This window comes from Uloborus diversus, chromosome 5 (genome assembly GCF_026930045.1).
Source record: "Uloborus diversus isolate 005 chromosome 5, Udiv.v.3.1, whole genome shotgun sequence".
NCBI classification, from domain to species: Eukaryota; Metazoa; Arthropoda; class Arachnida; order Araneae; family Uloboridae; genus Uloborus; species Uloborus diversus.
This window is the reverse complement of record NC_072735.1, coordinates 184,856,663-184,927,943: the sequence shown is the minus strand read 5'-3', so window position 1 is coordinate 184,927,943 and position 71,281 is coordinate 184,856,663. Positions and strand designations below refer to the sequence as shown.

General features: G+C 32.1%; 1 protein-coding gene across 2 annotated transcripts; it reads right to left on the bottom strand.

Moving 5' to 3' along the window:
- Positions 1 to 11,054: 11,054 nt before the first annotated feature.
- On the bottom strand, positions 11,055 to 28,555 carry LOC129222640 (CDGSH iron-sulfur domain-containing protein 1-like). Of its 2 annotated transcripts, none has more exons than XM_054857171.1 (3): positions 28,397 to 28,555; positions 24,738 to 24,943; positions 11,055 to 11,347 (listed from the first exon to the last, which is right to left on the bottom strand). In XM_054857171.1, the coding sequence occupies exons 1-3, from the start codon at positions 28,398 to 28,400 to the stop codon at positions 11,258 to 11,260; spliced, it is 300 nt and encodes a 99-aa protein (XP_054713146.1). In that variant the 5' UTR covers positions 28,401 to 28,555; the 3' UTR covers positions 11,055 to 11,257. The 2 variants fall into 2 exon arrangements, with proteins under 2 accessions (XP_054713146.1, XP_054713145.1); XM_054857170.1 differs by lacking the exon at positions 28,397 to 28,555 and adding an exon at positions 28,226 to 28,358.
- Positions 28,556 to 71,281: the final 42,726 nt, after the last annotated feature.

Sequence of the window (71,281 nt, the reverse complement as noted above, 5' to 3'; positions counted from 1 at the left end):
CAAAAAAAAAACTAATTAAAAAAAAATTTTGTTTATGATGATTTTAAAAATATATTAGAAGGAAATATCCCCATGAATTTCTGAATTTGATCCAGATGTCTCTGCTTTCGAACTTTTCACCTTTCTAGCCCCTCAGAAGAATGTTAAAGTTTAATATCTCTTCCTTCCCCTTCAAATAAAAATAATGGCAATGCTTGTGTCGAAAAAAAAAAAAAAGATATATATATATATATAAAAAGAAGAGAGAGGAAAAAAAAAGAGTATAATTGAAACAAATTTCACTAGGCTTGTTATTGATTACATTAATAAAGAAAGTAAGAAATACCGGAAAATTACCTCATCATATGGTTTCTCATCCAAAATTTTCGTACAAAAATCGACACATTTTTCAAAGTTCTGTCGGCGGTAGTTGGATATAGCAAGGAATAATGGATCCATAATTATTCGTCGGGCTGTTTACCAAGGTCAAAAGAAGATAACCACTTCCATTTCGTACAACAATGTGAGAAGGAAAAAAACCCCAGAAATTTAGGGTATAATTTCACATTTTAGTGATGTTTATAAGCATGGATTTGAGCTTTGTAACCATCATTGTTTACAATATTCACGGTTGTCAAGGAACTCATTGCCAAACTTTTTTCCTTATTTTAAGAATTTATGAAGTGTAATGTTCGCACAGAGCAACCGGTATTACCGACTTGACGACGTCAGTGGTTAGCGCGGAAGAATTTTTTTCAACTTTAAAAATTATCATAAAATTGAACTGTAGAGGTGATTGTTGATTGCCACGCTTTTTATTGTCATGGAAGTTCTCCCTTGTACAAATGAAGTCAGTGCCAAGTGTATGATTACTGCTTGGGCCCGTGCACAGTCAGATCGATAACTATATGCTACTCTGTTTGCTTGAGAAATTAAGATAACTAGAGTCCCTATATGAAAACGTAGTTTTCAGAGTTGCGACAACGCGGTATCATTTTCCTATTGGTCGAAGACCGCCTGAGGCAGTGTTTCTTCTTCTCCCGTAGGATTAACATGGAGCGTATGACAGTGCTGTGGAAAAACCCAGAATCTGGAAAATTAAAGGTGAGTCCAAGATTTTAATGCTCATATTACTGTTCTACAATGTTCAAATTATACGTATGTAGCTTTACTTGAGTGAGTCCATTCCTATTTCTTTACCGAATGCGTAATTATATCAAGAACATGTGTTCCGGTGTGCTAAAATTCCCTTCTGACACTTTATTTGGGTCTTTTATAGTTAGTTTTCCTGTTAAATCGATTATTGCAATCACAACGTTATTAAAAAACAACACTTTAAGACAAGACAAAAGTTTTAATTGTGTAAATTAAATTTTTTTAACGATAGATCTCTGTTTTCGGTTTGGCGCGATCAATTTCGTGCTTGGCGACGAGTGGAAGTAAACAAAACACACACTTGTGATGTACGTGAGGATGTCTTAACATGTGATTTGTATTATAAATGCTGTATGTTGCAGAATTTTTTTTTTTAAATAAATGTGACTTGATATTAAAACACATTTTAACTTATGTTTTAATGTTAGGGCTTTTATTTTTGCCGATCATTGACAAAAATTGACTTATGTGTCGTTTTTAATATTCCTTCAAGCTATAAAACTCCAAATTAAATCTTCTCTTTATGCAACGTAAGTATTTACAGTGTCAAATTTTTGTTTTTTGAAAGGAGATGCAGAGGAAATAAAATGTTTATAAATTATAGAACTTTCAGTGCTTGCTGGCAGTATCTTGTAAAAACATTTAGATTTAAGGAAAAACGATTTGTTATCATTTTCTGCCAAATATTTATTAGTTAAAAATTGTAAAAAAAAAATGTCAATTCAATTATGAAATTAATGTCACCACATGAATTTGCAAAAGCGTTTGAGGAACACTTGCTTGACACACAGCAGTTTTTATCGATTTTTTAGGTTGAGCGAGCCAATTTAAAATGTACTATTTTATTAAAAATTTAATGAATTGTAGGCAGTTTTGGTTATTTTGGTAATTTACTCTTTTTTATTCAACAAGCATGTCACTCTCTGTGTGTTCCATCATAAACAGAAAACTGAGATGTTCTAAGTTCGTTTCAAGTAGTGTGTTGGTACTTTTTATTATGCTCTAATTAAGGTTACTAATTTTTAGGTTGCCTTGTTATTTCCTTTACATGCTACTCTTTCTTTATCACCTGAAGAATAAAGTGCATGCTATCACCCCGCTTCAGGTTAGTAAAAATTTCTATTTTTATTGAGAAGATGATTTTTAAATAATTATGGCCATGATTGATACATAATTAAGTTTTAACAAGGGTTGAATTACCTTTGAGATCAGGACTGTTATCATGGGCTTTTGAGATTGTAAAAGTCCTCCCAGCCACAGCTCTTGTTTGTCAGAAATTAGGTACATTTAAAGTTTTGCATGTTGAAATATCAATACTTTTATGATAAAATGCTGAATCAAAGATTTTTTAAGTGAAACTTTTTATGCAAGGGCTTTGAAGTTATGATCCAATCTTTTTGTGTGACGAAAAGTGGTGGGGATAAGCAATGTCGGTTAGAAGGAAAGCAGTGGCTTGCTTGCCTTCAGGTATGGGAGAAAAGTGAGACATTACACTCTTCTCGCTTCCTTTCTCATTTTGTATGGTTGCATGTACTGCATTCAGGCAGCACGGAGATCAATATGTACATTTGTCGTAAACAGATCATTTCTCTTCTTAAGAAGGAAGAAGATGATCATTATCAGTGGACACATGTATATAATTTTATGTAAAAATATGAATAAGAAACACAATCTGTTCAAAAGTGTTTGATGAATAGTTAAAATGTTTCACGTCTATCGTGTGTCATTATGGCACAACCTGTTTCTTGGAATCAAACTTTAGAAGAATTCTACTCTTCTAGATCAGCAGAAAAATAAAGTACATGAAGCTCTCACCCCACATCAAGTTCGTAAAAATTTCGATATTTGGTGGGAAAATGATTTTTAAATAATCCTATCTCAATTAATGTGGAGTTAAATTTTAATTAGTGTATAATTGCATTTTAAAATAAAGACTCATTGTGGGGTTTTGAGATTATCTGTAAAGATCAGGGTTCGAAAATATCCGATATTTTGATATACAGTCGAGTCCCGACTTACGCGAGGGATCCGTTCCAAGACACCTCGCGTAAGTCGAAATTTCGCGTTGTGGAAAAAGGTATGTGTAAAAACTTTTATAAACATAACCAATCATTTTAGACACGTGTAAACACAACCTTAAACAGTTAAAAACCTTTTCTTAACCATACCTTACTGTTTCTTACATAAAGAACTAAATTTTTATTTGTATTTAAAAAAAAGCCGTTTTATTCAACATGAAATACTGCTATGATGCACAAAAACAATGATCAATGGGAAAGAAAGACATAAAATAAACCAGTACTGTACGTATGGCATGTAGTAAGGAGAACAAATGCCCTATAGTTGTACCGTACAGTTGATTCAGTAATGATATTTGTAACTTAAAAAAAGTGAAAATGATGATTTATGCTGCAATTACTCTAATATATTTTTAAATACAGTTGCTTCATTGGTTCTTTTATAAAGTTTCCATCTATGGCATTACCCCTCTTCCTGGTTTCTTTAATTTACAATAAAAAACAGCTTCCAGTTTCATAATTTTTGCATTTTGCTTGGATACTATTACTCGGTGAACTTTTATGGATTTCCTTTTCTTGACCTTTAATTGTACGTATGGAAGATTTACTCATACCGTCATACCTAATTGTTGTGCTACCCTTCGAAGCATTTTTTGGTTCAGCTTCAGCTTTTCAAGAAGCTTTACCTTTTCTTTAATTGTCAGAAACGTTCTCTTTTCTTTCTATTTTCACCAACTTTAGATAAAGCAGTGCTCCTAGGTGTCATTATATTTCGTTAAATTTCGCATTTAGAATGAAAAAAAAAATAATGGAAAATGAGAAGTAGTTATTTATATAAGCGATAAAAGACTAGTACAGTGTGGGTACTTCTGCTCTCAGTGATTCTAAAGGGATGAAGGTCCGTTCACAAAAAGAACTTACTCACCACGGTTCCTTTCCGAAAATTTTCATGTTGCGGGCGAGGAATTCGCGCTAGCTCAAAAATTCTTTACTGTTGAAAAAATCGCGTTATAGCCATTTCGCGTAAGTCGGATCGCTTTGTAGCGGGAGTCGACTGTATATTGGATATTTTGATATTCATCTGATGTTTTCAACCAATGCAAAGTAAAGTGTTTAGTAACTGCTTCCTTAAATCAGAGTTATTTATTTTCTTATACTATTATTATAATGCATCAACTTTAAAAGTAATTTATCTTTCATTATTTATATTCATTTATTACATGTTCATTATTTTGCCTCACCCACTCAAAAAAAATTCAAAAATTCCAAAAAGTAATTCAATTGCATCCGAGTTCATTTCAACCACTCATAAAAATAAATATATAAATAAATAAATATTCAATTTATCAGAGCTTATCTTAATTTGTTGAAGTCTTTAGAAAATCAATACTTTTGTCAGGAAATAGAACATTGAAATAAAGGGGAATTCAAATGCTCTAAAACAGTGGTGGCTTTTAAAACTGATTCATGTGGCCAGCTGAAATATCAGGTATAGATAAATGAATTTACTAAAAAATGTGGCTTTATTTTAAAGAATTTAAATTCAAGCATCAGTATATTGCATTCTCTATATTTTTACTTCACTTAAATTTATATATTAAAAACAAACAAAAACAGTTTATAATTAATTTCTTTAGTATGCACTCACCTTTTTTCAATCACAATCACAAGTAAGCGCTTTGATGAGGTAGTGGCATTCACGTAAAAGTTTAAGACAGGAGTTCAATTTTTTCCCCCGCAATCTTGACTAAAACCATTAAAAAAATTAATTCATAGTTTTCTGAAAAGTACTCAGGACTGCTAAAATAACACTTTCTGGAATAAAATTTGTTCAATATAACTGTACCATGTGATTTCATTATAGGATTTGTAGGACCATAGGAGCTATTTGTTGATCAAAAAATAAAATAAAAATATTAATATTATTCAAATAATTGGAACCCGTACAACATGTCCCTTTGTCCAACGTGCCCCACCTCCCTCTACAATTTTGTTGTGAATATTCCTAAGTGAGGTGCAGAAAAAATAAGCAAGTTTTCTCACGTTTCCTAAAAAATTTAGAATCACGAACGTTCATTACTTATTTTAGTCATCATAAACTGATTTCTCTTCTTAAAGGCAAAGATGATGCACAGTAACAAATATGTACATAATTTTATATACATAATTAAATGAAAAACAATCTATGCTAGTCAAAAGAGATTGATGAATTATGCAAAATATTCCCCTGTAATATGTGTTTTACTTTTTCAAGTGTTTTTAAAACACACCCTGGTATTTGAAATTAAATTTTACAACACACTTAATGCAAAGTAGTTGAAATACAGCTCTATTTCAATTAAAGTGTGTTTATTTATTTTACAGTTATAATTTTATGAACTAGTTTAAAAAAACATTCCTGCCAATTTGTGTTCAGCCGTACTGATGATTTAGCACATTTGAAGAGTTTTACTTCTGCTTTTAAATTTATTTGCCCTTAATGTTTTTTAAGTTTCTTCCAGATATTCTGCAACTTGAAGAAAGCTCAACTACTAGCTGAACTATAGCCCTGATGCAGATGTTCTAGAAAACTCATGATAGTATTGTACTGTTCCCTTAAAGAATTGTATAATAGAATGATCTCCAATATTTAGTTTACAAGGATGTCCAGAAATCATTTTCCAAGTTTTCTTAGCATGACAGCTTTATCAAAACTAATGAAGTTGTTTAAAAAAAATAATGAACTTCCATACATAATATGCCATTCATGTTTGTTATGCTTCTTATTATGCTGATGACTTCAGGAAATTTGTTGCTAAAATGGTCTTAGGACTTTCAGTAATGACATGCAAACCAACAAACATTCTGTGTTCAAATGCTGAATAGTGTAATTAAATGAAATTTTGATCTTCATACAAACAGTGCTGTATTTCTGATTTGTCACGCCTATTATCATATTTATTATCATTCATTTGTATAATAATATTGAAATGTAAAGAGGTAAAACAAACAATGATTTTGCAACAGAAATTGAGAAATAGCTGGAATTCTGTTTTGAGTCTCTAAATTTAGAGTTTTGAATTTGTTTTGTAAAACAAATGCATTAAGGTTTATGCTTGTTTGTCATGTAAAAATATTGTTTTCAATTTAGATTTTTAATAAATTTTTCGGTATTCAATGCAAGGCTAAAAAATTTAGGTATACATAAAATTATGAAAGATATATTTAGGTTTGTTTATTTCAGCATTAAATGAACAGTTCATTGATGCTTATTCTCTTTGTGTAGTTATCCAGAAATCCCCCCCCCCCTCTCAAGAAGAGATTTTTCTCCCCACTTAAACTACAGGACAGGATTTGAATAACTGCAAATAACTCCAATTTTGGAAAGGATAGGTAGCAACTGTTATCTTAGTCCACTTCCGACTGTCAATGCACCTTCTCTGTTTCTGACTAAATTCTGGAAGCATTTTTCAGCATGTTGGAATGTAGGTCATGTTCATCCATCCATGATACAGGGTAATGAATGGAATTGCAATCTATATGAAAAAATCTGAACAAAAATTCAATTTATTTCAATCAAGGGTTTTTTTTTTTTTCACAAACATTCACTTCACAAATAGTATAAAAGAAAATAAATTACAAGCATCAGTATATTTTGCCCTGTCTAATCGAAACTCCCTAATTGAGTAGATGGGAGTAAAGCCTATAACAAAATTTATTTTCTTTATTTTTCTATGCTTATAAACAACTGAAATTTTTGATTAAACTTGTGTTTTGTCCATAGTTATTAGTTTTAGGAAATGATACTTTGGAGTAAAGAATTTTTAAAAATTTGATAATAATAACCACATTTTGAACATGTAAATATTTTAAAGTTACGTTGCATTTCAGAAAACACAAAGATTAATCTTTGCTTATTTTGTTACTTAAGCAGTTATTGACAATAACAGTTTGCCCCAAAATCTATAAAAACTACAAATTCTGTTTTGGTACCCTGAATTTGATTTTAATTGCCTCATTGAGAAAAATGTCTCTGTTTTCTCTCTCTCTCTCTTTTTTTTTTTTTTTTTGTGTGTGTGTGTGTGTAAAAATGTTAGAAATTCTATATTTGTATTAAAGTTTACAGATGTAACCACATCAAAAAATAAATTGAACATTAGAGACTTTTGTTGTAATCTTTATGTGGTAATGACCTGAACTGTTAGTATGGAATGAATGAGTTTTCTTCATGCTAAGTTGTATTTAAAATCTCTGTCAAAATTAAATGTAAACATTGCTTTTCCACAAACATTGAAAATAAGTACAAGTCCTCTACTGGTGCTGGGAATGATTTTTTTTTTCTTTGTTTCATTTAGAAACTGTCTACTTTCTTTTCTTTATAATATTGTTTTGATTTGAAAATATTGTTCAAAATGTAAGTAATAGATGCATGATGTGATGCAGAGAAATAAATAAATAACGATAGATACATTTGTTTCTTATTCATATGAGTTGAAAATAAGTCATGTTTCAAATTACACCCCCTCAACTCCTCAATATATTTCTGAATATTTCTATCTACATCAAATTAAAGTAATAATTTTCAACTTTATTCAAAATAATATTTTAACCAAGAGTGCCTACTGAACCACTAAAATATTTAGAGGTTCTTGGTATTCTTTCTTTCTTTTTTTTTTGGGGGGGGGGGAGCTGTTACCTCGTTTTGACCATCTACCTATTTCTAGTATTGAGCTTTCAAATTTTCCTTTGCATATTTTTCTTTCAAATTTTTAATTTAATGTTTAACTTAATCACATTTAAATCAGAAAATTGTACAGCGTAAACTTAAACATGCAATTTTAATTAGCATTTTTTTTAATAGCAAACCATTTTAATTCGTGATATTGCATTTTAGATGGTTACAGGAAATATTTTTAGATTTAAAACTCTTTACAACGTTTGCCTTTCCGAAACAAAAACAAGCAATTTCTAATGTGCATTATCTGTCGTTCATTTATTTATTTTCATTTTCTTACCTTTTTTTATCTCTTTATTTATTTTGAATCAATTAAATTCTAACACATGGAGGTGAGAATTCACATGCTGCGAACCAAAAAAAATAAAATAAAATAAATAAATAAAAATTATTACAAAAAAAAAACTGTCGGCAGATTTAAATGGATATATTTTTGCTGAAATTAAAAAATAATAAATTATTCCTTTGTTTTAACTGTAAAAGGCATGTGACAGCAAAGTTGCACTTTTTGAAGATTAGCCCATTAGTGACTGAAGTTTTTAATTAAACTAATGTTTTCTTTTTCGAATGAAAATGCTGAAAATTTTGTGTTTTAAATAAAGTTTATAGATACAATAACACCAAAAATTAAATTGAACCACAGAGATCTATGTTGTTTACAACAACAACAAGATTACAACAATAAGATCATGCTATTGATCTGAAAACTTGCATGAAATAAATGAGTTTTCCTCATGCTAAATTGTTTTCAATTTTTAGTTTTTGCTTTGTCGTAAAATTCAAAATAAGTACAAGTCCTTTTTTGGTGCTCTGAATTGTTTTAATTTTGTTTCATTAAAAAAATGTCTACTATCTAACTACCTTTCATTCTAGTATTGTTTTGGTATAAAAATATTGTTGAAAATTTTAAATAATAGATAGTGTACTTTCAAGAAATAAATATAAAATAATGGAGACATCTGTTTCTTATGCATATAAGAATGTTGAAAAAATATGTCAAAATACACCCCCCCCCCTCCTTAACTTCCCAATTTATTTCTGAATATTTCTATCTGCATCTAGTTTCAAATAAAAATGACCTCTGATTAATATAATTTCAGTTTTCAACTTTATACAAATTAATCTATTAACTAGGTGTGCCCACTAAACCATTAAAATATTCAGAGGTTCTTCATCTCTTTTTTTTTTGGAGTGGGTTGGGGCAAGATAGGATCCCCGCAGTGTGGGGTGCCCCACGTCTTAAGGGGTCCAACGGCCTCTGAAATTAAAGAAAAAAATTGAAAAAACCTAGCACTAAGACTTATTAAACGTTACAAATATACACTGATGGCCCCTGGGGAGGGTCTATACAGATTTTGGTGCAGGGAGGCCTAAAATGTATAGATCCTGGCCTGGGTAGGATACCTTGTTTTAAGCTTCTACATATTTCTTTTATTACTCTTTCAAACTTTCCCTTGCATATACATGGGTGCCACACCCCTAACAGCACCCATCGCCCCCCCCCCCCCCCCGTAGGTGGGCATCCTAGGAATATATTTCCTTTCGGAATTTTTAAGCAAATGCTAAACTTTCTTCCATTTAAATCAGAAAAGTGTATATTTTTCCTTTTATAGAAAAAAAATAAGTAATGCTTTTGATATCAATACAAGAAATATTTCTATGTTCAAAAATCTTTATAAAGCTTAATTTAATGTAGCAAAAACAAGCAATTTTTTATGTTCATTATTTGTTGCTTATTTATTTATTTTAATTTTCTTAATCAGTCTTTATTCTTTCATTCATTTTGAATCAATTATTATAATATAATTTTCGTTGTCTCGGAATCTTTTGATTAATTTAAAATTGATCGTATTAAGAGAATAAGGTTTAAGAAAAAAAATCTGCTCTTAATTTTGCTAACATAGGGCCATTTTGTCTTTTTTTAATGTTTGAATCAAAATCGAGCGTTTCATTTATTGACTGCATGCATTTTCGAATCCGCGTGCTTTTACATCCTTCAGAACCCGTTTCAGCTAGCGTGCCTTAACGAAACTCGAAAGCGAACAAGGAGCCAATCTTGCAGCTCGGCGGCAACCCTATCTTCCCCCTGTAACCGGTTGTGTTTTCCGAGCGTAGCTGTTGTCGCAACTCTGAAAACTACGTTTTCATATAGGGACTCTAAAGATAACCAATACAGAAAATATGTAAACACATATTATGATTCCTTGATCACAGCGAGGTCATGTTCCCCATGCCCCCACTCCCCAAGAGCAAAGGCGCACTCTTTCTAAATATTGCGAAGACTCCCCAAAAAAATGAAAAATACTAATCAAAACAACCCCCCTTAAAATTTCAGTGGCGCAGTCTGCAACATAGGACTCCCCTCCCCCCTCGGATAAGGTTATGACGTCACCGGTATTTTCTGGTGAGCCCTCTTGTTCAGTAGCTGAAGACGCTCCAATCACAGAGTAAAACTTGAAACACGGCGGGATTGCATACTGGCCATTCCCAAGCGGTAATTCTGTAAGAAACATGGCGTGACTTACAGAATTACCGCTTGGAAACGACCAATATGCAGCGAGATTGGGGAAAAAAAAAACCCATGTGATCTCGCTAACCATACGTAGAGAGGGGGGGGGGGGTGCGAGCGATGCAATCCGGACGACCCCGGCGTTTCGGTGCGCCAGTAGATAATGCCACGGTGCGACTGTTCCTACTTTCTGAACGTATAAATAACGATAGTGTTCAATGTCCTTTATTTGCTTTGTCAAAGGCCTTTAATTAAATGCGTAAAAACTCTTTCGGAACATTGGCTTAAGCTACTAACTGAGAGGTGATCAACGAGTCGATAGGAGTGCTGTCACTTTCGGCACGACCGACTAGGGAACCAAACAGGGTGGTCGACAGCTCCCCCCCCCCCCCCTTTAAAAAAAAAAAAAAAAAGCAACCAATGTCGTCCTAGCGGTGAAGCTTCTGATTTGTGGCTGGTTAAATTATTCGATCGCACGCCGAAATTACTTTTCAGGATTTGACCTTTAATTAGCAATTCTAGAGCTTAAATACGCCACCTTGCGGTTGTTGCAACGAAATGTGCGACATTTCTTTCCCTTCTGCAAACCGAGGTTAATGAAAAATTAAAATACTAAAAAACAATGTTCATAAAGTTTAGTATCTTTATTTACAACATCCTTGTCACAAAAAAGCAAAACAAAGAGTAACAAAATATTTTATTAAAAAACATGAAAATATTCCATCAATACATATAGATGTATAATAATTCAATTATGAGTTGCAGAGCATTAGGGGGGAACATGGCCAACACCAAAGGAAGGTCAAACATCTGCAATGCTCTAGATCATTTTACCTATTAAAACTAAAGCAGCCCAAGATCCATTTATATGAATAAGTATTTTTATTGCTCCTTCTGTTTAATAATCAACGGTCCAACGTTGTCTCCAGTATCTTCATTGTGCTTGTTGTGACTTCCATCACAATATGGGAACTAGAAGAAAGAAAAAGTGTGTCATATATATATATATATATATATAATGACAATTTTATCATTTTAAAGTAATAAAAATTATTTGTGACTTACAACAAAATAATACACTATAAACAGTGGCGGCTTGTGCCTTAAAAAAAGTGAGGGTGCCAAATCATGGGTGCACTCGCCTCCTGCCCCCCCCCCCCCCCCCAGTTTTTGAAAAAGAAAAGAATTTTTTAAAATATTTTTTAATATTAAAACTATTTAAACATAATTATTTGTGTTAAATAAATAAAATTTAATTCATTTTAAACACAGGACAAGCTACAAATTACTTAAACTACAAAGTAAATCACCAAAGATATTAATGTCATGTTGATGACTGTTATTGCCGGCAGGGTGATGCACTTTCACTCCTTGACTTTCAAAATAAAATTTAATTAATCAAATAGGAAAAAGCTACAAAATACATCACGAATATTATTAACTAGTGGTACCCGCACGGCTTTGCCCGTAGTAGAAAATTAAAAGGTCATTTGGTTCACCTGCATTATATTTAAAAATAACATATTGTTACGAATTCTGTAAATAGTAATTATTGTAGTAACATAACCTGTAAATAGTTTCCCGTAATGAATATACAACCCCTTAACATATGGCTAAAGTATACAACCCCCTATTCTTTTTTTTTTATTTCATTCACTGATTTTATCAATGAAAGTGTAGTTGTAGAACGTTGTAGCCTTTTCTGGAATATTTGAGAGATTTCTTTCGGTGTATATAAGCCGTTAGCGATGGATAAACAGTTTAGTTTCGATTGAGAATTCGTTAGTGTATTGGCTCTGTTTATAGCGAGGCATTTCGCTGTGTTGTTTTCGTATTTGGAAGTAAATACGTGTGTAAACGTTGAGTTTACGGTGTTGTGTGATAATTGCTTAATTGCTGATGAATAATTTAGCAGTTGTTAACGATTTCTCCTGTACATAGTGTAAATAAAGCTCCTGTGTTTTTATCAAGAACTGTGTCTTCATTTCAAGAAAGTGGAAGTCGCACCGAATCCGTTACAATATGATGAATTTCTCGCCAATTTGCTATGTTCATTTGCTCGCCCATGATCACGTATGGTAGTTTGCTCGTTCACGTTATGGCAATTTGCTAGTCCGCGTTATGATAAGTTGTTCATCCTCGTTATGATAATTTGCTCTGTAAAATGTTTTTAAAATTGGAATAGAAACAGAACAAAATCGAATTTTCCAAAAATCGTAGCCCCATGCTACGAACTAATTTTGTGCCAAATTTCACGAAAATCAGTCGAAAGGTCTAGGCGCTATACGCGTAACAGAGATCCTAAGTCCAGACACACAGACTTACAGCTTTATTATTAGTAAAGATCTCATTACTATGTCCATCATGCTTTCTGGCGCTGCAATGCGCCTCTTACAATGCAACCCCTTACCGGTGCTGCAAGGGAGACACTTTCACCTTCTGGCTTCTCAAAATAAATAAATACATTTTAAAAAACAATATTAATCTAATATTTTCAATAGAAATATTATTTTTAATCTTTTAATAACTAATTATTTTGAATGAGTAAAGTTAATTTTATTTCAAGCAAGGCCAAATTACAAAAGTGCAAAAATATTTTGATCACAAAAATATGTAAAAATTATAAATTAATTAACTATAACAAAGATGAAAATTATATCTCAGTATTTACTTTAAAATAAATAAATTAAAAATAGATAAACTAAATTTAAAAAAAATTAAAAATAAATTAAAAACTAGTAAATAAATTTCTTTACTAATTTACATGCGGGTGTACCCCACAGATGTCAGATGTAAGAACAGTAAGTAGGGGACAGGCTTTTAGGAGTGAGAGGGGGGGGGGGATATTTTTAAGATTGAGTGCAATTGCTGATTATGGTGTATTTTCCATGATTTTATAGCTTCCGGAAGATTCCTCTCAGTATGTTTATGGGTGAGCACAATTTTAGAGGAACTCAATCTAAGAGAGTAAAGCAATGTAAAGTATATAGATCGACATTGATAGGAACAGGTGCTAATTAGTTTCTTACTTGAGTTTGCAATAAGAGAAACGGTGTAATCGAACAATTTTCTTGTTAAATGTGGCTACTTTATCTTAAAAAGGAATGCAAGGAACTGTGGAGCAAAACTTGTTTTTCAATGCCATACCAGCCAATGAGGAAATCTGAATGAGTAAGCCTCATGGCCTACCTCCAAAACAAAAACATCCAAACCAAATCAGAACGATAACAATTTTTGCATTTGCTGCCACATGATTTTCTGTTTGCTCTTTATTTCACATGTTTTGTTATTATTTTCGGTAAAAATAATGCCTTGTTTTGTAAAATACTGTTATTAGTCAGAATACGGGACTTTTAAGCCATCCTGTATCAGGGTTGGCTTTCTACCGGCAGAAACTAGTTTTTGCCGTGCCAGTGGCAGAAACTGGTTATAACCGGTAAAAACCGGCAGAAACTCAAAAATGTCTTTAATAAGTTAAGTAATTAGTAAATGATATTTGTTTTAGTAAACTAAAAAATTAAACATCATTTCATCATTTTATAAAAAAAAATCCCATGCTAGGGCCCTTGATTTAGTTCAGAAAGGGAACTTTCCAATTGCAGAGGCTCGTAGTATTTGGATTAATTTAATAAAGGATAAAAAATCATACAGGGATGCTTAGGAAACAGGAGTGACATACAGAATTAAAGGGGCATAACTGACTAATTTGCTCACTTATAAGCTTCCTCTAAATTGTTTGTGATTGAAATTATCATGTCATGTGCTTCAAGAAGAAAGTGCCAGAATTTTACTTGCCCAAATTTTGTACCTAATGTCACAGCTTTTCAAAACAAATTGGCCCCATTTCTCAAAACTTATTTTTCAAGTCAAATTTTTACCACAACCCCAGTTTAATACACAGTGGACCAGTTATACAATAGATGAAAGTTTCACGAACATTGCTTGCTCCTTGATGCATTGTCTGCTACCTCTTCTGTTTTAAGAATATTCTAAAATTTCTCATTCGTGTGTTGTGAATTGAGAACCTGACTTTTGAAACCACCTTTTCTAAGAGGCCATTGCAGGGTCCAAACAATGTAACATTTGATTTTGAATTGTGATAATTTTGTAATAAAATTACAGTACTTTGGTTAACAATTAATTATTTTTTCCATGCATTTTCAGTTGTATACCAAGAATTAATTTTTTATTTTGTGAGTTTTTGCCAGTTTCAGCCATAAAGTGGCAGAAAGTGGTTTTTGCCATGCCGGTTTTAACCGGTTTCTACCAGTGGTTTTAACCGCCTCGGCAGAAACTTGCCAACCCAGTCCTGTATAGATGTTCCCTGAGACCCGGGACAATTTTTCAAAATACGTCTGTCCCTTGAAATCCGGGACGTCTTGCAACCCTGGTGTACCCTTTTGCATATGAATCTGCCGGTGCCCTTGGGTCAGATTCAGAATTTGTATGCAGACAATTAAAAAATATATCAAACTCTTTTTATTTTCTTCATATTATTGATAACTAGTCACATTTTCTTTAAAACTACATGAGCAGTAATTTAAAACGAGTAATAATTTCTGCATAACAATGGGAAGACATTTTTTGAATTAAAAAAAAATCTTGTAACGATACATGCACACACGTACAAACAACACAACACATAACAGTGGCGCAACATGAAAATAATTTTTAAATGGGAAAGGATGGGGGGGGGGGGGGGTGACCACAATAGCAAAAAAAATCTCATCAATTTGATTGATTTGATTTGCTCATCAAATCTCTGTTTTGAAACTTTTAGTTTTTAAAACGTATTTTTAAACGGTCTTTGGTGATGTTAGGGGGAAAGAACGGTACAGGGGACTCTGTCTCTATTTTTTTGAAATTGCAGTTCCCAAAACGCAATTGTAGACGAACATTGAAGATTTCTACGGGAAGGGTTCTTTAGCTCTCCCCTAGATTTTTTTTTTTTCAAAATTGAAGCCCTAAAATTGGCTTGAAGAAAAAAAAATCTTTGTATAATGTGTGGATAATATGATTAAAAAATGAATTTTGATTTAACATACAACTTTAGCAACTAAATTAAAAACGTGAAGAAGTTTTTACTTTTAAGGTACATTCGAAACTAATATAAAAATATTCTAAAAAATAATGATTTCTTCTCTAAATTGTCATTTTAGTATGCTAATTACTTGAAGATAGAGAGAGAGAGAAAGGAGCAAACGGTCTAATCTTGTGCACATGAAGGCTTCTTCCTTTAATGTATGTTGTTCATTTTACATAGCCTGAATTGTGTAAGAACATTCAAGCTATGTAAAATATACAACATACTGACAGGGTAACGGTCTCTGCGAATCCTGCTGTAAATATTGCAGTTCAATGCGTTGGTGTTGAGGAGGAAAAACGCAGATAATCCGTGACAGCCTATAATCCACACCTCATCAGTTTTACTTTTATAACAGATAATCTGCGGGTGGTACGCGGGAAAATACGGCACAAATCTTTTTTTTAAATAATTTCGAAAGCACTTATGCATGAAAAAAAAAAGAAAAATAAATAAAAAGTATAAATTATTGCCTGAAATAAGTGAGAGGACCCAGGTCCTCTCTGGCCCCTTCCATATCATTTTTAAAAAGTTGCCTGTATCACCAAATGCTTTAATCTACGGCGGTATTTTTTTTCCTGACTGAAATAGACTACATACGAGGCAGTGAGAAGCAAAGGGATATAAGTGGCAAAATTAAAAATTTGGAGATAACCAGTAAAAATGGTAGGTGAACCTCTCCTCTGTCTTGGAGCAAGAGATGGTGCTAGTAGCCCTGTTAGTTTCTGCTATACAGCATGATTTCAAAAAAAATTTCAATCAAAGCCTGCCTAAGATGTTATCTTAATATGCGTTTTACTCAAAACTTCCACTTACATCCCTTTGCTTCTCACTGCCTCATAAGGTACTACATAGTTAAAATAATACCAGATAGGTGGAGCCAAAAACAGAGAAAATATTTCACCTTTTCACTTTGCCCTATGTTCCCCTACTAGCTTTTTACTCGCAGCTTCGCTGGCGTTGATGTAGATTTTGTCGATCGATGCAGGTTAATGGCCAACACAGACAGAGGTCAAATAGTCAAGAAAAAAAACTACGTAATACAAATCAGAAAAATTGTATAGGAGTTAGAGATGAAATGGGCCCGAAGCGGGCTCGGGCTCTAGAACCCAAAATAAGTTTCATGCTCCGGCAGGCTCGAACTCAAGCAAAGGTATTCAATCGTCGACCGCCAAACAAATTCAAAGCAAATAAACACTTTTCTACTGTGAGAAAATGAAAGGAACATTTAAACCAAGTTCAATCAATGTGAAAATTAAACCAAAAAAAAAAAAAAAATTTAATTTGAATTTTGTCATCTTGAATTCAAATTATGTTTTTCGCAATCACGAGTGTGTGTGTATATGTAAGCGTGTGTGTTTGTGTGTGGAGGGTATGTGTGTGTGGGTAGTTGTGTGTATGTGTGTGGGGGGTATGTGTATGTGTGTGTAGGCATATGTGTTTGTGTCTGTGTGCAGGCATGAGTGTGTGGGTAGTTGTGTGTATGTGTTTGTGTGTAGGTGTATGTATGTGTGTAGGTGTATGTCTGTGTGTAGGTGTATATATGTACGTGTGTGTAGGTGCGTGTAAGTGTAGGATATTGACGAAACCTGGTGACGGTTTTCGCTATAGGAGCAGCATCGTGAGGACCCGGTCGACGGTGATGGTTGCCGAGAGTGGGGGTGGGAAAATAAAATCAAAGGACATCAAAACAGTCAAGTGAGAGCAATAAGCAATCGTGATTCCTCAAAAAAAAACCCAGAAAATAAATTAACACTTATTAATAGTTTTTTTTGCGATTACTATTGCAACATGTCATACAGTAATGCATTTGAAGTGGAGCATTTTGAGAAAATTTAGAAACTTCTGTTAATGAAGAACATTTGACATAACATTTTTTATTAACAGAGAAATCATATCAGACTGTAGAAGGCTTAGTTTTTGATACAAGAAAGTTTCCATCGGGGGCTCGGATTTTGGTCCGAGACAATATCACCCGGACTTGAGCAGGTTTGGTTACAAGTTTTCGGGCCCGGGCTTTCAAAAATGAGCCCGAACTCATCTCTAATAGGAGTAAAAAAGAAGTTTGCATGGGCAATTCTTAAAAAAAAAAAAAAATCCATTTGAATAAGGTCAACAGTTTTTTATTGTAGTCAACCTTTCCCTTAAACCCCGATCTTTGTCAGATGGTGCTCACCACTACGCCGGCTATGCAAATTGCTGCATAACTTTTTTGCCCGAGTAAGGAACGGAGATCACGTGCTTCATCTCATCCTGAATAAATAAGGAGGAATACACCTAAAATTGCAAAGGTAGCACTCCCAACATCACATCAGCAGTCACTACAAATCCTAATTTGAATTTAAACCCTAAAATGACCTTTTAGAGTGAGAATATCAAACTTTTAAAATAACCATCAAAAAGAAGTCAACAGTTTCTAAGTCAGTAAATAGCGTCAACGGTCCCGTTCAAAACATATCAGAGTTAAACTCCTGATAAAATCAGAGTAAGCAGAGCAGTTTCTAAAAATTTCCATTTAAATGAAAACAATACAGTACAACCTCGATGTCTCAAATCTCTCGGGACGGGAAAAAATTTCGAGATATCAAGTTATCAAGGTTTTTAAAAAATTACACTAGTAACTCTCACATTTACACACGTACGCTATATGCATTTATATATGTACTATGGGACCACTTTGAATTATGAATGATCAATAAAGTAGTCTTCAATATTTCACTAGATTTGAAATTTTCTAACTTTCGAAAGTGCAAAGGATGAGATTTTGAAATGAACAACAATTTCAACTTGGTTTTTTTCACCTAAAAATTTAAAAATAATTTTATCTTTTCCCAGTAACCTCACATTCAAAAAGTTCACAGCAGTCATTTTGTAGGAGTTAAAAAAGCTGAAATGGAAATGAGGAACGCATTTTCCGCTTTCGCTTGAAAACTGGCGAACGAAAAATCGAACCCCTTTCCTCAAAATGAACAACATGTTCGAGAGAAATGCACAAAGATTCTAAACTCTGGGGAAAACCCAGCACGCCTTTCATACCAACACTCCCCTATTATCTTGCCCCAATCCCTCAATTCACAAAATTTCCAAGGAAAGGGATGAAAAACGTTAAGCAATTCTCCATGGAACTAGGTTTTACTACAAAAATTGCCAAAGCAAAACGACAGTTGAAACTTGCTTCTGTGCAAAAATTTCGACATATCAAGGGTTTCGAAAAATAAATTTCGAGATAACTATGGAAAATACATAGGAGTTTTTATAGAAAATTCTGGGGAAAACTTTTGTTGCGAGACATCAAGGGTTTCGAGATATCAAGGTTTGACTGTACATAAAACTTTTCATTGGAGAAAGAAAACCTTCCTTAATATCCTCATTAAAATAACGACATCAGCCTTTTCAAATAACAATGACCTCTCTCGAAAATATCATCAGGAATAGTTATAAAAATCTTTACCAGAAAAGTTCTAATAGATAAATTAAAAACCCTTCAAAATAAGAACAATGTTCCCCATTGTCACCATTAGACTAAGGACATTAGTCTCACAATATCCTTATTAGCATCATTATTCTATAAAAACACACATAAACACACAAAAAAATAAAATAAAAATAAATGTTTCACAAAAATTTAATTTAATTCAACAATGCCCTAAACAGGTCGCTTGGCGAGACTGGAGACAAAAAACGGACTTAGCGGACTAACGTACATTTTAAATGATTTTTTAAATGTTATTTGAATGTTCTGTTTTATTTATTTGGCAGATTGTTTTAAACTTTAATACAGTATTTCATGTTCTTTCTACAATAATTTATTTTGATTTTTTTTTTTTTTTGCCCTTTTAATGCAACTTTTAAAAATGGCCAGGGTGCCAAAATTTTCAAATTTTTCGTCACGAACTTGTTATCCTAACGCTGCCCTCTAAATAAATAAAAAATGTCATTATATTGTAAATGTCAAACTTTCATTAAAAGCAACTAAGTACTCCGAAACCAGATATCAACACCTCCTACATAGATATATGCTGGTCTTCGCCAAAGGACCACTTTACCGTGCATTCGCCCGAAACTTGCTAAGTTCATGATACAGCGTAAAATATTTGCATATTCAAATTCATAAGGTATACAACTTTTAAAAAGAGCAAATATTCAGCACGTATTTGGGTTCTTGGCAAAAATAAATCTTTTGTTTGATTTTTTGACGGCAACTGAAGAGGGGGGGGGGAGGGGGTATTGGCTTTCTATACTTTGTTACCAGAATATTTTATATTATATCGAAAGTTTCAAGTTTGACCGTTTGGAATCCCTTGAAAGTTTCAAAAAATCTTTAGCATGTTCCAAAGTTTTTCTGGGCATTTAATTCGACAGTTGAGACTTGAGTTGGGAAATTTCGGAAAATGATCGGTTTTTCATACATCAACATAGCAGTATAACATTAGTAGTCTTTGGCGTCAAAACACTTTGCAATAACTGGAAAAATTGCCAAGAGTATTAGCCCCGAAGTTCAGGCTTGGCTGAGTAATACGTAATGTCCAAGAAGTAAAAAAAGGCGTTGATGTTGATATATATGTTTATACTTTTTTAAAAAAAGTTTAATTAAATTGAAGACCTTCCTTTCTTTAAAACGTCGAAACTGCAGGCATGTACTAGTCTATTAGAGAAATTCCAGTCAAATTATTTTTTATCTGGAGCAAGACTAACCTATGTATTTTTTTTTTTTTTTTTGCTATTTTCAGTTTCTAAAATGGCTGTGATTCAATGCAAAATTACATTACATCTAATGCACATACTGTAATGAATTAGAGATAAAAACAGTTTGAACCACTCGTGGATTTAATTCTAAAAACAATTATTCATGCATTTGTTTTAAGCAAAATGTATCATTTTGGCGACAAAATGACTACCTGTCTTGGCGAAAACACAATATAACTCTCCAAAACAAGATAAGTCTTGTTTTATACTCCTAGTATGAAAATATTTCTCATTGTTTTGGTGAAAACACTTGGCAAGAAAATCAAAAAATACAAGATAAGCCTCATTTCAGGTTATGATATCAACTTAAAATGCCGAATTAGGAGGTGTTCGAACAACCCCCCTCGAACTTTGGGTAAAGTTCACTTTGCGCAGCTTTTTAAGAGCTTCAACATGCTGCAAAAATGGTACAAATATGACTCTTTTTCGATGAGGTATTCACAAATTTATGATTTTCTTTAAAATTGGAAGAAAAATCATGGAATACTTTTCTTCTAAATGAAAGGTACCCTATGTTCACCCTGGCACCCATGACAACGTGTATACGAAATTTCAGTATAATTGGTTGGGTAGTTAAGGCATGAAAAGGTAACAAAACAAAGTCATTTTTGTATATATAATATTTGAGGATTAAGATACATTCGTGCCTGTTGATACAGAAGTTGAAGGAACCAGACAAAATTTCTGTTATAGCTGTAATTCTACAAAAAAAAGCTTAATAAAAGTTACAAAACTGTGAAGAAGAATTTAAGCTATTATGTTATACCTTTAATTCTGCTATGTACAACTGTGCTGTAAAGGGGTGCAATTGTAGACATTATTATACTATTACAACTTATATATATATTTAGTCAAAAAGCTGCTTCCATATCTCTCCTGTTTAATATCTCAACCTGTATTTAACAACAACAATTATATTTTCTCATTGCATAGTTGATTTTATACACGCCTATTTATTAATTGCCTCCACAATCAATATCTGTAGGAAAAAATTTTTTAAAGGGTCATTTCACGGTAATTTAGACATTTATGTAGAGTCCGTAACATGAACTTTTTTGGCCATAACTTTTTAATTTACTGTTTGATTAGCATATTATTTTATTTTGAGCTTTTCCTACCAACACACCAACTCAAATTAAAATAATTTAAAAATCAAACAATAAATTTAAAAGTTATGACAAAAAAAGCCCTAAACGAAAAATAAGGATAAATAATGAACAATATTATTACAACAAAAGCTAAAAAGTTACCAGAATATTTTTCTGTATTATTTTTTAAACCTATTATACAATGAAACTTTGGTAACTCGACAAGCGGATAACTCAACTACCCCAGTAACTCCATATTTTTCTTATGGCTCGCCCAGGGGTAATAGTGGATCCAAGTAACATCTCGAGCCATGACAGATTTAACATGTACCACCCACCATTAGCATTCATGGAGGATCGTTTACCAGCAGGCTTTAAACTGAGGTCCCCTTTTTGTTACGAATTCAATGCCTTACTACAGAGGTTCCCAAACTTCAGACCTCCGCGGACCCCCTCCGAAAAAAATTACAAACTTCGCGGACCCCCTCTCCCCCTGCACGCACGCAAAAAAAAAGGGGGGGGGGAATTGACACAGTTAAATATTTCTTTTTTTTCCAAACATATATTTACGCTTTTTTCCCTTTGAATTAATTTTTTTCATTATATATTCTGTTTATTTTTCAGAGCTCTTCATTCTTCCATTATTATTTTGAGCAATGGAAGTAAAATTCTATTTGAAATTCAGTTAAGAATAAAAATGTTTAATTTGAAGCATTTTATAGTTTTCTAACAAGATGAACTTCGTCCTTTTCATGTACACAAAATTAGTTAATGTGTAGTGTGTTTACTTCCGAAAGTTCCGGGGGGGGGGGGGGGGGGTTGCTTTCTGCATGTGCACTTAAGTATTCTTCACAAATGTGCTTTCTTTTTTTAAATTAAAATATCATTACTCATTAATTAATCTGGGCTCCTGGAAGGGGCCCGAGCCCCCTCACTTTTTCAGACAATAATTTATAACTTTTTATTTATTTCTCCCTTTTTTTTTGTGCGCAAGTGCTTGAAATTAATAAAAATGGATTGTACTGTATTTTCTTGTTTATAATACGCGGATTATCGATTAAAAAAATGAAAAACTAATGAGGTGCAGATTATATGCTGCCGCGGATTATCTTTTTTTTTCTCTACACCAATGCATTAAACCTCAATATTTACAGCAGAATTCCCTCGAGACCGTTACCCTGCCTGTATGTTGTTTATTTTTCATAGCTTGAATGTTCTTCTTACTCGATTCAGGTAATGTAAACTAAACAATATACAGTAAAGAAAGAAACCTTCATTTGCACAAGATTGGACCGTTTAATCATTTCTTGACTCTTTGTCTTCTAGTAATTAGTGTACTGTAATGAAAATTCAGAGAAGAAATCATTATTTTGTAGATTATTTTTTGTATTAGTTTTGAATATGCCTTAAAAATTATTACTTTTTACATTTTTTAATTTAGTTGCTAAAATTATATGTTAAATCAAAACTTCATTTTTTTGCATCGTATTATACGCTGTCGCGGATTATATGAAGATTTCTTTTTTTTCGTCAGGTCGACTTTAGGACTTCAATTTTGGAAAAAGAAAAAAAAAATCCAGGGGAGAGCACCAGAACCCCTTCCCGTTAAAACCTTCATAGGTTGTCGATAATTGCGTTTTTGGAACTGCAATTTCGAAACATTGGGGGGGGGGGGGAGAGAGGAATTAATTTCTATTTATTTTTCAAAAAGAGAGAGAGATAAAAAACAAACGGGGAGAGTCCCGGAGCTCCATCTCTTAACCTAAAGTCAATAAATATGGCCTATAATCGCATTTCAGAGCTTCAATTCTACAAATTTCAGCGGAGTCCCCTGTACCATTCTTTCCCCTGACATCACCAAAGACTGTCTAAAATTGCATTTTTAAAGCTACAAGTTTCAAAATTGAGAGATTTGATGAGCAAATCAAATCAATCGAATTGATGAGATTCTTTTTCTTTTCCCTATTGTGCCTCCTCCTTCCCTTAAAAATTATTTTTTAGTTGCGCCACTGTTGTGTGTTGTATGTATGTTTGTGCATATAGTTTCGAGATTTTTTTTTTTAATTTATAAAATATCTTCCCATTGTTACACAGAAATTATTAGTTGTTTCAAATTGCTGCTCATGTAATTTTAAAGAAAATGTGACAATTATCAAAAATTTGAAGAAAATAAAAATAGTTTAAAAATTCTTTGTCAGCATAAAATTTCTGAATCTGGCCCATGGGCAGCGGCAGATATTTTTAGTTTTTTAAAATTTTGTTCATTTATTTTTATTTTATTTATTTTAAAGCGAATACTGTGATGCATTTTCATCTTTATTTAAGTTAATTAACTTATAATTTTTACATATTTCTCTGATCACAATATTTTTGCACTTATATAACTTGACCTTGCTTAAAATAATATTAATTTTACTCATTCAAAATAATAAGTTATTAAAAGATCAAAAATGATATAAATATTAAAAATATTGGATAAAAATTGCTTTCTAAAATTTATTTATTTATTTATTTTGAAAAGCCAGGGGGTGAAAGCAAGGAAGGTGAAAGTGCCCCCCTTATAGCCCTTTACCAGTGCTGCAAGGGAGGCATACTGCAGCTCAGGAAAGTGTACTGGACAAAAACGTGATATTAATAATTTTCGTGATATACTTTTCAGCTTTTCCCTATCTGATTAATTAAAATTTATTTTTGAAAGGCAGGGGGTGAAAGTGTACCACCCTGCTGGCAATCATGGATATAAACATGATATTAATATCTTTCGTGATTTACTTAGTAGTTTAAGTATTATGTAGCTCGTCCTGTGTTTAAAATGAATTTAATTCCATTTATTTAATACAAATAATTATTTCAAGAAAGTTTAAATATTGAAAAATTATGTTTAAAAATTTTAACTTTTTTTTTCAAAAACCAGGGGAGGGGGAATGCGAGTGCACCCATGATCTGGCCCCCTCACTTTTTTAAGGCACAAGCCGCCTGTTAACTCTAAACATATTTAACTTGTTGCAGGTACGGGACATTTGATTCAATGTCCTTGATTCTTACTTCATCATTATTTTGCTGAATTTAAACTAGAGAGACAATGCTAAACTTCAACAAAACTATTTATTAAAAACAAATTAAAAGCATGGTTAGTTTACATACGCGTGAAGAAAATGAAAACCAAGTCCTGACTACCACAACACTGGCAGTTTTATACATTAGGCAACACTGTTGCCACACCAAAAGTAAAGCCATTAGAAAAATCGAACAAGGTTAATTTACATAAACATTAAATAAACAACATTAGTAATTAAACATGAACACAAAACTTTGAGAATATTCTATTATTCAAATTCTCTATTTTCAGTTCCAACACCGCCACCGACTACTAACAATAAATTTTGATTCTTAGTTTTTTTTTAAACGAGTCTTACATCAAGCAAAAAGTTTCATATAATTTTACCTTTTCAGATTTCCAACACCTGCAGAAAACTGCTTTTTTCCCAACATCTTCAATGTCAACAGAATGAACTACTTTGTTGTTATCTTGTTGTATTTTCTTATTTACTCTTGAACCTTTCTTCTTCAGCACAAACAATGCATATAAAGCAGTACCAAGGGCAGCAGTTGTTAGAGCCCAAGGCAAGTACACCTGCACATTTTCATTCACTGGAAAAATACAAAAAATTTAAATAAAGTCTTAGAACAATTTATCTAAACACAGGTGAAAAATATGAAAGATAATACAGCATAACCTTTATTACCAAAGCCCCTAAAACTTGAACGTAGCTATTTTCCAATAATTTGGTAAAGGGGATACTTTTTCCGCATGCTAAAAATAAATTAAGTTGCACTTTTTGCATTGTTTACATTGGAAATATGAAGAAACAGACACAGGGCAAAACCCTCCTGTTTGGCAGCATTTTTTTTCTTTGATTATCACGACCCCAGACAACTCAAAGTTTCCCCCAAAAAGTTATAGATAAAGTGACTAGAAACGTACCAAATACTCAGTTACTACTCGATACTCGGCCAATTTGCTGAGTACCTAGTCGGTACTCAGCAAATACTGAGTAGTTGTTAAAAATTGAATATCGTACAAGGCAGATTTTACAATTAATAAAAAAGTGAAAGCATATAATATACTGCAATCATTTACGATTTAAAGTTTGAGAATAATGAAGTTTGTTATGCTTCATTAGAGTAAATCTTTATTTTAATGTCCCCAAAGTTAATAGAACTTATTTATCAAAAATGGGACAAAAAAGGTAAGTATAGAAAATATGAAATTTTTATATTATTAAATGGATTTTTGCTACAAACAAAAATTATTTATAAGAAATATAAAAATACCTTTGCTTAAAAAATAAAAGCAAATAAAACAAAGTTAAAACCACAAATGTGCACGAACACTGCAGGCACTTGTTTTGGCATTATTTTACAAGGAATGCCTTTTCAATGCACAAAATGTGAGCATAGATTTAAAGACATCCGACAAAAGTCGTTTTTTTTTTTTTTTGTCGCATGTCTTTACATTCATTAGCTCATATTATATGTGCTGAAAAAGACTCCTTGTAATGCAGAAACAAATGTCTACAACATTCCTACACATTTGCTTTTAAAAATTATATGTTTGGCGGACTAGAACTATAATTTGTTTTAATTCCAACTTGATTCTTCATACCTTTTATTTATTTGTTTATTTTTAAGTTTAAAAATAACTTTTTTGTAAAATATTTGGCACAAACAAAATCTTTCAAATAATGCATCATTAAATTTCAGCAGGATTTTTTTTTTTTTTAAACTTTTATATGGAAATGGAGGTCTATCTACTATTTCAATGAGTTCAAAATTCATCATGTTTGTGTCAGTGATTCTTCTTAAAACAGAATTGGTACTCCATACTCGGTCAAATAGTGAAACACCCCCCTGAGCCTTACTATAGCAAATCGAAACCCTGGTTGCTTAAATCACTCGCAATGGCTTACTACAGCCAATAGAATTCTTAGATTATACGTTAGCGCGCTGGAACCACCGGAAAATTCGAAAACTCTTGTTAAACTCATCATTTGTGTGTATGCACTAACATGGTTTGTTGTGAAAGCCCAAAGTCATGCAAAGATGGATATAGTCAGCTTCACCAGATGCTTGTCAGGACTGATACCTTACTCTTCAGGTACCAGCACAATATCTTAGTCTAAAACACAAAAAAAAAAAAAAAAAAAAAAACATTGACCCTGTCATTGATCACAATGCCTTCTTTGCTCATCCAAAAAATATTCTCATAGCGATGATAACGGATCATTGGTCACACGTACGTGAATTGGGCCTGCGACGGGTTATGAAAGCCAAAACTTCATAGCCCAAGCGGACCAATATGTAGTTTTAAAGTTCCTGAAAATTTTAACTTCGATGCTTTCGAATATTTCGACATGATTGATTGGGATGTATGCCATATCTCATCTCCCACAATCAAAGATATAACAGACTCTGAACACGGTTATCACGTCTCAACGGAGGCGACTCCAAACATAATCTTGCCCGAATTTGAGACAAAACGTGAATTTTCGTATTTCACTTTGTGAATATTTGCGATATTTTATTGTTTAGTAATTTGTGATATTTTTTGTTGTGCTTAAAGGGTCATTCCAGTGCCCCGGTTCAATATATCAGTTGGGTGTTAGGCCGGATGGGCGAGGGTTTTCCTTCATTTATGTTATTTTTTTTAATGGCTAATAAATTATTAATCTATTTTGAAGAAGTTTACATATCAACTTAATGCTATCATAAATGACAGCCAAACCTCCGGTACGTTGTATTATTTCTGCTTGTTAAACACGCATTAGAACCGATTCAACTTCCAGGAATCAGTCTTTCTCGCATTTTGATAAGTTAGTTATCATGCTCGAAACTGTGCGCTTTCTTTTTCTTTTTGCTGCCACAAACCTGTCGGTCTTTTTTTTTTTTTGTGCACCCTATGTTTTTCTTGAAACATTCAAGCCTGTGCAGAGCGTATCCTCTTTTTTTCCCCTGCCCTCAAACCTGTGCATCCTGTATCCCCCCCCCCCGAAAACTGTGTCCCTTCGGCTGATTTTTTTTAGAGTCAAGGTTAGCTCACTCTTAGGGGACCCAATCCCCCCCCCCCCCCCCCGTTTCCTGATCATAACACAATACTTCATCAACTAAGCAGCATTGCTCAAGATCAAACAATTCTTTTTTAATTTACAAAATATATTTTCTGGCCCAATGTATACAGAAAATAGCAATTTTATAAAGCTATATATTTGCGGTAGTATTTTGAAATAGTTCAGTCCTAAGTGAATTGATGCAAACTGGATTCGCTTGAGCTACCTTTAAAAAAATTTTTTGAATCACCCTAATTTCTACCTTGCTAACATTGACATCAACGCTAGGCATCCAGTATATAATGCTTAATGTTTGGAGAATGCACTATTAAAGACTCAATTAAATGCTTGCTTTTCTTGCTATTATCAACTATTATAAAAATTACATGAAGCAATGCACCATACTTACTTTATACCGTTGAAATGAATGAATATATTCTGTAAAACAACATATGATCAAAAAATGTAAGTTTTTTAGGCTTTTTAAAATAAACAAGTAAATTTGGGATTGCGATTTTTTTCTGTAAAATAAATTAGATAACTCAAAAATTGCTTTTGTCAATTTTTTAAGTCGATAATTATAAGTCATGCAGCCAACCCTCCATAATCACAAATCATAGCAAATACATAATTTCTTATTATTTGCAACAAGTTGCTTAGTTACTAATTGGAAAACTTATCATACTTTAACATAACACTTATCTTCAAAAGGAAAAGTATTTTAACATACAGACGACTCTCTACTCAAACCAAGGATTTTTGGTGTTTATTTTTTAAGGAAATTAGAAAATAGCAAAAAGGAAAAATATGAATAGAAATTTCTTACAGTAGGATGGGAGAAATAGTTCGGGCATTATGTTAATAACTCTAAAAACACTTGCACTGAAGATATAACTTTTTCCTGGGATACGCTTTAGTAAAAAGTAGAAAATGAAATCGAACCCGACAAAATTTGATTGTTAAAAGAATACAAAGAAAAGAACCTGAATAAACTTACACATGATAACAAGTTGCGTAAGAATCTAGTCCAAACTCGAGTTACTTGATTTCTTATTATTAAAGTCACGTTCACTGATAAATCAGCCAAAATCTTCTGTAGAGGACAAAAACAGAAAGTAAAGCCGAAAAAACAACTTTTACTTTTTTTTCAGAAGTGGAAGTGGCGAAGAAGTTGAGAGGTAAATATGTTCCTTTTGTACAACTGAAATAAAAAGAGTTAAATGGATGCTAATACGATCTTCGGCAGCTAATTATAATGCATTTCATCAGTTTTAAACTCTTCCACTTGTCGTCAATTAGTGAAATACTAATTAAATCTTGATTTAGGTACAGAGTAATGAGCTAAAACGTTAAATGATTTTTGACGATCAAAATTTTCGAAAACTTCCATTGGCATCACCGTTATGGATTTAAGAAAAAAAAAAATGAACGCAATTTAAAAGGCATGAGTAAATATTTTTATATGTAAATATTTGAAAAAATTTTCCTATGTGGTCAACATGGTGTGAAGTGTTTTTAAAGTTATCAAAGGTTCGTTGAAGAAATCAATAATTTCTGTTCCGAAAATTTTGGCCATATGATTTTATCAGAGTGATCGGAAAGTAATGCGGTTTGTTTCAAACAAATAAAATTTACATAATCTTGATTTTTAGTCAGTGTGTAATTATTCTCGTTATCAGCAATCTTTTGTCTTCTAGTATGCAAATTAAATTTACAATTCCAGATCGTTTCAATTCGACTCGTTTTCGAGTCATACATGTGCAAATGGCAATTTCGATATCGGTCAAAATTTCAATACCTTTTTGGTATCTCATTGCAATCGAAATGAAGAGAGATCAGGATCAGATAGTGCAGTGTCATCATATTTCAGAACTTTTCTTCTTGCCATTGCACTACTACCCGATACCTCCTTTCTCTAAATCCTCCAGAAATATCTTGAAAGACATACACTTTTTTTAATTGACTTTTTTATTCTTGAAAGTAAAGCATCATTCTATCATTTTTCACACCAACAATTTTTTCTTGAAATTTTATAATGATTACTTTCACACATCGTATGAAAATCAAATGTTTTTCAATCATGTTAATTGATCGGCAAAAACATAAACAGAGGTGCATCAAACTAAAATTTTTGGGAGGAGGAAAATTTTACCGAATGGTAAAACACGAGCTTACACGCATATCATACATACGTACATAACATTAAATGGGAAGGAACGTTAGGCATCATTAAAATTTTGTAAAAAAATTTGAGAAAAGGATATGTTGCAATATCTCCAAATTTTCCGAATCGTCTGCAAATTTTGCGGAGTAAGGAATTTTTCGGAAGCTTGCAATGAGTTCCCATCGGTACGCCATCGAATGTGAAACGTCATAATTCCTTAATAAACTTGACAGTTTAAATTTCGGGAGCACTTTTTGCATGTTTTTGCTTCTCTTATGGGGGAGGGGACGGCAGATTTCAAATCTGCCTAGGGGTGGCATGGAGCTAAATTCGGCCCTATCGGTGTGGGTTTCTACCGTACTCGAAGCTTTACCCCACCTACCCTATATCACTCAAAATAGAAAAACAAACTTATGCCTCTAAAATAAATAATAATAGTAATCTCGATTTACAAATTTCGGATCCCGCTAGATTTTCAAATTCTGAATTTTATGTCCAACACAGGCGGGCCTATTTTAAGAAATCCCTACATGAAATTACCTTTTGTACTTAATTTTTGTCCTTAATTTTGTTCTTGCACAATCTCCCAAATTTTACACATAAGTCCCTCTAATTTTCATCTTTGGATGTTGGCAGCTATGTTTATGTTCAAATTTAGATGTAGTTGATAAAAATATTATATAGTTTTCAAGGAACTACAAAGTTTTATCCTCAAACTAAGTTTTTAAAACTAAAAAAAAATTTTTTTTTTGTGTTTCAGGCTGTTGCCATTGCTTTACTCATACAGTAAACTCCTGATTATCCGCGGATTAGGGTGGCACGGTAACCGCAGATAATCTGAATTACATGTAAAAAAATACTGGTGTATACAATAGCTAAAAAATAGGAATAAAACTCATACATTTAGAAAAGTTATAGCTAAAATCCATAACATAGATTGTAAAAAATATTTGAAAAAGCTAAAAATAAACAATTACATTATCATAAGTCACCACCGTTGAAGAAAAAAATAGTTAAAACACCCGCGGATAATCCGAGACGTGGATAATCTGATCGCTGATAATCGGGAGTTTACTGTATATTTAGAATCTATACAGTAGAGCCTCCATGATCCAAAACTCTTGTAACTGATAACAGTTTTTGATTGAATTCTTTAAAAAATCTATTTTTTTAGATCTATGATTTAATTATTGGATTATTATATCTTTTTTTTTCCCCCTTTAGACATAATTTGACATTATGGATGTACCAGAGAACAAGGTTTTTCTCCAGAGATGTAAAATATACATTGAACACATTCTGGGTCCTAAGACTAGTAAGTCTTCTTTTATATTTTTAGTTCTCTGGATTTTAAACTAGTTGTTAAGGTTTTGGTGTACAGGGAAAGTAAATTATCAATATAAAAAAAAGTTAAAGCAGTGGAATGTAAGTACAGTCGAACTTAGTTAATTCAAAATGTGAGGAGCCACTGCAAAACTTCGAATCACCTAAAAATAATAATAATAATTTTTTTGCCTTAAAATAATCGGTCATAACCAGGGTTGGCTTTCTGCTGGCAGAAACTAGTTTTTGCCGTGCCAGTGGCAGAAACTGGTTATAACCGGTAAAAACCGGCAGAAACTGGCAAAAACTTAAGTGTCTTTAATAACTTTAACTTAACTTTTAAAGTAATTACTAAATGATATTCGTTTAAATAAACTGAAACATCAAACTTCATTTCATCATTTAAAACAATAAAATCCTACGCTAATGCCCTTGATTTAGTTTGGAAAGGAAACTTTTCAATTGTAGATGCTCGTAATATTTGCATTAATCTAACAAAGGACAAAAATCAGATGGGTTCTTAAGCAAGAGGAGTGACATACAGAACTAAAAACAGGAAATTACTGATTGTAATTTGCTCGCTTTTTATGCTTCATCTGGATTGCTTGTGATTAAAATTATCACGTGCTTCAAGAAGAAAGTGTCAGAATTTTACTTGCCAATATTAACCTAGATTTTGTATGTACCTAATGTCACAGCTTTGCAAAACAAATTGGCCGCATTTCTCGAAACTTATTTTTCCAGTTAAATTTTTACCACTTTCCCAGTTACTAGATGGTGGACTAGTTTGAAAAAATATACAACTGATGAAAGTTTCACGAATATTGCTTGTTCTTTGATGCCTTGCCTGCTAGCTCTTCTGTTGCGAGAATAGTCCTAAGTTCCTCATTTGTGAACATTTAATTGAGAAAACTGTTTGGATTTTTGAAACCACCTTTTCTAAGAGGCAACTGCAGGGTTCAAACAATGTAACATTTGTTGCAATGTAACAATTGATTGTGCTTTAGTTAACAAATTAATTTTTTTTTTTTTTGCATTTTCTACTGTGTGTCAATAATTAATTTTTTGCCATTTTATGAGTTTTTGCCAGTTTCTGCCGCAAATGTGGCAGAAACTGGTTTTTGCCATGCCGGTTTTAACCGGTTTCTACCAGTGGTTTTAACCGTCTTGGCAGAAACTTGCCAACCCTGGTCATAATAGAAATTGGAGAAAAAAAATGTTGGAGTGTTAAGCACTATTTTATTCTCTTTTGCGATGATGTATTTCTTTTTTACATACTTTTCTACCTCATGACTCACAGCATTTTTTTCATCGAAAGGTTTTATGCTGGACACGGGGCTTACTTTCATTGAACTGGCACCACAAAAACTGAAAGCACAAAGAAGAAAACTCAAGTGATATCGGCTGTTTAGTCCTGTTTCCATCAGTCCCCTTCTCTGCCTAACATAATTTTCCACATTAGCTAAAAATAACTTGGCCACTTTTCAAATAACTGCATTGAGACTAGAATTCAGCATTTTTGAAAGGATAAAAAAACTTCAAATTAAAGAAGTTGGACTTCGAAATAACAAAGATTTTGTAACAATAACTGAATACAAGTTTTAAGGGACCGACATAAAAAAACTTTGAACTATCCACGAATTTGAATTAAAGTCGTTCAAATTGTCTAAGTTCGACTGTATAATAAATTTCTAAATAGATGATTCTGTGCCAGAAATTTTGAACAATTTTTTCCGAGTAGAAATCAACTCTTTTGGAAAACGGCAGTTTTTTTTTTTTTTCACGACCGTTCTAATCTCTAATCCATTTCAAATTGAGTATGAGAATGTGTTTAGCTTGATCAAGTATTACTTATTAATTAACCATTTATTTTCCTTTAGCTGCTGAAGTCAAGAAGCGTTGCATTGATAAAATGGCACATTCTTTAGAGGTATATATTTATTTATTTTATTCATATTATTTTCTGCATCAAAAATGTGCAACAATGGATTGTAAACTGGACCTCCCAATGTAAATAAATAATCAGCCCAAAAGTGCTGAACTTAAGATTTTTGATAGCTATTTCTGAAATTATATTTAAGTTAATAATATTTTTTCTGTATGCCATTGTTCTTGTTATATTTTTAGAATGTTGATTCTATAGCTTGATGGTACTGCTTCTCTAGAAGTTATCTTTTTCTTCTGAGTTCTTTTTTCTTTCGTAACCGAAGTCTTTAACTGTAATTTGGTGATTTCCAGCCTGTGAGACTTGCCTCCCGAAGAAGATATAGAACCATCATAAAAAACACTCGGCTGTTAACAGACCTAGATAACATTTAAAACTATCTACATACCTGAGTAATTTCTTTGAAATTTTCAGCAAAAAAAAACTCTGTACCTTTGTGAAACTCTCAAGCCTTTTATTGACACCAACCACAAAAATGAGAAGTTGAAGACCAATAAGACTACTGAGCGACCAGTAGTTTTTTAATGACATTTACTAATTTTCCAGTATTTTCATTTGGGGACACCTCAAAATTGATAACTGTCTTTTATCGCTTGCCAAAAAAAAAAATAAAAAATAAGTGCAAAAATTTAAAAATATCATTGTAACTTTGAAAATTTTCTGCAGAAGGTGTTCGCATGTTTTCTGAGAAAAAAATTGTTTCCATGAAAATTTTAAACTGGAAATTTTTTGTATGTATTATTGTATACCGAAAAAAAACAAAAAAAAGTCAAATTTTTAAGATTTATAAATATTGGTCCTTGAAAGCAAATATTAATAAAATCTAACTATTTGTTTCATGGGTAGTATAACTAGTCATTGCTGCATTAATTGTTTTTTGAGTATAATAGTAGCTGAGCTAGTTACATTTTGCTTCAATTTGAATTTTTAGAAACATGTGCAAAGCGTAGCTCAGATAGTTGCACTTTTAAATTTTCCCATAAACATTTATTCAGTCAATTCTGCTGAAAAATGTATATTTCCCCTTCTTACGCTTTTATGGGTCAGTCCCGATTTTCAGACATTTGGAAATCCTTTTATAACCACTTCGATAATGCTTGATCATTTTTCTTTATTATGTGATTTGTACCGTTTGGACATTTATGATTATGTGTTTAGCACAGGGTTGGCAAGTTTTTGCCGGGGGCGGAAAAAACCACGGTTTTTACCGCCCGGCAAAAATAGGTTTTTGCCAAAGTGGCAAAAATAGATTTTGTGTTAACAAGTTACGAACAGTTTTTTTCCTTTTATATAAAAGTAAAAGCATGAAAAGATTTTGATAAAATTTTAATTTAATTATTTTTATAGTTTAAAAAAAAATTAAGGTTTAACTTACTTTTAAAGTTATGGAGCATTTTTACTTCTAAATTTTTAAACATTAACATAAAATTTCAGTTTGTAACATCTAAGACAAATAATTAACTTACAATGAAAATGTAATTAGCTTGTTTATTCAGGGTGGCGACAGATCAGGGAAATCAGGGAGATCAGGGAAAAGTCAGGGAACTTTATTAATCAGGGAAAAGTCAGGGAAATATCAGGGAATTTTGAAAAAATCAGGGAAAATTGATTTTATGAAGAAAAAAAATTTTTTTTTTGCTTTACAAAATTAAGTTCTCTAATTCCCTACGCATTTTCCGCTAATTATCTGTTCAAAAAGAAAGTAAAATTAAAGAGGTGCGATTATACCCTGCCGTATATTTATGCATCTTTTTTCCTCAACGTCAACCACAGGATGAACTTTCTAAGATTGCTGTCTGTTAGGTTGTTTATTTTACCTAGCTTGAAATTTCCTTTTACGCTTTCAATGCTATGTAAAATAAACAACCATACAGGCAAAGAGGAAGCCTTCATTAATGCCTTAGCTCCTTTGCCTTTATTTCATTGTCTCGAAGTAATTAGCGTATCGCAATCACGATTTCAAGAAGAAATCTTCGATTTTTGAATTAATACTATAAAAGCATAAAAGTTATTACTTCTTCGCGTTTTTAATTAAATTGCTAAAATTGAACTTTCAGTTAAAAAAACCTTGTTTTTTGCCGTTATACTATTTGTTATCACCGCAGATTATAAAGGTTTTCTTTTCTTCAGACTTAAGTGATTCTTTAATTTTATAACCAAGTTGTATTCTTCTTTTATGTATTTTGAAATTAACTAATTGCTTTTTTTTTCTTCTTGCAGTTCAAAGTTGTTTGTTACAAAAACAATCTAAGATTTTTTTTCGTTACATACTGAAATCATTTGAAATAGAGTTAACTTGTGTACTTAAGTAAATATATTTATTTTTTAATTCTTAAAATGCTGTATTCATTCATTAAAACCTATGTTTTTGATTAGGGAAAAGCTCACTATGAATGGATGTCAAATGGTTTCATCTGTTTTGCATAAATATGTCAATTAGTTATACAAGAATAACTACATTACTTCTATTCTTTCACTATTACTTGTTATTCTTGCAACATTTATTATACTGTTTGAAAACTTAGTTCAAAATAGTTTCAATTACTTTTTAGTAATATCATAAATACACATATGTTTTTAAGAGAATTTTAATAGTTTCTTAAAATTCTTATGCTAAGTGGTTTCTGGAAGCAAAGTATTTTCTTTTTTTAAATTTTCTATAATCTTTCCATTGGAGAAAAATTTAATATACTGTCTTGTAGGTTTTTTCTCGCAAAAAAAATTGACTTGATACGGTTTTTTTTTTTTGACCATTTTATTAAAAAGTAGCATCTTTTTAAAATATATCTTTAGTTCAACAACTTTACACAACTTAAAACTTTTAAAATAGTGCATTTTATACAAACATACAATGGATTTCAAGCAGAGCAAAGAAAGAAAACCATTATCATTGGTAACGTAAATCAGGGAAATTTGGTGAACTTAATCAGGGAAAAGTCAGGGAACTTTTTTTCATAGTTCCTGTCGCCACCCTGTTATTATAGCATTTTTTACAGAATACTAAATATCTATATGAAGTATACTTAATCAAGATTCAACTATAAAATAAAAGAAATAAAAGTAATTAAAAAGCAAAATACACATTTCTTTAGATTGAAATATCACTTAACTCATCATAATCTATACCATCTTCATTAAAACCTATTTGTTGTTTAAGCATGGCATAGCAATAAACTAGTTTCGTGAGAGAAGCAACTGACAAATGGTTTCATATTTTTGATTGTATAAAAGAAAAATTTGAGAAATATCTCTCTATTGCAGCAGAACTTGCAGGACACATTTAAAGAGTTGCGACTAGTGTGCAGAAATCTTTAGGTACTGTACTACATGTAAATGCATTATTTCTTTAGTGAGACAAAGTTAATATTTTTCTATATTCAAGTAAATATTCTGTTATTAATTAAATAGCTTAAAAATCTTAGTGGGATAAAAAAAAGTGATTAATAAAATATGTGTATATATGTAAGAACCACCGCTCAGTTCTTATTACGAATCTTGGTTTTCGCAAGTTGCAGTGTTGTGCCGTGATAATCCACCACGTAGGAAGAGGACAAAGCTACATTCACAAATCACATCTTTATTTTTACATGGAATATAACAGCAGGAACTTCTCTTAACTAACCAACTTGTTTAGTGGTGCCACGATTTTTATATAGGGAATATCATTAAAAGATTACAGATAATTATCCCTCGATCATGTGATCTCACGTGATTTATATAGGAGGAGCAGATTGCAATAACGAAATATTATTGGGCTTTGCACCGCAGACAGAGGCTGGCTTAAGTCTGGAGGGAAAAAAAGTGTCTGGTAGGTACTTTAAGGGGAATCTCATCTGAGCCTAGAACATAGCCATATATGGTATGAGAAGCATTTAAGTGTGTAATAAATAATGTCAGTGACTCCTTACGCGCTGACATATAAGTGAACAGAACTTAATATGGAAAAGGCCTAGCAAAGGATTTTTCATATTACATATATATATATATATATATATATATATATATATAATTAGAATTCAATCTTTTTACTAATTTACTAAGCTTAAGTAAACATTATTTGTTTTAGCATTGAAGGAATTAGCTCATTCTGAAAAAATTGTTTTAGCAAACATTTAAAATCTTAAGTTTTGCAATTTCAACATTTTTTTAAAATTTATTTTTCACTTTATAAATTAGAAGTAACATGGAGAGACATAACTAAAATATTAAAGTGCATTATTTATATTATATTGTCTCTATTTCTTGATTAACAATATAATGCTACTTTATTTGCAATTAGGTTTTTGCAGTTTTTTCCATTTTTTCTGTTTTTTCCATTTTTGCCATGGTTTATTCCACTGTCCCGGCAAAAATACCTTTTTGCTGGCAAAAAACCCAACCCTGTAGCATTATTTTTAACCCTTCTTATATGTTTAATTGAAATTTAAAGCCTGCTGCTTGGCTAGAAGCTTTGAAGGAAAAGAAGTTTCTTCTCATCTTTGATGTGCATTTTTCTTGAGTTAAAAAACTACTGTGATTTTTGTGCAATGCCAGGTCTAGGAGGAGAGAAAGGCCAGTGCTAATGCCCTTTGCTGCAATTTTTTAAGAGTGGCAATTTTACTCTATTTCTGTGTTTTTTCTGTAGATATACTTGTTATAAAAATTTGGAGGAAAGTCGGTGAAGGCGAAAGTTTTCCCCGGGTTGGAAAAATCGTAGATTCTGTATTTTTTTTATAAACGTATTTTTTTTTTTTTTTGAGTTCTTTATGCATATTGTCTTTTTTTATATAAAGTTTTAAACCTACTTTCTTTTTTTAGGAAATAACAGATTATCCCGAGTATCGTGAAGTCTTAAAGCTAATAATAAGAAGATTACTAAAAATTATAATATCTGATGAACCTCATTTTATAACAAATCATCCCATAAATGTAAGTATTAATGAATGAGTTTTAAATCATGTTTTTTTTGAAACTTTGTTGCTTTTAAGAATATTTCAATTTTTTTGATATTTTTTTAATTGCATAAATAAATAAAAGTTGATCCACTAAGTTTATTTCAAAATTTGTTTTAATTATTCAGGAATAATAGTTTGTTAAATATAATTTTTGTGCAGATATCTCAAACAGACTTTAATTGTCACATCTGTATCTATAAGGCATTTCATATAATCAGTAAAACACATTTTAACTATGAGTCATTCCATTTTAAGTGATCCAAAGTTTTTTCCTCATAACAACATCCAAATAGCATGGGGGAAAGACTTCTATTTTGCTATGTGATCTTGAGGAAAACTTTCTTTCCTCCTTCCAAAATTGAAAGTTGGTGCTGATATAGGGGTTGAAATGAATCATAACTTTCCTTATCAGATATTGAATCAATCAATCTTTGTGAAGGTAGGATCAAAAAAGAAAAAAAAAACCATATGGGGTAAAAATAATCCTCATTTCAATCCCTAAGTGAAGCGCGATACTAGTATAGTGTTAATCGTATGTTTGGTTGGGTGGGAAGAGGGGGGAGGGAGGATACTTTGTCTTGTTTTAAAGAAAAACATTTACCAACTTTTAATAAGTTTACCATTCATTTTGTTTTATTTTATTTATATATTTTTTACATTTTTGAAAACAGTTTTGAAAAAAAATAAATAAATAAATAAATAAAAGGTGGTGATATTGCCATATTTGAATTCTGCTACTAGTAGCAAATTAATACTCATTTTTTGAAAAAAATAATGTTATATGGCTACAGCACAGAAACTTAATGATATTTATTCAAAATAAAAGCAACAAGTAACAAAAACCGAAACAGCGAAATCGAACCATTTACAAAAATCGTGATCGCAGAAGTGAACCCTTTTAGTGCAAAAAAATAATAATTGGAGGTTTTTTAACGTAAAAATGTTATTACATTTCATTTTCCTCTATTTTAGAAGGTTTATATTCGTTTGGTTTAAAACATTCCCGATTTTTTCAGAGAGTAGGAGCTTGACTTATACGCGGGTTTTTTATTCTTTTTCCCTATTTTCCTCTTAAAAGTAGGAGGACCGGCTTATACGCAAGTATGGGTACTTATGATTAATTTTTACTCAGGTAAGGATGTTAAAACAAATCCTAATTCAGAAAACAGGACCTTGATTTAAAAAAACAGGGGTCGATCCAGCGCGAAATTGGGGCCGCTTTGCGGCCCCTTCACAAAATTCTGCATGGCAAAAGCGGCCCCTTTCACAAAATTCCCCATCGCAAAAGCGGCCCCATTCACAAAATTCCGCGTCGTAAAAGCAGCCCCTTCACAAAAATTTATAAAAAGGCAGCCTTTTCACAATATTTTTTAACCGCAAATGTGTACGCATCTACGCGAAAGCCTACCCCTCTTCCACCTTCCCCCATCTTATCTTTTTGCCTGCTGCGTGAGGTGTTTTTGCTTGAGAGCGTCAGAGGGGGGGGGGGGGGGCGCGAGAGAGGGACGCTTATGATTGGTGGCTAGGGAAAATCCAAGAAAAATAATGAGCACGTGATAAAGAATTGATTCGATGATTTTCTGCCGTTCCACAAGTGCGAATTGAAGACTGACTCATTTCACGCCACGGCAAATTAATCGCCTATATTCTGTTGGTTTGATTTGCTTCAATGACCAAATACTTCTGAATTAAATATTCCTTTGAATCATTGTAACTTTCAATTGTGTCTTAGTTGCACGCATCCTTCCTTTATCCATATTATTTTGCCAAATTATGCACTTTTAATTCTCAAAAGTAGTTGCAAATTGAAACCTTGCCAGTTGCAGATCTTCTAGTTTTTTTCCTCTTTCTTTCTTTTTTTTTTTAATTTTTTTAAAAATATTCTCCTGTTTTTTCAATTTCTTCCTATTTCCTTCAGTTTATTTTGAAAAAGTTTAAGGTTCATAGTTGGGGGGTTATCTTACGGAACGGACGAGCAAAATTTCTAAAAATTATTCCCGAACGAAGGTTAAAAAGAACACTCGAAAGAAAATCACATATTTTCCTTTTTTAATCAATTGCATAGAAATTCGCATTGAATACTGGCGCATGCTGATGCAAATCGTATTGTATGGCAATTAATTAAATCCTGTTAGAATATGAGTGACTACGCGGGAAACGCCGAACAACCGATTGGCGAAATTCCCTGTAGTTTGTAGTTGATACTGTCCGTTCTCGAAAGCTCACTTGACACGATTGCATTTAATGAAAAAAAAAAGGTGTGATTAGGCCAGGGGAACCCACTTTTTCTCATATTCTTTAGTTTAAAGCAGCGTTTCTTGATCTTTTTTTGAATCTCGGACCGGTAGAACTTCGTCAAAAAATTTCACGGACCGGTAAATTTTTATTTTATTTTTTTCACTAAAATAAACTAATCTGTTTTATCCTTTTTTTTTTAAACAAATGCCAGAAAGAAAACCCTTCTACTTAAAATAAACTTACAAAAGTTAATTGTAAGATTTTTTTTAATAACTTACACACTTTGAATGTAAAAATAAGCGCAGCTAATTTGTGTAAATTTTCATTAGCGAATAAATCTTATAGAGAAACCGCAAAACGTATGCAAAGTAATGGATATATTAATGCATAAAATATCGTATAAAATTAGGAATAAAATTAAAATAAGGAAATTTTATTTTATTGGAAACGGGTATAATTCTTCGAAGACCGGTCAAATTTTCTCGCGGACCGGTGCCTGCGGAGAATTGCTGGTTTAAAATGCATTATTCATTTTTTCTTTCCTGCTATTTTTCTTGTAGACTGTACGCGTAAGAGCAAAAGATAACTTCCAAAGTCACGCTAGTTTGAGCGTACAGCATACAGTAAACCAAAAGAATAACGGCTTTTTTTTTTTGTAGTTGAATTCCTAGATTCCTTCTTTTATTGATAAAATACAATGCCAGCTGAAAAATATCGTCGGTCATTCTATTCAATCTTGCTGTCTTCTTAAAATAAATATGAAACTTCCAGATGAGCAATTTCGGAATTTTTTAACGCATGTCCGCTAATGGTGAGCAACGGGAACAGCGCGCAAAGGAAGTTTTATTGAGTGGGATTTTATTAAAAAGTGGCGGGAATCGCGTAATCTGCAGATGATAAATTAAAAAAATGTGGTAATTGTATATTATTCCAGTTCGTTTTCTTTCTCAGTATTAATTTTTCTTTTGTAACAGATCGTCTGCGATCCAGGAGCGCAGACGATATTTTTCGTAGTTAGCTTGTTCCCGCCTTCGCGTGTTTAAGGTGACATTTTTTAGGCGCATCAAAGAATAAATTGATATTCTATTCGATTATAATTTGTGTGGGAGCGGATAATGGATAATTTTAGCGGATAATGGAGCGCTGGAGATAGCAGCCGCAATAATCTCAGTTTGGAGAGATTGCTTGTTCGTTGAAAATTGTTCTTCAAGAAATTAAAATATGAAACGAGGACGTCCTGCAACGGGAGGTACCTCCCGAAATTGTGCGTATTATGTTAAAAAAATTCGCTCTTTGAACGTTCGGTCCCAAAATATTGTGAATTTCTTCAAGTCAGCAATTAACAACCCCGATAAAATCGCTACCGCCACTTCATCATACAGTAACGCAAATGTTCCCGTTTTGGAGGGCTCGGGAAATGCGGTAAAAGATAGTACATCAAATGACAATGAGGCAGTTCGCGAAAGTATAACGATTTTTGAGCAGAAAATACTGGAAGTGAATCTGGAGCAACTTCAACTGATGATGATATTGAGATTGAGCCATCAAATAATGATTCAAGCATTGTATTTGAGAGTACAAATAGAAATAAGAAGCATGCAATAAATAAAAACTACATTGCAAATTATGAAAAGGTGTATAGCTGGCTTTACTATAGTTATTCAACTAAGGGTTTTTTGTGCAAAATATGTTCATCTTTCATGAATGTTAGTGATTTGAACAAACCTTGAGTAAATATTGGAGTTGATATCAAGAAAAGCTGTCACCCTATAGAGTTTTAAAAAAACATGAGTGCAGCAAAAATCACAGAGAGGCTGTCAATATACAAAAATCTAGTGCAAAAGAAGGAATTCTCAAAAAAATCTGAAAGTGAAGAGACTGGATATGAAGCAAAAAAAAAAAAAAAAACAGAAAATTGATTGGTAAGTTTATTCAAATTTTGTACTTATAATCATGAAGCAATGGGCCATTTTTGAGAATTTTGAATCTCTAGTTAGATTTTTGGGGGTAAATTTAGATGACAATGAAATGAAAAAACATTTGCTAACTTGTGGTAAGAATGCCACGTATTTATCCCTCATTTCAGTTCAAAACATTTATCTTTGAAAATACCAAAATTCCGTTGTTTTCAGGAAAATCCTAAATTTTACTTTGATTACGCAATATATATTTAGTATTAATTTGTGTTGAGTTTCGAAATCCAATTCTAAAATAACTTTACTAAAAATAAAATTCTTTTATATGCTGTTTTTATATTTTTATTTCTTTCGAAGATCTTGATTTCCTTACATCAAGGGCGGATACAAGGGAGGGGCGATGGGGGCGATCGCCCCCTCCTTGAGCCGAGAAACTAGTACTTTCTTCAAGTATATTTTCAATATTAAAGTTCCAAAAACGCAATTTTACATAATCTTCGATGGTGATAGAAGAAAGGGAGCTATTCTTTGGAATTTTTCCAGAATCGAAGTTTTGAAAACGCAATCGTAGCCCATCTCTTATTACTCTGGGGATAGGGACTTGAACTTTCAATAGGATTTTTTTTTGAAATTGAAGTTTTAAAATCCCATTTTTAGACGATCTTAGATGACAACTAGATATAGGTTCAAAGGCTCACCCTGAATATTTTTAAAAGAAACACAACTATAGGACACCTTTTTTTACATAAGGGTAAGCGATGAGGTTCAGTACACTCCTTTGAAAGTTTTAAGAGATTGAAGTTCCAAAGAGTGAACAGTAAAAAACAATCGCCCCCTCCTTGAACATTTTCTGGATCCGCCCTTGCCTTACATGCGCCATGGTAAATGAATTTTTCGCATTTTTGATGTTGACTGTACCTTGTTAAGTGGCAAACAAATAGATTTCTTTATATATTTATTAACATCATTAAATTGCAAAGTTTTAAACGAAATACCTACTCTGTAAGAACGTCAAATGTCAAAAAATTAAACGCTGAATGCTGGTATTATTTTGCAGTAACTGAATGCAGTATTATTTTGGGTTTTAATTACTTTTAAGTTTTTCAAACACATACATTCTTCTGTGTTAAGAAATATGTGATATCTTTGAGTCTGTTCATATTGTATTTATTGGGAGTTATCATTACGTTCAGCAGCATATGTGCAATTTTCATTGATCTAAAAGTATTTCAGAGGGGCAAACAGTAAATCTGTTGTGAGACTTTCACCTTAAGAAAGTGTGCCTTGCATATGTATATTTGTAAAAAACAATAAATGTAATGTGTGTCAAATTACGAATAAAATGTTAAGGGTCTTACTTCCCCCCTCCTCCAGCGCATTTTCTCTAGGCAGCTTTCAGGTATTCTTCAAGAACTTGCAATCACCCCTGAAACCTGTCTAGGGCTTTTCTATAACGATACGACAGCTAAAAATGCTTTTATATAATCTTTTCCAAGAAAAAAATCACAAGAAGTTCTTTTTTACAAAAATAAAGAAAATTCACAAAAATATTTTGCTTTTTCACAAAATGGGGACCCAAAAAATAAAACCTGGATCGACCCCTGAAAAAGTTTGCGAACCACTGTTCTAGCTCATGTAATCAAATGCTACTAATAGTAAAAAAAAAAAAAGAAAAAAACCACATTGTAAATATGGCTGTTTGTAAAATGTCTTTATGTATTGCAGCTACTAAGGAAATCCATTTTCGAGTTTTTCATTTTAATGCCAAGGAACGAACTGAGGGAAGAACATATTGCACCTATGCTTTATGTACTGTATAAAGAATTTAGTGTAAGTATTTTAAATTCTTTTACAAATATAAAAAAAAATAATGCATATTGACTGCTATGACTTTAAATCTAATAAGTGTTCATAATTGCTTGTATGTGTTTGCTGATCATGACCAATGCATTAAATTTGTACTTTCTGTGAGAGATGATGATTATGTCATTATTTTTATTATTATTTGTTCCGTTTCATAGTGAAAATTTCAAATTACCATCTGAAACTCTAAAGTGCATATAATTCTCTCTGGTAAAATTGCTGGAGATGTTATTTATTATCTAAAAGCAGACCTAGAACAACATCATCAAATACTTTTTAACTGGCAGTGGGCCCTGGTGGCAGTAGAATTAAAACTGGAAGTAACAAAAAAAAAAAAGAAAAATCATACGCTTATTTCATGCTGCAGGTGTTGTCCTGATTACTGAATATGCCAAATAGGCAGTAGCTTAGGGCCTCTACTTCTTAGGGGCCCTAAAATGGGGCTAATTTTTTTTAACAAATAACTAAAGCCGTTTTCGCCAATGGCTAAAATTGTGAGGGTTGACTACACATGAGCCCCAAAAAAGCATATGGCCTAGGGGCCCCTGATATCTTAATTGGGCCCTGTGCAGGTTATACAGTAAAACCTGTAAAATTGACCATTCTTGTAAGTTGACCGCTGTTTTCAGGCACATAATTAGATCTACATCCTATAATTCAACCTCTATAAGTTGACCACCTGTTTAAGTTTACCACTAAAGTAGGGCACCGCAAGTGGTCAACTTACCATGTTTCACTGTATTAGCATTTAACCCATATGTGGTTGTGCATTGAAACTTTCTTTTCTTTTTTTTGAAATTGTTCACTGTGAATGTGCTACATATACATTAGTGTTTGTAGTACATTCTCTGCTGTGATCTCATTTTTCACAAAATGCAAACATTCTACCTCGATGGCGAAAAAGGAGCAAGGCATTTTTGCTTTTGTTGAAATAATGGTGTGTTTTCTTGTGGGGGGGGGGGGAGGGGGGGACCTTGAACAATTCAAGAGAGGAAGCAAACATGGCGACTTCAACTTATTTTTACCATGAATCTTTCCTAAGATGCTCAAATTACTATTGAGTTTAACATTACTTAGTCTTGATTATGTTCCCCCAATAAATACATTATTAGGAGAAAGGGAATTTGTAGTTTAATTGTTCAAACTTGTGTTTTTGTCAATGATAGGCACAATTTTAAATTTTTACATCAAATCGTAAAGAGAAAGTCGGGGAAATGGGATGGGCTTTCGTTTCTTATCCTTCACTCCTTTGATGTTTCCGGAATGTATATCACTGTAGTATTTTTTCAAATAAAAATGCATTTGTAAATGGTGTTTAATTATTTGCTTAATAATTCAGAAGTGTTGCGTGTGTGTGGGGGGGGGGGGACTCAATCATTTGTATTTTTTCATCATAAAACAAGCTGCACTATTCTCATAGGTTAGTGGTAGTGTGTAAGAACTGTGTGTGTGTGTAGTTTAATGCTCAATGATATATTTATAGCGGGTAAGAGTAATGATAGCTAAAACGTGTTACTTCATGACTAGAGAATTTTAATTATGTTTAAAAAACATTTTAAATGTCGAAAATGGTGGTCCATGGCGGTAAAAACGAATGTTGCAAGTTGCATCGGAGTGAAAATTATAGTGTTACATTTTTTGAAAAGCATTTATTCTTTGTTTTTAAATGTATTTTTTAAATTTTTGAATGATTGAAATTTTTATTTTTTTAGAGAGAAAATGAAGAAAATAGCTGTAAAATATTAAAGCTAATCAGAAGATATCATATTTTTTGTCGAGACTCAAGTGTAAGTCTGCATAATAATTACTTTTATTAAATGTAAAGTTTAGTGTTCGTCAATACTTAGAGCTCTATATTTTAAGCATGCTTTTAAATGTAATCTGTAAAGAGAGAGATAGTCAAGAAGAATGGAACAGAACTTTATTTATGCTAAAATAAAATTATTTCTAGCTTGTCCAGTAGATGTAGCAGACTTAATTATAGTCTGCTACACCCATTGGGCAAGCTAGAAATAATTTTTCGTATTTTTAGCCTAAATGCCACACTGTCCCATTCCCCCACCATCCCATTTCTCTTAATTCTCCCCTAACTTAAATAGTTTGTTTATTTCCTGTCATTAAATATTCTAAAGCTCTTTTTTTTTTTTTTGAGCAATCACGATTGCTTATTGCTTTCATTTGACTGTTTTTGACGTTCCTTTGATTTTTCCCACCGCCACCCTCTGCAGCATCACCGTCAACCGGCCCCTCACGATGCTGCACCTCTAGCGAAAGCCATCTCCAGGTTACATCCATGTCCTACACACACGCGCATACATACATAACTACACACAGACACATACACACAGACACATACACACAGACACATACACCTATACACACATACACCTATACACACATACACCTATACACACATACACCTATACACACATACACCTACACACACAAACACATACACACACAAACACACACGCATACATACACACACATACACACGCATACATACACACACATACACACAACTACCCACACATTCATGCCTGCACACAGACACAAACACATATGCCGACATACACACACATACACACAACTACCCACACATTCCTACCTGCACACAAGCACAAACACATATGCCGCAGGGTTCGTACGCCCTTGAAAAGTGCTTGAAAAAAAAAGTTCATTTTCAAGTGCTTGAAAACCTTGAAAAAGTTTCTTAGTGCTTAAATTCTCTCAAAAATCAACGAATTGTGCTTAGAAGTTTTAAAAAAGTATTTCACCAATGCAATTTTCTGAACATGTGTTCAGTATGCAACATCGCGAAAAATTGCTTCCGTGTTTAGGATTTCAATCCTTTTGCATCTTGTAAACATTTTGATGTTTTTTACAACCGAAAGATATTTTGACATATGGTACCTTAGATTAGTTTATTTTTGTTTGATTTCATTAATCAACAAAGAAATTAATTTGGAAACCATGACAACATTGAACTTACTCGGGTTTCGCGGAAAATTGCTCTTGTGTTTGAAATTTCAATCTTTTTGCATCCTGCAAATATTTAAATATTTTGGCTAATCAAATGTTAGTTTCGCATATGCTACCTTAGATTAGTAAATTTTTTGTTTAATTTTAATGAAAAACAAATAAATTTATTTCATGGGAAACATGCCACGTCGAACGAACTTAGACTTTGCAAAAAATTGCTTCTCGTGTTTGAAATTTCAATCTTTTTGCATCTTGCAAATATTTAAATATATTCACTAATCGGATGTTATTTTCATATTTGCTACCATAGATTAGCATATTTTATGTTTAATTTCAGTAAAATATAAGTTTATTTTATGGGAAACATGACAACATTAAACTTAATTCGCGAAAATTTGCTTCCCTTGTTTGAGATTTCAATCCTTTTGCATTTTGTAAATATTTTTATATTTTTGGCAATTAGTAGTTATTTTGACACTGCTACATCAGATTAGCTTGTTTTATTTTTTATTTTAATAACTAAAGAGTTAAAGAATTTATTACCTTGGTCTTGTTTAATTATTTGCTTATTTATTTTTGCAATTTTGAATCATTATCTTTACCTAAATTTTGGTCATAACAGATTTTTTTAAAAAAAATTTAAATTTCAGCAGTTGAGCACCTAACAAATTAACTTAAAGTTTGTATTTTAAATATAAAGTTGATTTATATAATTTTATTTATAAGTACATCATTTTTTTATGTCTGCTAAAATAAATAAGGTGTATAACAGGGGTGGTTGTGTTATGATTATTCACTTGAAATCCAGTAGTGTTCGTTTTTATGCTTTTACCTCCCTATATCTCCAATTTTCCCCCTTTTCCTCAAATGTTCAAAATTACTACTTTATTAAGATTGTGGGTACTTGGAGCTTACTGAAAGAGGCTTTAATCAGCAAAGGGGTAGATAGCTTAAGGAGGGTCATTCATCTTCATTTGGATCTAATAAATTGACCAGTACCAGCCTAGCTAGGCCCAGTGCCTGTTGCTGGTTATCAACAGGCACTGGGCATGGTATTTCTATGCAGAATATTTTGACTTAATAAACTATTTTATGAATTGTATGCATAGCAAAAGTTATTGTTGTACATATGTATATTCAAGTAATAGGGGTCTTAGTTTTAAAAAATCCCCCCCCCCCCCCCTCGCCCCATTTTGCTCTTTGAAACTTTCAGGTAATGAACCTGAATGTTATTTCCTTTCTAAATTTAAATTCTAATTTCAACAATAACCCATTTTTTCCCAAAATAAAGCTACTTTTGTCATAATATATGTCAACTTCTTGTGAATCTTTTCAATTTCGAAATATGGCTCTATAAATCTGAACTTGCACATTTATTGTCTATTGCAAGTTAATCAATGAAAGCTGAATAGGCTCAAGTTTGCATTCAAAGTATTTATCACTGCTTAAGCTGCTTTTGTATATTTTGAGGTGTAGAGACTGGACTGTGAACTTCATAAACTTTTCTTACTTCCTAATTTTTAAATTTACTCGAGGACAGTTGAAATGCCTTATTGGCTGAACAGCTAATAAATACATACGAATAATTGATTTGCATACTTATAAATGATTTGCAAACCTAATATTTTTAGAACTTAATAGTGCAAACTGAAATAACTTTCTGGGTAGTGTTTTTGTCCTAAACGCCCTTATATTGTAATAAACCACTGTATAGATATTGGAAATAAATGTTGAAACCGGGGGGGGGGGGGGGGGGAGTGACTTCAAAAACTCCTCTCTGGCAATGCCATTGAACTTGGGTATTTTAGTTTCTTCCCATAAAAGTTAAAAGCAGTTATGAAAGGTTTTTTCAATTTGCTGATTCTAGAAAATATACAACTCTGACTGCTGCAGCCTTTGAAAAACCTCAAAATTGAACCTTTTGGTATCTGCTTCTCTTTATGTTCGAACTTTTCAAACATTTTCAGAAAAACTTTCAACGCAGTAGATCTTTCATCAAAGCGTCTCTCGTTGTAGAAAAAGCAATTTTGTTTTCCTATACTTTTTTGTATTATTGCCTTATTTCCATGTGTTTGTAGTAAATGAAATCTGCATACAATATTTTTAGTACAAATTTATAATATTGCCTTGAAAACAAAATTTTTTACCTTGAAAAGACTTGAAAAGTGCTTGAATTTTTTTCTGCCGAAAGGGTATGAACCCTGATGCCTACACACATATACACATACCCCCCCACACACCCACACATACCCCCCCCCACACTTATGGCAGCACACAGACATAAACACACATACCCCGTACACACAAACACCCCCCCCCCCCACACACAAACACACACGCCTACATACACACCCTCGTGATTGCGAAAAACATAATTTGAATTCAAGATGTCAAAATTCAAATTAATTTTTCTTTTTTTTTTGAGTATTTTAACTGGAATTTCTAATGTGTCTGTTCTCCACTATCTATATTTTTAATACCATTGTAAATTATGTGTTCTTTGCTTTCTCCCATGATCTTCAAAATACTAAGTAATAATCAGACTTGAATCTGCGTACCCGCAGACCCCGCTGTGCTGGGGGCCCAAATCCTTAAAGGGCCCAAAAGAACTAGCTCTAAGACTTATTAACGTAGCAAATGTATACTGCTGACCTCTGGGAAGGGGCCATATGGATTCCTTGTAAGCAGGGTTGGCAAAAACCCGGGTTTTTTTAAAAAAGCCCATGGACCCAGGGTTTTTTGGGTTTTTTTAAATAAAACCCAAAAAAACCCAACTAAAGTTGGGTTTTTTAAAAGAAATGTGGGTTTTTTTGTCTTTTTTTAGGGAAAATGTGGGGTACTTATAGAATATTGTAGCGTAAGTATATGGACAATGTGCAAAAATTGTCTTCGGGTAAAAAAAGCTGGAAAACTAGTTAAAATTCAGCATTTTCTGGAGAAAAATATAAAAGACGAAAAAACCCAAGAATGGTGAAGTTTCAGATTTTTTAATTTTCATTATTACCAACAGTTAAGGTAAAGTTACTTCTCGAGTGATAAAATCTATTGTACGTTTTTAATTACTACATTTTTTTTTTGCATTTTACTTAATTGTATTTTATTTTGTTATGTAAAACTACTGTAGAACCTCAAGTAGTTTAAATCCCTTTTTACTGAATTCCAGCTTAATCAAGATATTTCTTTGAACTGTATGTTGCATGTTTTTCTATTTCTGTGTACAGAGTAAGAAATATTAAACCTTTTCGTAAGATAATGAAAATACTGCACCTGTTCTGTTTTCTGTCGACCGTTTGAAAAATCTGTTTATTTCTAAAAAATATACCTTGTGTTTATTCGAGATTTGTAATGTGTTGGTTAGCAGAAAATAATTCACATGAAAGCCTTTTAACTAAATTAGTTTCCTCTGTACAATCTACAAATATTGAGAAAATCAGACTGACAGGACTTGGTCAATATAATTTGAGTTATTTATTGACCAGTTAAAGAAAAAAGTTAAATACATTTATTTAAAATCTGAAATATTTTTTTAATGCCGTTAAGAGTTAAGAAATACTATTCAAGTTCTAAATTCATTTTTTTTTCTTTGTCTGTGGTGAAGAACAAATAAAAATGAAGTTTAAATTGTAAAAGTATTTAAATTAATTATTTTTTTTAAAAACTTCTCAGAAAATTTTAAAAAACCCAAAAGTGGGTTAAATAATGGGTTTTTTTAAATGGGTTTTTTCAAAAAAACCCATTGGGTCCAATTCGGCCAACCCTGCTTGTAAGGAGGCCCAAAATTTTTAGATCCGGGCCTGGTAATATTTTTTTTAAATTCTCAATTTAAATAAATTTTAGTGTTTCATTTTAATACGCTGAAAATCACAGCTCTGTTTTGTATTACTGTGCATTGAATAAGTCATATGTTTCATTGCTGTGGAGATCATTGGGCCATTTCACAGAAAACTGTCATTTTGTCTCGCATGTCACACTTCATATATTTCATTAAACATAGTAACATGAAAAGGGTATTCATCTAAATTTTGTTGCTTAAGAAATCACACACATATGTGGGATTTATTAAATAAAAAAATTGTCATTCCCTTTTAAAATTATTAGTTTTTAATAAAGCATATGAACCGTCAGAAACGGGACAAAATGGCTACTTTTTCGCTTCATGGTGCCATTTAGTTTTCTTTGGAGGTTACACAGTAGAGTAAGAAATCTGGTATTTGTTTTGGTAATATATCAATGAAGTATCATTATATATACCATTTTTAGAATGTAATAATAATAATTTTTAGTTATTAGACTATTTCTCCTTTTAGATAAAGCAATTCAAACATTTTCAGATTTTCTTTTCATGCTCACTAAAAATTTATGCTGTCATCAATTTTATAAATGCTTTGCAGAATTAATTTATATATCATTGTTTCACTGTGCTTATTGCATTTGCTTGTAAACATTTTCAAGTGTTACATAGTTTACTAATTTGTTTTTAATTCTTTTCTTAGTTTTATTTAGTATTAATTACAGTGAAGCACAGTTTTATAATTTTTTGAAGGGACTGTATGAAAAAAGCTTATAAATGGAAAAACGTGTAATAGGTATACGTTAATGTGTATTAGACTCTGCAGGGGCGAATTTGGAAAAAGTATAATCAATAAAAATGTATAAAAGAGAAACGTAAAAATGGTGTTTCACTGTATGTACTGAAAAAATGTATTTTTTTTAGCTTTGTCATGCTCTTAAGAATCAAATTTATAAAAGTAAATTTGTTATTTCTTTTCAAAGTACAATTTAAAACATTTTTGTGTTCCAATATGATGACAAACTTTAGTGACTTGCTCCTTTTTCATAAAGTTGAGCTTGCATGATATTTTAAAGCTGATAAGATCTGATTGGAATTTATGTTTATTTGTTTTTCATTTATGTTTTATAGTTTCCTTTGAATTCCCCCCCCCCTTTTTTGTTGTATTTTCCTACACTAGAACTCATTGACTTGATATCATGTCAAATTACAGTAGAACCTCTCAATAAGGGACACTAATGGGACTTGACATATTGTCACTTAAATAAAGGTGTCCCTTATTCGGAGGTGGATAAATAGATGCATGCCGTGTACTAAGTAGTATAATATCACAAATAACATTAACTATTAACACTTATGATTAAATACTGAAAATGTTTCATATATGCTAAATAAAATTCACAATTATTAAAATTTTTAAGTTTATATTGTTGAATTAAGTAAAATGTAATCAAATTTTGTAATGACAAAGTTTTGTAGCATACAGAAATAATTTTAAAGTAATGCATTACAAATATGTGCTTTATGTTATGTAATTTACAATGTAATGCTATGTGAATTACAATTAATGTTCAAACTTTTTAAGTTTTATATTCAGATCTAATTAGTTGCTGTGCACTCTCTGTCGGCCCTGAACCTACTTGACTAAGTTGTTGAGAGGGTAAATCATGCATGTTAATTTCAGCAAGTTTTCTTTACAATACATTACTTGTTTCCGTCACATATGTTTATGTCAAACTTTAATTTTTAGAGGAAAAGTGAAACTTGAATTCAAGTAAATTCACTATTTCTTATGCCCTTATACATTATTTTTTTGCATTTTTTTTAGCTTTGTGACTGTCCCTTAAACAGAGTGTCCCTTAATTAGAGGTAAATACATGGAAGTCCCTATTCAAAGGGACTGGGGTCAGAAAAAATGTCCCTTAATTAGAGGTGTCCCTTAATGGAGGTTCTACTGTATATTTAATGTCAATATAGTATGTGATAAACAACATTTAAAAATGCTCGATATTTAAATTCTGTATCAAATAGACAATATTTGAAACATTTGAATATTCTCTGGAATGGAAAATTACTTTATATTATAAAAAATCTCTGTTGTACAAAAAAGAAAGAAAACAACTTTTTAATAAATACATGACAAATCTGTTGAATTTTGATTGAAACAACACATACCTTTGGGTTATTTTGTTGTGGTGATGTGGTTTCATTATTAATCGTAACAAATCAGCTATTTTTTGTATTTTTTGACAAAAGTTTCTGTCTGTTTGTAAGTGTACAGAGAAACTGACACTCTGTACATTCCTTGTAATAATATCTCAAGTGGAATTTGTTAAACTTTTTTTGAGAATTAAGGTGAAAAGCGGGAAAAGATAGAATCAGTCAACAATTTCTTATTTTTCACCATCTACAAAACACAGGCTTTTCCCCACCATCAAGCATAGTGTTTCCATCTCTGAACTACCCAGAATTCTCTTGCTGATTTTATCTCCAATAAAAAGATACCAAATTAAATAAATGTTAGTAACTGTTTTGAATTAAGAGTCCCTTCAATCAAATAGGAAAACAAACCAAAAAATATAGGATATACTGAAAAGTACTATATAATTAAAGTTATATCATTTGAGCCATGGTAAAAAAATAAATAATCAAAGCAAAGTATAAATGAGTGATGAAAGCGTATTGTCTTACAATATAAAAATCTAAATTAAAAGAAGAAAAGAGTTATCAATCTTGTGCAGTTATAACCATAATTAAATATCAAAATTTTTGCAGAAAGAACATAGTGATACATCTTATTTTTAAAATTGTGTAGAAATAATGTTCATACTCATAGGTTGATCTAGACTTAAATTGGGTCGGTTTTGTGGCCCCTTCACAAAATTCTAGATATTAAAACTGGCCTCTTCACAAAATTTCTCTCCTTACAATCAGTCCTTGCACAAAATTTCATTTGCAAAAGTAGCTCTTTCAAACTTGTAAGCATAATTAACTCGCCTAAAAACAGGACGTTAGTATTTAAGAAAAAGGAATAAATAAATAAAAATCCAACTTCTTACTTAAGCTCCCTGTGAAATAGTTAGGCCCAAAAAAATTTCATATTTGAACTTTGATTGCTAGAAATTCTCTTTGTGATATGACAAGATTTTTTTCCCCCGCAAAGTAATATTAAAAAAAAAGCAAAATTTTTATTTATTAGCATTTTTTTAGATGGGATGCTCCAAATACCTGATGGAAATATGGTTTTGAATTATGCAACAAAAGTAATGGGTTTCCAATAAGTACTTAAACACAAAATAATACTGGATAGATATTAAAAGTCTTGATCCCGAACAAGAGATCTGCAATATCTGGATGTTATAGTTGGGCTGTTGGTATTTGGTCATTGTTCTGTCTTTGCCTTGGCTTAGAGCTGTAATTTACAGCTTACTACCCTAGCTTTGCCTTCATTTGAAGATATGAGCATCACCATGCTTGTGAACTCTGCTAGTGCTCTAAATTAATTTTAGCTGCCAGTGTGAATGTGTCCTCAGCTTCAATCAGATGACTTATGTCTCCAGCCAGGCCATGGCTTTTCCAGACTGATGATCCCCACTAAGAGTGAATTTGCTGTCTATGGATGTCGTAATTTTGCTGTCAGTACTTGCAGTTCTCTGGCTTGGCGTGCTGACACAAAGCTTTTACCTTCATCCTACCTTCTGAGCCGCACCATTTGTGTGGACTTCGGCTAATGTGCTGAATTAATTTTGGCTGTCTGTGTGAAAGAAATCTCAGCTTTATGCAAATGTGACGATCGGCAACAGGCTCTGGGCCCAACTAGGCAGGTGCTACTCAGTTTATTTGTCCCCAATTAAGATCAGTGACCCTCTTACCCCCTTACTCATTACCACTTCTTCCGGTAAGCTTTCAAGTTCTCATGACCCTACTAAAGAAGTAATTTTTCCTCATTTACAGGTTAGCCTGAGATTTGAATAGCTCAAAACAATGACCCCTCGTCCTGCTTTCTGTGGACAAATGTAACCCATTAATATCTTTCATTTTGATACATTTAAACAACTGAATCATGTCCCCTCTGACTCTCTTGTGCTCCAGGCTATACATATTAAGCCTATTAAGTCTGGTATCATAGTCTAGGTCTGTAAATCCCCTTACAAGTCTAGTAATCCCTCTTTGAACCCTTTTCCAATACAGAAACATCTTTCTTCAGATAAGGAGACAAAAACTGAACAGCATACTCCAAATGAGGTCTTACTAAACTCCTATATAATGGCAGGAGAACCTTCTTAGATTTGTTTTTGAAATAGATCTATTGATAAACCCAGATGAGGGACACCCCTTTAATGAGAGGATACCTGCCTCCAGCTCAGTTATGGCTATTCCAGACTGATAATCCCCAATAAGGGTGAAACTGCAGTCGCTTGTCGTTGTGATCAGGCTGCCAATATTTGCTTGTAAGTAAAATCTATTGGGTATGCTGCTTCTGTTTTTTTTCTTGGTTATTTATTGCATGTATATATCTATTTTTTCTAGGTACGTCTCTTTATCAGTAGCTTAAAAAGCTTTTATGAAAGAGTTTCGAAGAACGACTGTGACACTTTCAATGATTTCGATGCAGTGCAACTGGAAACACTGTCAGTTATGGAATGTGAAAAATACAGTGGAAAAATTAATGTAGCCATTCCTATTGGAAAAGAATCCAGTGACTTTGAAAAAATGACAATGGTAAATATTCTCCCGAGTTACTTAGGAGCATTGATTAAAATTTCTAGCCTTAATTCTACATGATTACAATCATTATTCAATATTGCATGTATAGAGGTATCTTTCCCATTACATGGTTTATTTGTACTGTGTAGTATTGAACCCATATTACATGAGACTTTTTTATAAATATTTTTCAAACTTATTTTTTAAACTAATTAATCATGTACATAATATCAATAAGGTCAATACTGCCATGCTAAGCACAAATGAATCGATTATTGCAGAAAGGGCATAAGTCGCATTTTTTTAAAAATCAAGTTAGCTGTTGTTTTCCTATATTTGTGTGCAGAGACATCAACTAGTGTAGCAGGGAAGTCAATCCTTGTACAACAAAGCACTTTATTTAGGGGTCACGTTTTTCGTTTACTGCAGAAAGGGCATAAGTCCCCGACTTATGCCCTTTCTGCACTAAACGCGAAGGAAGAAATAGTAAGACGCAATGGTAAGATTAGAACTAGATTTTTTGGCATAATGAAGTAAAAATAAATAACTCTTTTGATCTAACACAATTTAGGTAATTTAGTTTGGGGGGTTAGCGGGCGGAATTCAAAATCACGGAATCGGAATGAAGTTCGCTAATTTCTCAGGGGTTTTATTAACATCACTCTAGGAACTGCAAAAAAACTGTATGCTTTCAGTGTGATATACGCTGGTCAAAATAAGAACGACACTGCAGGAGACTTTTTCTAGAAATAACACTGAAGAAATTTAACAAGATTGCTGATGACTTTCCTTTGAGAGGACATTTGTTTATCCTTTGCGACCAGGATTTTAGGACAGTAAAGCAAATGTTGAACATATATGACATATTATAACCATGTAAAATTCAATCTCTTAAAAGTGAAATCCTGAAATTACATCAAGATTCACATTAAAATCTGTTTTAAACAATGAAATCTATAACTGCTTAAACAGGTGCCCTTCATTTTTTTAAGAGGACTTATCTCCCAAATTGAGATTTTGGAAAAAGATTCTACAGGGCTACAAATGTTTTCAATTATCAACATTCAGGATGCTTAAATATTCGACAGAACATCAAAGGAACAGTTTCAGACTAGCTATTTTACAGACGGTTTTCAAGAGAATATTACAAAGTAACGCATGTCAGCTGAACTACCTTTGTCAATATTGAGTATAAGGGGAAATTTTTCATTTTTTTGAATGAAATAACAAATATCAAGGTGATTATTCAGTGCAATTTTGAACATAGTCATTCTAATATTTGCATCAAACTTGGTACACAAAACAAGAGAAGGATTGGAAAAAAAAAAAAAAAAATCCATGGAGGATGTATTTGATGAATATGAATCTAGTTTTATACACATGTAAAACTTTTGCTTTAATCTAAGTTTGTTAGTTTTTGTATTTATTTAATTTTTTTACTCCAGACTTTATTATTTCACTAAAACAAGATGAGAGAAAGAGGAAAATACAAGATGTATTTTTCTTAAGATAATGAATTTATGAATACAGACTTCACACATTATTTTTGTCACTTTGTAATATTATTTTTTATTATCATAAATCAGTTTGAAACAAATCTATTTCACTTGATTTACATTTTCATCACTGTAAACTAGTCTTTCACGATATTTATTGCAGAAAGGGCATAAGTCCAAATTTAAAAAAAAAAAGAAATTAATTTCAGTGATGAAATGAAACGTAATTTAAGGTGAGGTAATGATCCTACTTGTGGCTAGATTAGTCATAAAATTTTTTGCGGAATTTAGTTTTTTCTGAATGAAATAATCATTTTTTATTGATTCCTGAAAAGTTGCATTAGTTGGACTTATGCCCTTTCTACAATAATCAATTCAAATGTGGTATCTACAGTAGAGCTCAAAATGAAAAAATTGATGATTGAAGTTTTACAAATGTCTTTGATTGTGACTTAATTAAATGTTCAATTCGCCGTAGTCATTTCGTAAATAACTTATCTAATCTACGTAAGAACATATTTTTGTAAAAGTCTTTATTTGAAATTAATGAATGTAGTTACGTCAAATTTTCTGTTCAAAAACGTTTTCATATACCAGGTCAATTTCACTGTAAGTGACTATTACTTGTCATGTTTAGGGGTATGTGCACAGATAGAACAAAAATAACTTAGTAAAATGGGCTTTTAATGTATCATTAAATAATACTGAAACGCTTTATTTGGACTTTGCTGTTGCTTTATTTTGTAATACAAATCAAGGCAATGTGTACCGTGCTTTATCGAAACCAAGTCTTGAAATGCAAATTTTATAATGGCTGAAATTTCAGTTCAATAAAACCTACAAACAAAAATTGGTAACCAAAGCATGCAACGACCCACTGCACCAAAAATCGGATTTGCTATCAAAAATAAAATTTGATTCTTTTACATACCTCAAATTAAAACTATTTTGCACAACAAGAATAAAACTTTTCCAACTTTTTGTATTAAGAATAAAATGCATACTATCAGAAAGAAAAATTTGATCTTTTTTGTTGTCAATAAAGTTTGTCTGATCAACAACAGCTTGGTTTTATACAAGAAATCCAAACTATCATACCGGAGACAAATTTTTCGTATCAGTTTCATTAAAACAAAGTAAAAATTTTTTAAGATTTAATATCGTTAATTTTTTTAAACAGTGTATTGAACAAAAATGAAATTTCGAAATGAGAACTAAAGTAATAAGGAATAATAATACATTTTCCCAGTGGCCTACGCAAAAGAGGGGTCCAGGGGGTCTGAACCCCTCCTATGGGTCTTGCTTTTTCTCTCGATTGATCATTATTCTATATATCTCGTACATAGAATACTTTCAAACAAAGGTAACAGTAATTTCAGTTCTAGTAAGCGAAAACATAAAATCCTCATGTTAAAAGATTTTTTAAAAATATTGTGCACTTTTCCTATAACGAATTGCCCATAAGAAGCAGAATGGTGATTATTAATGAAAACATTGTTAGAACCATGTTTTTAGTCTTGTAATTACAGTCGAGCCTCCATATATCGAACTTCCACATATCGAAATTTTCTATATATCGAAATCCCAGCAAATTTCAATGTTCATTACATAGAAAAATTGTTTCTATATATCGAAAAAATCTCTATATATCGAAAAAAATTTCGAGACATTCGTAGATTTTTTTTTTCCACTTTAAACTGTTAGTCTCATGAAAAATGAAGGTTAGGGGAGAAAATTATGTTCACTAAAGGTTGCTAATAAACTCATAAGAAATCTGGGTTTGAGGGGTATGTAGATAGGTCGTTGTTCCGTTCTGGAGTTCTTAAATTCCCTCAAGTTTATTTCAAATCTTAGTTGTAACCACTAACATTATGAAATCAGTTTCAAGTTATCCTTTTTGTCTGTTGATTATCATTCCTAGTCTTTTTAGTTTCAGTAAAAATCATTCAAGTTAAGTAGAGTGATTTTTTTACTTTTCTCTCGATTACATTGTCAAAACGAAAATCCCCCTAATGTTGCGAATCAAGTTGAACTGTCGAAGAATGAAGATGTATGAAGGCACAAAAATGTAATTTCTGTTAATTTTTCAATTATTAACTTTCGTTTAATCCCATGCTCGTATCAATTAGAAATTGGGTTTCATGCACGAAAATTAGCTTCAATTTTAATGTTTTAGGAGAATTTTAGGACAAAAAGAGATCGTTTCTATATATCGAAATTTCTATATATCGAATTTTTTTCCGGCAATTTGCTACTTCGATATATGGAGGTCCGACTGTACATATTAAAATGAGATTTTATAAAATTGAATCCAATTTTTAATTATGAGAAAAGTAAAAGCATAACTTATTTTGCTTTTTGGTTATTAACTTAAGTTTATTTCATCAAATAATACTAATTTTTATTTTTCACTGTTCCTCGTTCTTGGGAATCATTAAAATCAAGTCAATATGTTTGATTAGTTTGAGTATTGGGGTATCATAGGATTTCGACTTTGGACCTTCCCCTTGCGAAATCCCTGTGTGCGCCTCTGCATTTGCCAATACAACAGTAATCCTAGATGACGAATCTTAGTAGCTATAATAATATGTAAGTACCAGGCGTTCACAGGAACGATACAAAAAAAGGCTTTACGTTGGGCGCAACATACTGCTTTTTAAAAGCAGTTTTGAGTGTAATAGTGCATTGAAGCTGAAATGAATAAATTGTTTGTAAAATGAATGAAATGACTGAAAAAAAAAAAAATTAGCAGAAATTTTTTTTACCTAGAGAAATTGTTTAAATTATTGGAATTAAAAGTGCTTTTAATCAAATTAAATATTATTACATTAAATTTTTGCTTTCTCCCCTTCATTTTTTATATCTGTAATTTATGTGAATCCTTAACTGTTTATTCTAATTTATCAGTTTTTTCCAAGATGTATTGGATTTTTGCTTGCATGATTTATAACTCATAGTTTGAGACTCATTTTGATTTATGTATTTTTTTAGTTATTACTTCCAGCAAGCAGTAACTCTTTTAAAGTATTAGCTCAAATACCAGGTCTTCTTAAAAGTTATCTTGAAAAGGATATAATTGATAAAATTGAAAAGGATATAATAAGAGAATTCATAGACGTTCTGATTAAAACTATTTTGATGAGGCCAGAAAAAGATATCAGGTAAGTGTGTAAAAGACATTTTAATTACTCCTTGTGCACAGTTGTTCCATAATACATTGTCTAATAAATGAGTTTTACATCTCCCTAATGTTATTACTTGTGCAAAAATTACTAATACCAACAAATACTGTCTAACAACAGATTGTATGGAATTAGCAAATGTCCAGTTAAGACGAATCTATTTGAATGAGGGGGAAGAGTAAAAAATTTGATACACATGTTCCGCTCATTTGAATGAGACTCTGCTTAGTTTAGAGGCTTATATAGATCTGCAAAAGCTGACATCCCTAAAAGCTAATGGATGCGTCCATTTCCGCCTGTAAACTGGATATTTGCCTTTCCATACAATACTGATCAGACAGTACTTGATCTTTTGATAATTAACCATAAATAGGTCTTACAGTGCTCCTATATTTCTATATTTTCCTATAAAAATATGAGAGAAATCCTCTTTTTCTTAAATTTTTTAGACCCTGCTTCCTTGAACTACCTATTTCCCCACCCTCGATTTTCAGGCACAAAAAGTTCCACTAAAAAGTACATTTTTGAAACATGCTAAACATGTGCTTTGCCGAAAAATGCAATCCTTCTTTGAAGATATAATCCTTTAGCACCCTGTAAAAAAGGTTTCAATTATTTTGAAAGTTGGTAGGAGTTCCAACTACTGTCTAATCTGCTTATTTTCTTCTTTACCTTAGAAATATATTTATTATTTTAGTAGTTGAGCTCATAGTAGTTGACATAGTTTCGAATTTTGATGAAACTTGGTTCCTTTTATGTATTTAAGAAAACAAACAAAGGATGTTGATGAATCTTGAATTTTTTCTATTCACAACTTGCTTTTTGTTATTTTGTTTTTGGTATTTTAAGATCTTTCATACTCAAATGAGGAAACTGCCATTTAATTAATTGGAAATTCTTTGCATTTACAAACCAGTATGGATAAAATTTTTATGAGTATAATTTAATATGCTAGGATTGAGTACTTGTTTTTAGTTAAAAAAATGTTCCGAAATAATCCTGAAGTTACAAAAATATTTTGAAACCAAATTTAGAGCTTCACAACAAGTGGAATATTATTGAGAATTAAAATGAAATAGAGAAAACAGATGGGAAAGATGAGATGTGGGCTTGTTTGATTTCTCTTAGAACATTTGAGGCAGTGAGAAGCAAAGAGATGGAAGTGGACCTTTTCAAGTTTCGAGTACAACAACTATGAAGATAATGTCCTAGGTAGGCTTTTATTGACTGAAAGAAGTTAAATACTGAATTCTGTAGCTCTTCGATCAATTAAAATAAAGAATATAATTTACATATTATTGACATTATTTGATGTTATGGGATTTGTCCTTTCCAAAGTTTATTTGCTTTACATTTTGTCCATTCTGAGTAACTACTCTCTATCAGATTTTCTGATTATTGAAATTTTTTAAAAATTTAACTGTGATTCCAAAATGAAAAATGGCAATGTGATTTTTTTTTTTCATCAGCATCATATGAGGCAGTGAGAAACAAAGGGGTGTAAATGGACATTTTCAAGTTTTGAGTAAAACGCATTTAAAGATAACATCCTAGATAGGTTTTCATTGAAATTGTTTTCTAAATCATGCTGTATAGCAGCAACTACCAGGGCTACTAGTTCCATCTCTTGCCCCAAGACAGAGGAGAGGTTCACCTATCATGTGTACTGATTATCTACAAATTTTTAATGTAGCCACTTACATCCCTTTTACTTCTCACTGTCTCATTTGATATTTTGAATTTAAAAAAAATATGTTCAAATGTAGTATTTTAAAATATGTATTAAAGCAACATATATAAAAATAACTACAGGGTTCGTACGGGTCATGGAAATCCTGGAAAGTCATAGAAAAAAAATAAGCAAATTTCAGACCTGGAAAAGTCATGGAAAATTTAAATTTTCATTCAAAGTCATGGAAATTTATTTAAAGTCATGGAAAAAAGTCCTGCGCAAATAAAAAGTAACTGTATCTAAAAGAGCATTAAAAATCTTGAGTGATTTAACAGTATTGCACATAAAAGCTATTAAAACTGGAAAATTGAACGATCCCAAAAACAAATCTGAAATCTCATTGCATCACTTTTGTTGCAGCCACTCGTCTTTCTTTGCAATGTAATTTTATTTCTTTCACATCACTCATTTTGAATTTACCATTATTTTCAACACTTCTTACATTTTTTATTCTGTAGTAGCAATTTTGCACATTTTTGATTTTGCCACGCCCACTCAAAAATGCAATTCGATTGCACCGAGTTCGTTTCCATCACTCGTAAAAACTTTATTATTAAATTTATCAGAGTTTATCTTAACTTGTTGAAGGTTTTAGAAAATAAAGATCTTTAGTCAGGCGATAGCATACAGAAATAGGGGAATTCTAATGCTCTAAAACAGTAGTGCCCAACATACCGCACACAAAACTCAATGTTAGGAATCAAACACTATGTTCTAGAATTTTTAAACCTATTAATTAGTATGCATTTGAATATGTGCAAATAAAAGTATATTTAAATCAGAAGATTTATTCACTACTGAATGTTTTTTAAAAATAAATATCTGGCTTAGAAACATTAATTTACTACAGAATGTGGCCTTACTTTAAAAAAAACCAAAATACTGTTAAGTTATGTGGATGATTCAATGCATTGTTGATACTAAAAAGAAACTTTTGAAGCAAATTTATTGAAACTTATAAATGAGTCATTCAACCTTTGTCCCATTCATTACCATTCTGCCTGTTTACAAAAAAAAAAAAAAAAAAAAAAAGTTAGACATTAAACATCATTATATTCCATTCACTGTATTTGTACTTAAATTTATGTGATGAAGACAAATAAGAATAGCTTAGTTTTTTTTAGTGAACACTGATATTTTTTCAATCACAAGTATGAGCTTCAATGATGTAGTGGCATTCACCTAAAAGTTTTGCTGATGCTCATTTCCAAAAAAATTGGCAGGCTTGGTATTAAATTCTACTATTCTTTTCATGTAACAAGGTCATGAAAATTTTGATGAAGTCATGAAAATGTCTTGGAAAAGTTATGAAATTTTTTCATCCAAATAGAGTATGAACCCTGTAACTATGAATTTCAATTGCCCTCCCTTCTCCTATTTTCCAAGATGCTACATTTTTAATTAAAATACAAAGCATGAGCGTAGATTTGGTTTAGCACATGAACGTAAGTTAAATTTTCAGTGTGTGATATATGCTTGTAGGGTGTCAAAAAGTCTCAGAAAGTCACCATTATTATAGATTTAATTTAATGTATCATGTATTGTATAATTATTGGTGTAGTTCTTTTAAGTCATTTGTGGAAAATTGGTTGTAAATAGAAAAAGTTGCTCATGAAAGTTTCACTGGGTTTGATTAGCTTAACTGGACTAAAAATACTTATTGATATAGAGTTACAATAGTCTATTATGATAATACATATATTACATATATTTGGAAATTGATCTAGTGCACATTGCAAACTTTTTGTTTGTTTTATATTAGGAAGTATTCTCCAGCAATGTTGTTCATGGCGAGTCAAGTAAAGACACTCATTTTTTTGTATAACCTACTGCATAGAGTAAGCATTTCATTTGGTTTGATTTTAGAAGCAGATCATGATTGAATAATGTAGCTCAGAAACTCAAACACCATCTTTAATGGTTTATTTATTTATTTTTTTGGTGTAAAAATTACGTTTAATATTTAATATAATTTTGTTTGTTTTTTTAAACTGGTTTTTGTATAATGAGGTAACATTTTCTTGTATTTGGTGTGTCTCTGTAGTAAATAACTATTATTATCATACTTAAAATACACCGCCAGCTCAGTTATTCCATCCGTGAGTGCTGAAAAGCACGAAACTGCAGTCTTCAGATGAAATAACTGAGCTGGCGGTGTATTTTAAGTATTTCTGCCTTAGCCCTGGCTTAGGGTGGTAACTTACTACAAAATATTATTATCATATTTCATCCAGTATAATGTTCTTAAATCAATTTGGTTAGTACTTAAAAAATCTATACATTAAAAATACATAACAAAACATGTATAAGTATTCATTGGGGACAAGATCATGGCTAGTTTGATTTTTAGTTATCTGAACTCGTATATCATTGCCTCAGAACAACAATAGGATATTTTAGTGTTTGTGAATTAGATGTCTTACGGTTGCTCTGAGGTGACGATATGCATCTCTTTATTGATTTCAAGGCTGTTTTTGTTAGTGTAAAGGGAAACTTCCTCTCAGAAAAAATGAGCAATGTTGGAATACCTTCAAAACTAATTAACAAGACTTACACTGAAGGATGCAAAGAGTAAGATAAAATTTCTGGGACCTTTGTGTGAGACAGGATGGTTCTCTCTCTTGTTTACTATTTGACGTCACCCTAGAGAGAGTTATTCGAGATTCAAACATCAACAGCAGGTGTCATGTTCTTTCTTGAACAATACAACTACATGCATCGGCTGATGACATTGAAGTTATTTGCTCGATGTCTTCCTGCCCTGAAAGAGACTTCTCTTGCTCCTTGACAAGGCAGCTGAATGGATGGGCTTAGTTATAAACGAAGCTATAACAAAATACATGTTCAGGGGCCAATCCAGGATTTTTTTCTCACTACCTATGTTTGTGAAAGCATTGCATCATTCTATTTTTGTGAAAGTTTTTTTTATCAGCATTGTTTTTGTGAAATTTTAGACGCATCCTAATTTTTGTAAAAGAAGTAGTGGAACAAGTGAAATTTTAGTTCGAAAAGTGTAAATGTCATCTAGTATTATTTTTAACAGGTTTCGTTTTTTTTTTGGGGGGGGGGGGGGTGAGCTGAAAACCTAAGAAGTACAAAAAATACCTTTGTAATTTCAGCTTAATGGTCTATGTACTGTGTACAATATAGCAAATTATGAGAAAAACGGTTTCTCAAAACAGATGTTTAAAGATTGCGATAATATTGCATAAATACACTTTGGTGTGAAACAGCTAAAAATTAGTTAAAATACTACAAAGATGTTTCTATTTAAGCGATTGTTCATGTAAACCTGCTTATAATTTTATTTTATGAGTATATTTTGTTTTAAACAGAGAAATAAATTTTATATTTTAAAATGCGAATTATTGTGAAATTTTCAATGTTTTTGTGAAGCTACTGATTTTGTAACTTGATTTTTGTGAAAGTACCGATTTCAAAATAAGATTTTTGTGAAGGTACCGAAAAACGGTAGCAAAATCAGCCTGTATTGGGCCCTGATGTTATATTGGAGTAACAGAATTCCAGACTCTTATCTTGAAATAGGCTGTTATAAATTTGAAACAGTAAAGAGTTTTACTTATTGGAGTTCAATTATTTCTAATGACAACTGAATTTCGCTTGAGTTAAAAAACTGGCTTTTTCTAGCTATAGAGCGGTATATGGGTCAGGGCCGTATGCAAGGGGGAGGTTTATAGGGTTCAAACCCCCTCCAAAATTTTTCATTCAAAGAAATGCTTTCCGTTATTTATTTATTTTATTTATTTACTTATTTTTTTGTGACAAAAATAATATTGTTGTTATTATTATTTCAATTTTAATTGTGAAATGAAATTAGTATGACTGAAAAATTGTACAAACTCATTGTGTGTTTATGGTAGTTATTGAGAAATTCATTTATTATGTAACAATATGATGTTTTGTAAGAACATCCCCACCTTCCATTTAGATAATCTATTGTAACAATAATCAATAGAATTACGCATGAAACCAAATTTGATAGACCATATAAATGTTTCAAAGAAGCTGTTTGGTAAAACCCCCTCTGAAACAAAACTCTGGTTACGGCCCTGATATGGGTTAAGAAGATTTTTTTAATCCAGGTTCAACAAAGTTTCTAATTCCCAAGACCCCAGTCAGACCTGTCTTAATTCATGCATCCAAAACTCAGACTTTAACAAAGTAGGAGGAAAGCAAACTTGCAATTTTTTAAAGGAATATTCAGCAATGTATACCTATGTTGTATAAATAAAAATGGTTATTGGGGAAGAAGATTCAGTTTTGAATTTTATACGGGGTGTCCCAAAACGACCGTATAAATGCACAGCTAGGTTCCTCGTTGGAAGTAGATAAAAACTGCCCAAAAGAAGCGTTCCTGTACATGGACGCCCATATGCAAAATTATAAAGGGGGGGGGGGGGGCTCAGATATTTTAACCATGGTTTAGCTTGATATTTTCCCCATGAAAACCAATTTCAAGACAGATTAGAGTCATTAAAATTGGACATTTTTAATTACTTATTCATTAATGGTTGGAAAAGAAATATTTTTACATTTTTGCAAAGAAAAAAATATTAAAAACAAGGAAGTCCTAATTTCTAGGGGGGAGGGGGCTCGAGCCCCCTTTGCCCTCCTATATGGGCGCCCTTGTTCCTGTATGATCCATAGTTTACCAGAAAAATACAAAAACCAAAGCATGACATCACTGCTGGTGCAAGGGAAAAACACTTAAACATTTCAACAACAGTATTTGCATATATTTCCAGACTTTTACAAGTTAATCATAAAAAATAATCAAATTGTATTGAAACACCCTCAAGATAAGAGATCATAGGGTTTACAGTCTGATCACCGATTAGATGGAGAGGCAAACATTCGGTTAACAGCCGGAAATGGACACGTCTATTGATTCTCGGAGATATCAGCTTTTGCGGATGTATGTTTGCCTCTAAATGAAACAGAGTCACATTCAAATGAGTGAAATTTGCACACACACCTGCCAACTCTACTGGTTATTCCGGGAGATTCCTCGATTTTGATCATTTCTCTTGATTGTGTATATGATGTAAGGAACATTTTGTTGTACTAAGAAGGGTAATAAAAAATCCTGATTCTTTCCTAAGTATAAAAGAAAAACCCGTCGTAATCATCTACTGGATTTTTTCCCAGAAGATGTTGGCAGGTATGCACACATCAAATTTACTTTACCCCCTCATTCAGATAGACTCGTCTTAACTGGATGTTTGACAATTCGATACAATCCGAGGGTAGACTGTAGCTCATTTTAAAAATTATTTCTGTACTACTATGCACCTTTTTATGAATCTATTTAGGAGAAATAGATCAAATAACTGGATTCAAATATACAAGGATAATATAAACATAAGTAAAAAAAAGTTTCATATAATTGGAACAACGGCAACCCGTTCCAACTTGTGCCTGAAAGTATGAACCAGCTCTGTGTACTAGACCGAATCAAAGAAATTTTTTTTGGAAGTTTCAAAATTTCGTGTTGATGAAACGTTGCCCCAATAGCCTCACATGTACCACAAAAATATTTAACCAGATTAAACAATAGCTTTAGCCCTGGCTAATGGGCGGTAATTTACTGAATATACCTTGCCTCGCGTTCAATCTTCGAGTTGAACCGAACCATTGCTTCGGTCACTCGTCTGGTCTGCTAATTCTATATTAGCTACCAGTTTGTTTGGCACTCTTGGCTTCCTTAAGAGGTTTTCCATCTCCAGCTCAGTCACTTTCCTATGCCGGGCTGATGAGTGCTAATAAGCACGAAACTGCAGTCCTCGGCTGGAAACGACTGAGCTGGCGGTGTATTCCAAATATTTAGGTGTCCAGCTAGAGGCCTAAAATTTATAATTTTCTTCAAAAAATAGATTTTTTCTATTTATCTTTTAAAAAATTACATATACATTTAAATAAAATATCAAGTGCAGAAATTAGTAACAAGCACATTTTTAAATTGATATTTGCAAACGAAAAGTAAAAAAATAATGTATTTAAATGAAAAATTTAACTTAAACTCAAAAAAATCTGTATTTAACTTCTATGTGGAGACTTAAATATTGCAAGAGAGCAAAAATTTCTATTTAACCCTAATTACCAACTTTGCTGTTTGTATTTTTCAGCTGGATAACTTAAAATTTACCTTACATTTAAAAATATATCGCCGCCTTGGAGCGACAGTAAAATATCTAATCCCAAAAATAACACTGAGATGTCCTACTGTTGCTCTGAGACGACAATACCGATCAATTTTTTGAAGATAATTACAAATTTTATGCATCCTGCTGGACACCAAAATATTTTTTAATTTGAATAAATATTTTTGTGGTATATTTGAGGCTATAGTAGCAATGTTTTATCAACATGAAATTTCGAACTTCCGAAAAAAAAAGTTTTTTGATTTGGGCTAGAACTTAGGGTTGGTTCCTACTTTCAGGCCCAAGTTAGCATGGATTGCCATTCAAATTATATGAAACTTTTTTTACAATTGTTTTGACCAAAAACGAAAAATATAAGAGGGCATGCAACTTGAAAAAACGACTTTTGTATTTCTTGGGACATCCTAATAGGTATGCATTGGAAGTCCGTTGCAATGAATACCAATACAACTGTCCTAATTTAATTTCCATTACAGCTTTCAAAATTTTCGGTCCCCGGAAGTTCGTTGTAACAGGATTTTGCTGTATCAAGGACTCCCAACTGGTCCCTTTTCCCCTAAAAATCCCTTTTTTAGTTTGAAGTCCCTAATGTCCTGTTTTTTTTTTTTTTTTTTTTTTTTTTCCAAATTTGGTCTATTTTTAGCCTTTTTTCCTTAATATATGAATGGGTTGTTCACACTCCTACCATGATCATTTGTAAATTTTGAACCAAATTCAGGCACAGCAGCTAGAGTTTGAAATTTGGTTACGTGTAATAAATTCATTCACCACAGTTTCTTGTTCTAAGCAAAAGTATTTTCAAAAAAATAAAAGGCAGCTGCTTAATCAGCTAAAATTGACCAATTACAAATGATTGGCTGAGTGATTGATTACAGATTACTTCCGATTAATCGGTGCATCTCTAATTTTAACTTTTAAAACTGAAGATTGTGATCTCTTTTTGGTTTATTTTTTTGTAGAATTTAGTTTCCCTTTTCCCCTAAGGACAAATTTAAAATTTGTTCTGAGCCCTGATATATGTTAATGTTTATCATCAAATAAATTGGAGTGTATTTTGTTGACTTATTTCCTGTGGCACTCTCCTTTAATTAAAATAATTAATATTGTTAAGTCCAGCCATTTCAAGTCCACTGTGACATCATTAAAGAAATTCTTTAATGATGACACAGTTCTTTAGAAAACACAGGAGATTTATTTACAACTATGTACAAGAAATATCCTTAGCAACTGCTAAATCAACCATAGCAATTAGGCAAATATCAATTAACACCGTTAACCCAACGGTCCCACACGTATTCACATCGAAATACGTAAAAACACAGCGCAAAGGCTAATGCACACTTCCAGCGGAATGCTGAAAACGACACTCCACAGTTAGAAAACAAACAAACTTACTCCCCCATTCACAAGATGCCTGGGCGGAGCGAAGAAATATCTATAAAATCCTATAATGTTCTACAAATTTCTCATATTTTCTTTTTATTCCATTCACAAATCTTGTCGTTCAGAAATGGGGGGACCATATAATTCATTCAAATGTAAGGGGGTTGTATATTCATTACAAGAAACTATTTTCAGGTTAAGTTACTACAATAATTTTAGATGAAAGATAATGGAATAAACGCCAAATATAGCCGGATTACAACAAATTAATCATAAAAATAATTACTATTTACAGAATTTGTAACAATATTATCCAGAATTATTTAACTTCTTTCAAAAATTCATTTATGTTCTTGAAAGAATTGTAACGCCTTGTACTGAAATGCAATTAGTTTTATAAATCCATCGGGACTTAGAAATGGGAAGTGAATTTTTATTTATGTTTCAATGATGTTCTCTCTCCGCAGGAGAAGTTTCTAGTGATGATGCTCCCAGACATACCAAAGTTGGTAGACACTTTTATGTACCTGTTTCAGAATCTCCCTCATGATGCTATACTTTTACGCAAAGAGCTGTTGCGTGCCATTGAAGGTCTCCTCATTTTAAAACCTGTTGCCAGAGGTATTTTTTCGATTTCTTTAATTAAAGTGAATCATAAATGCACTCAAACTTGCTAATACTGAGTGTAATGGAACTGTGATATTTGCTCGTTACAAAAAATGAGTTCGTGAAAACATTCGCCAACACTTGCTTTTTTGTATGTTTTTTTTTTTAATATAAATAGTATCAAATAAGCTGAGTAATGTGTTTGAATTGTCTTATTGTCTTTCTCTTCTGTTATTTATTTTTCAAAAGACATCCATGGTACAAAAACATTGTCATTTGCACTTGTAAAAAAGCTTGAAGTTTTTCTGCTTGTCAAAAGCCACCTAGTACGTTGGAGGTGGTTATACTCGAACTTGGGCGCCCATATGCAAAATTTTAAGGGGGGGGGGCTCGGATATTTTCTCCATGGTTTAGCAGGATATTTTCCCCATGGAAAACGATTTCAGTGCAGATTAGAGTTATTAAAATTTGACATTTTCAAAAACTTATTCGTTAATGGCTAGAAAAGAAATGTTTTTACATTTTTGCGAAGAAATGTGTACTAAAAGCAAGGAAATTCTAATTTCTAAGGGGGAACTTGATCCCCACTTGCCCTCCTCCCTATATGGGCAACTTTGTACTTGAAGCTCTTCATAAGTGTCATTTAGGAGTGGATAAAGACGCTATTTTAGGGGGGGGCATGCTGAAGAATGATCCCCCCCCCCAAGCATACATACACCTATAAACAAACCTACGGTTTTGGGTGTGATATTTTTTTGAAACTGTTTGTTTGAGTTTCAATGAAGAGCACCAAATTAGCTAGATGTAATGCACCTAATAGGGCATAAACGTTATTGATGAATTTTTTTAGAGCAATGTGAAGAAGTAGTATTTCAAATATTTACTTTGTAAAATATTAAATGAATTGAAAAGATTACTGAAATAGTTTGCATTTTATTCATAAAGGGTTTAGACATAATTTGGGATGGATAATATTGTTGATGGTTTTGGGGGGGAGGGGGGGTCCTAACCCTCATGATCCTCCTCTTGTATCAGTCCTTAAGTTTACATATTGTTATAGTAATATAAGAAAATAAAGAGTGTTTTAAAGATACATTTAGTATTTAGAAGATTTTAGTAGTTTGTGCTAATTGAAAATATCGGATATATATCAAAATATCCGATATATATATCAAAATAGCATGGTATTTTCAAACCCTGGTTTCTATACTGCACAAATTTAAAATGTAAAATCACTCATTCTCAGCATCTTTTCTCAACATTGCTAACTTTCAGTCAGCTTTAAAATGTTGAAAAGATTTTTCCGAAACGAATCCACAATACGTCCGGTCTAGCTATCTAGGAGTGGGAGAATTTTGAGCTATCTGGGAAATTTTTATGGATTGGGGTTTAAGAATCTATTCTTTGTGATTGAAAATTTTTCCCAACATTAAAATGAT

Excerpts from the sequence above, each read along its gene's own strand:
- LOC129222640 (XM_054857170.1), bottom strand. The coding sequence starts at position 28,253 with ATGCCCGAACTATTTCTCCCATCCTACT. Across the intron at positions 24,944-28,225 it reads ACTATTTCTCCCATCCTACT|TGAATGAAAATGTGCAGGTG; the intron begins GTAAGAAATTTC and ends GTATTTTTCCAG. Across the intron at positions 11,348-24,737 it reads GGTGTTGGAAATCTGAAAAG|TTCCCATATTGTGATGGAAG; the intron begins GTAAAATTATAT and ends TCTTTCTTCTAG.